The 54,511-nt window shown below is 31.5% G+C and overlaps 2 protein-coding genes across 3 annotated transcripts; both read left to right on the top strand.

Annotated features, from left to right (window-relative positions):
* The first annotated feature begins 3,653 nt into the window (after positions 1-3,653).
* LOC137807640 (uncharacterized) lies at positions 3,654-7,165 on the top strand. The gene is made up of 3 exons (XM_068608369.1): positions 3,654-4,252; positions 6,169-6,430; positions 6,570-7,165. Exons 1-3 carry the CDS (start codon positions 3,947-3,949, stop codon positions 6,947-6,949), a joined length of 948 nt encoding a protein of 315 aa, XP_068464470.1. The 5' UTR covers positions 3,654-3,946; the 3' UTR covers positions 6,950-7,165.
* A 7,464-nt stretch (positions 7,166-14,629) lies between these two features.
* GRV2 (DNAJ heat shock N-terminal domain-containing protein) lies at positions 14,630-35,080 on the top strand. Of its 2 annotated transcripts, none has more exons than XM_068608370.1 (22): positions 14,630-15,606; positions 17,436-17,672; positions 17,865-17,952; positions 18,044-18,252; positions 18,879-18,980; positions 19,058-19,120; positions 19,311-21,545; positions 21,887-22,249; positions 22,594-22,734; positions 22,965-23,357; positions 23,482-23,976; positions 24,509-24,732; positions 24,882-25,226; positions 26,269-26,563; positions 28,543-29,067; positions 29,147-29,492; positions 29,594-29,937; positions 30,041-30,505; positions 31,087-31,211; positions 33,802-33,925; positions 34,399-34,467; positions 34,642-35,080. In XM_068608370.1, the coding sequence occupies exons 1-22, from the start codon at positions 15,178-15,180 to the stop codon at positions 34,840-34,842; spliced, it is 7,818 nt and encodes a 2,605-aa protein (XP_068464471.1). In that variant the 5' UTR covers positions 14,630-15,177; the 3' UTR covers positions 34,843-35,080. The 2 variants fall into 2 exon arrangements, with proteins under 2 accessions (XP_068464471.1, XP_068464472.1); XM_068608371.1 differs by having other exon boundaries at positions 14,729-15,606; positions 18,869-18,980.
* The last annotated feature ends 19,431 nt before the right edge of the window (positions 35,081-54,511 follow it).

The following is a 54,511-nucleotide window of genomic DNA, read 5'->3' as shown; positions in this document are numbered from 1 at the left end:
TAAGATCGGTCCATGATTTTACAATTTCTTAGACTCGGACATAAATCAATAAGGTTAATAAGCTTTCAAGATCTTATGGGATCGATGACCTCACATAATTACATTCAGTTGGAGACCTTGAATACATTCAATTTAATTGAATTAATACGCTGTATTTAAAATTAGTGTATTTAAAAAAACACTAATCAAGTAGGTTGGGGGAAGAAAATCAAATTAATAACCTGTTTGAAATTATCTCTCTTCCTCACTTTAGATTTATTGTGATGTGTAAAGTAATAATAATCTATAGTAATAGGAAGAGAGATGCACAAAACAAAAAGTAAAAATGTCTAGAAAATATTGATTTGTCGTGAATACTTTTTAGTTATTGTGAATTTTTTACTCTGATAAACCTCTTTAAAAAAATGTTTCCCCAGATCCACCATTTGTATTGTCTAGACTTGAATATCCTTCTTTTTGTAATCTTTATTACTAAACCTAAAAAAACTACAACAAATAGTGGGATATACATAACTTGAATGACAACATGTCAAGAATAATTGAACTCAATGTGACGTTGTTGTGTCACAACAACCATAAATCTAGTATTTTTCCTTCACCCATCTACAAACTAGTCATATTTTGGTGAATGACAAGTAATGTCATGTTCACCATTGGAACAACAACATAAAACCATCAATGTCTGGATTTATAATTTTGCATATTTTTCTATATTGTATCTTGTGTGGTCCATCAAAGATCATTAAAAAAAGAGATACAAAAGATGAACTTTATTACTCAACTTTTAGGCATCAAAATACCCCCAATGAAACTCAATATAGGTATGTTTTATAAGCTTATTAGCTTAACTAAACTAGTAGTTTGTTTTATTAACTTTATAAATTGGTTTAACTAACAAAAAATTATTGGTAAAACTTTTCAGAATAATTTATTTTAAGATTTTTTTCAAATCTAATTTAATATTACAAAATTAATTTCTAAGATGAAATTTGCACCTTAGTATAATTTGAGCTTCTCTGTAATTTGAGTGAGGGTGTATATAGAAGGTAAGATTTTACTTTTCACAAGTGAGAATTGGACCCCTCATGAACTGAATTCCAATAGATTTTTTGTGCCAGAAATGAAAAGGAATGTGAAAATTTGGCTCTCCAATAACCAAACTTTCACTCATACACACATATATATATTAATTTGATTTTACGTGATAGCTTATTAATTTCTTTTATATTTAATTTTTTATTGTAATTTATTTATTTTTACTTGTTACCTATTTCAATTTTATAAAAATAATTAATTATTGTAATATTTGTAGTATTTGTTGGATCATCTTTTATGTAGTTTAAATAAAAAAAAATTAACATTATAAATTAAAAAAACTAATATTCCACCACACGATATGCGAAAATTACACGCAATCAAAATCTTAGAAAAGAATTTCAACAGGATAGAAGTTTAAATTGAGAAATAAATAAATATTTGTTTTAAATAAATAAAAATAAAATGCAATTAATACTTATTAGATGAACTCACTTAAATAAAGTGACTTGTCTAAATAAAAACTATATATAATTTAAGAAAATAAAAGTACTAAAATGTTTAATAAAATTTAATTACTTTAAGAAAATATAAATTATAATTAATAATATAGTAAAACTTATTTTCATAATAAAATTAGTTTAGTAATATTCTTTTAAATTATGAAATGGTGTAATGAATTTGATTGAAGTTGTTTTTTCAAGTACTTTCTAAATATGATTTTTAATGACTTTTTTGTGGGAGTGACTATTAGTAAATAAATCTCTCTCTTTTATATAGTCAACTTTTTTATATTTATAAAACGAAATTAGATTTATCACAAATTTCAATGACTACAAACATATAATTTAATAAAAAAGTAATTTTGTCTTCCATTTCTTTTCAAGTTTTTTTTAAACAAATATTTCTCTCTTTTATATTTATCTTTCTAACAAATAATAAAAATTCAATGCATTCACTTTTTTTCTTTTAATTATTTAATGCCCATTTATTTAAGGACGTATATTTAGCAGTTATATCAATTAAAGCAGTTTTCTAACGTAATATGCTTATTTATTTCTTTGAACAAGACACAATTTGTGGGGTAAACTAAGCTTTATTTTTAAATAACACTTAATAACATGAATATTTCCTAAGTAGTGATTAATTACTTAATGTTTTCTTATTAGATAAATAGAAGTAATAGTTATTTTCACTTATTATATTACTTAAATTATAATTGATAATTAAAATTTAATTTATAATTATTAGTAATTATACATTTTCAAATAACACAATAAATATAGAAATTATTTAAATTATAATTTTTTATTATTATCTAAATGAATTATTTTTAATATCTACTTGCTGGTGGTGCATGACAGGAACAAAACTGACTAAAAATGTTACTTTGTTTTAATAAATTGATGACTGTTAATAGGTTAGTTTACTAGACCCTAATCATCTTATCCCATCTAATAATTATAAAAATTTCATATAATTTTTATATTTCATTTGCTAAGATTTATAAAAAAAAATGATATAAATGTTTCTACTGCAAAAAAATACTTTTAAAATACAAAATATGTGATAATTAAAAAAGTTAATTTAAAACATTTTAAGATAAACTTACTTTTCTTCGTATTTATTTTAAAGTGTTCAAATTCAAAATTCTACTTCAAAAGTTCATTCCAACCAACTAAATACTTGGGAAACATATTCTTTTATGACAATTAACCTCAATAAAATTCTATTTTAAAAAAGATAAATAGTTAATTATTATTTATATAATCATATCATTATATAAAATATATTTTTTATAGAATATTTTTTTTTAATAAATAAAACAACTATTTATCTAATCAAATATTAACTGTACAATCTTTTCAAGAAGAAATTAATAAATTTTCCATTTAAAAATATTTATTGCATATATACTTTTAAAATAACTCTTATAAAATTATATATTATTTTAATATAATAAAATATGGATATACACCATGTGTTTCCTTTCCTCCAGTTATATAAATTGAGTTTTATTTGGCAGCTCTGAAGACTTTTAATTATTAATAAAATAATTTTGATAAATTCATAACAGAAATTATATTGTTAATCAATTAAAAATGATTAGATATAAAATTATAATAGAAGTAAACATATTTTAGTGAAGTTCTGATAAAAAAGATGACATAATATAGCATTCATAAGAATAAAAAATAACAAAATATTTTAATAATCTTATGAGAATTCAAAGTCCAACATCTCTATCAAAATCTGATTTGATTTAAGAAAAATTGATTTCTACATTATCTTCACTATAAAATCGACCGTTACTATGAGTTTCTAGTATAAGAAACTAGAAGATAAAAGAAAAAAAAATGATTAAATAGTTTGATACAAAGGCAATTTTTACATGTTTAAAAAAAACCGTAACCATCATACTTTAATTAAAAAAAGATTTTTGAATTTATTAGAAAAGATACTTAAAGGAAACGTGTGTTGATCATGTGATGATTCATTGCGGAAGGTTGGTGACACGTGTGTAGATTAGAAGCAGTGTACCACATCCACACGGACCCTACCGCACCCGAAAAAACACGCGCACGGAATCGGGGCCCTATAAAATCCCAAAGAAATGTATGTGTATGTATCTATGTATGGAAGTGGTAATGTTAATCCTATGCGAACAGTCTCAGTCCTAGATACATCATCATCATCCATATTTGTTGTTGATCCCCGCCTCTCACCTTCCACCTCCTCAACTCACTGTTTTTTACCTTCTGCGTTATCCTCTTCCTTCGCCACTCTTAAACGCTCCGTTTTCTTCACATTCATCTCAGATCACACCGCCGCAAAACCCTAGAATTTTCTGCTTTTCATTTTTTTTGCGTTTTCGATCTTTGCCCGGCGCTTACTGTGAGTTGGATTGGGAATGGCGGGTGGAGGGAGCAGGAGGGATGAGGCGCCCGTCATAAGCAGCACGAACGTCTTCGCCGCGCTTGGCAGCTTGAAGAAGAAGAAGAAGAAGTCCGACAAGGAGCAGGGTCCGTCCAAGGCCCAAGACCCTCAGAAGAAGGACGTTTTCTGGGCCCCCGCGCCGCTCACTTCTAAGTCCTGGGCTGATGTTGACGACGAGGATGATGACGACTATTACGCCACCACCGCTCCTCTTGAATCCGTTTGGGCTGCTTCGCCTGCTTCCGAGACCGTTACTCAAAACGATGATGCCATTACTGAGGTTTTAATTACTGCCCCGACTTTTTCTTGAAACTCCTTGTAGACTTTTTAAGTTCTTTTTTTCTAATTAATGTTTTTTATTGTTTGTTAGTTATCTCTGTCTATAATCCTAGTTAATCCGAATGTTTTTTTGTTAATAGTTTAGTTACTGGGTTGGATTGTTGTTGTTTGTCTTTAACCTTGCTGTGGATTGTTGTTTGTGCTCGTGTCTATCTATCTACATGTAGATTGATTGCATTTAGTTATTCGTTCTTTAAAATAATGTTGATGATTATTTAGTGGTTATTAAGTCGTATTATCCCAATTGCTCGGAGTGTTTTGTGAATCCTGTAGTTTCTGGCACGGATTGTTGTTTGTGTTTGACCAGACTGGATTGGTTGTGTTGCGTGGACACAACTGCTACAACAAAAAATTTGTTTACCTATCTATCTGTATAACTATTTAGAGATAGATGGTTGAGTAATGCTTATACATACACACACACAAACATCGATGAAAATTAATCTGAGTTGAAATGTTTCATTTACTATGAATGTGGCACAGGGGAGTGCAAGGTGCTTCATCAGGGTCCTTGTATTTCTCTGTTACTTTTATTTGAACTTGGTTTGCATGTGGTGTTTAGTATTGGGTGGCTTTATATATTGGGGGAGAAAGATTTGCATGAAAGTTGTTGACTATTGATTGATTTGCTGGAAAGCTGTGTACTTATCTATTTGTCTTGTCTGTGTTGATCATGATTATCCGGTTGTCTAGCATCTCGATAATAATTAACAATTATTACCTAGTTTTCTTATATTTATATAGATGTATGTTAATTCGTATGAGTTTTGTTGATAATTTCATAATTTTTTTAGTTGTCTAGCTTCGTGATAATATTTGGATAGTCTGTCTGTGTGATTTATGTTAACAATTTCATTATTGTGCAATTGTTTATACTTCCCCTTTGTCTTTGTGGGGTTGCTGATTTGATTATAATGGCACTGCAGTTCTTTATACTTCCCCATGTGTCTGTTCTTTTTTTAGCTGCTGTATATATGATTTGTGTTAACTACTTTATGATTGGGGTTTTGTTTACTTGCAATTAACAGCTTAGTCTATACCTTTGCTGATTTGATTTACCGGTGCAGTGGATCTATATACTTCCCCATGTGTCTGATTTTGTGCTTTAACTGCTATATATATTATTTATGTTAATGGTTTCATGATTGGAGTCTTGTTTACTTGCAATTATGAAGTTGTTAACACAAACCATATGTACCGCAGCTAAAAGCAAGATCAGACACATGGGAATTATAAGGAACCACTTTATATCTTCGTGTGTGTGTGATCTTGTATTACATAAATCATATATACAGAAGCTAAACACAAGATCAGATACATGGAAAAGTATTAAGAACTGTTGCACAACTATAATCAAATCAACAAAGAATGGAGGGTTATTATACTGTTACAGCAACGAAGTTTTTTATACTTTTTCATGTGTTATTTTTTTCTGCCTTCACTTTTAAAGAAATAGGAACGGTCTTCTCGTATTTTTCTTTTTCAGAAGGAAACAATATTTAAATGGTATAAATGTCTAATGATGATCTAAACTCCTGCAAAAAGAGGGAAAACGTATAAAGATGTACATTTTATGACAACAACGGTCAAACTTAAATATGGACCTTTGTACTCTTTTACTCTCGTGACAAATAATCATTCATTAGCTATGTCTGGAAATAAGGTACTGAATAAAATTATCTAACATGTAGATGAGCTTACTATTGTTGTTGAAAAATCCTGACTGTTAGCTATTTTTTAAATCAATCAATAAATTAGTCTTCGCTGTAATTCTCTCACTTAAAATGTTATCTCTCCTGATGGTTTCATTGGTTACGTTTCCACTAACTGGTATAGTTGATGAATACTTGAAACCAGGAAATTGAGAGTGAGTCAGAAGGTCTCGATGATGCTGATGATGATGCCGAGGATGAACATGAAAATGACTTAGAAGTGCCAGAAGAAATCGAGCCTGTTCCTCAGAAGCCTGCTGAACCATCAGTGGTTACAAAAGAAGCTGAAAGGCAACTTTCAAAGAAGGAATTAAAGAAAAAGGGGCTTGAAGAACTTGAAGCTGCTTTGGCTGAGCTAGGCCTAGGATACTCGCCAAAGGAACCCTCTAGCCAAGATGATTCCCATGGTAATGTTAATGTGTTTTTAATTGTATTCATCTATAACAAGTAAAGTAATCCTTAAATATATTAGTTATCTCGGGTAAAACTATGTAGCTAACTGAATCTTCCTTATTTGGAAATTTTTTCTGGTCTTCAAAAATTTAGGTGCTGAGAAGAAAGAAGAGGATATCAATGGTTCTGTGGAAAAGAAGGAGAATGCTACTGGGGAAAGCAAAAATGCTAAAAAGAAAAAGAAGAAGGACAAATCTTTAAAGGAACAGAAGGAATCACAAGACCAGCCTGATGGTGTGGAGGCTGGAAATACAACATCTGAAACTCCTGAAACAGAGAAGACTGAGGACAACTCTGCAATTGATGTTAAAGAGAGACTTAAGAAAGTTGCTTCAATGAAGAAGAAAAAATCAAGCAAGGAGATGGATGCTGCCGCACGTGCTGCCGCCAATGAGGCTGCTGCAAGGAGTGCAAAGCTGGCTGCAGCCAAGAAAAAAGAGAAAGGTCACTACAATCAGCAGCCAGTGCGGTAAACAGGCCGTCAAAGTTATTGTATCTTCTCTTTTGGTGTTTAATTTTCCTTTGGTCCTTTCCATTTGCTATCTTTCTATATCATATATATGAGCATATGCTCTTTGTTCATTTGCAAATGCAAAATAAACATTGGAGCGGCTTTAGTTAATTTGACTTTGAGTAAGTTTTGTCTAATTTTATCTTTTGTGGGGAAATAGAAGTATTTTATCAGTGTATGTTTTTGTTTTTGTTCTTCCTTGGTCTTATTGCTTTATCTATATCTTTGTTGGCTTAAGATTTCATCCCCTCCGATCAGTGTATGTATGGGTTAAAATGACCATAACCCACACTAAGTTGGGGTGATGGTCAACCATATGATCAGATATTTGTAAGAATTTGATATCAAAAGGTGTTCGTTCAGAAACTCTTGGAACTTAGTCAAGCAAGAACGGGTGGTTCTACAGTCACTATCCAATACTTATTTTTCTTTCCAATTTCAATGCATTTACTTGTTCTCGGAACACTTTTGATCCAACACCTTTATTTTTAAATGCCAGTGTAAATCCAGGGACTTTGATTATAATAAAATCTTTTCCCATTTTATATTTTGAGTATTTTATCAAGATTATAGTCCGGATATATGGAATATTATTTTTATTTTTAATTATTAAAACTACTCAATATTTAATCTTTTTTTATAACAAGTAGCTTTTTTTAATTTGTTACCATTTAATAGTTCTAAAAAAATTTGTACGGTCAATCTACTTGAAAAGTTCATAAATTCTTTTTTAATGTATTTTATAAAAGAAATTAAATAAAAAAAACTTTTTGCAAGTACAACTTTCCACCAACTACGCCATTACACACTTCTCTTCTTTTATGAAGTTTTTCTCTCCCTTTATCGCACTTTTCTCTCGCACAATATCAATTCCAAAGCAACATATGGTATTGAAAATGATAAAAATATCCTTAAAAAATAATGAAAATAACCTTAAAAAAAAGTTGTAAACTTCCTGATCGGAAAATATTCTGGATTTAAATATCCAGAACACATTTTGAATTCTGGAAATATTTATTCAAAATGCATTTTCAATTTTATGTTTCAGATTTTTTTATTTGGAATATTTTTTATTTTTTAATTATTTTTATTATTTTAGATTTTTTAAAAATTGATATGATGCAGGAAGAAATTGTCTTTATTATATTACTTGTTAGTTTAGCCTCGCCCATGTGTCCCAAATATGCAAGCATGGTATGGGACGACCCTCTTAATAAATGTTATAGATATTTTGAATTAAATCTTTAATAAATTTTCTTGATCTAAGGAATATTTATTTAATTGTGTCACTCTGATTTTTTATATGATGAGATGATTATTATTTTAGTTCGAAATCTTGATTTTTCAATTGTGTTACTCTCATTATGAGGTAATTGTTATGTTGACGAGAATTGTTATCCTGTAATATTGATTCTTATCTTTATGTTTTAGGATATGAGATTTTATAATTAATATAATTTTTTTTTATTTTTATGTTTTAAGATATGAGATTTTGTAATTAATATAAAAATATATCGTAATTAATATAAATGAAGATTATATTTTTATTGTTTTTATTGAAAATCTGTTAGATGATGAGATTGTTATACTTTTAGAGTTTAGGATTTAAGGTTTACATTATCATTTACACCCACCAATAAACTATCTTTCTAATTATTGATGGGATTGTTCTTGTTATCCAACGTATTTTTTTTTAAAATAATAAAATTATTTGTCATTTTACACTAATCACAATATCATTTTACATCAATCACAATATCTCACATTTTTTAATATCCAAACAATCACATCATTTAGTTAAAATAATTAAACAAAAAAAACAAAAAAAATAGAAATAAAAAAACTTAAAACTTAATTAAATCTATTATAAATAGAAGATTCAAATCAATCTGTAATAATAAAAAAATCTTAGTTAGAACAAATTATATATAACTTTTAAGTTTCAATTATATTTTTAACAAAAATAAATAAATTGAATTGTTATGTTGACCTCTCTACCAAATGACATTTAACTTTGTTTCTTAAGAAAGAATATGAATACAAATTTCACTATAAAAACAATTTTGAAAACATTTATTAGTTAATTATCTAGTTAGCATGTGTACACTAAATGTCGAGAAGTTGATCATGTAACAATATCGGTAGGATAAAGAAACAATTTTTTCTTTCAAAACAAAATATCGATAAACCATATCATATAACATCATTGGTCAGGCAACTACATATCGATTAACCAAACAAATGAACTTTCAAATTTAAACTCTTCGTTACACTCAAGCTTGGGGTAAGTGTACTACTAAATTGTAGAATGCTCAAGACATAAACATATTGACGCTTCTCATGAACGGAACAATGCAAAATAATTAACAACATTATTAGGGATCATTACACAATAAACACTCGTAAATTGTTATTAAGAAACATTTGAGCTCCATTTGGGCCCAATTTAATTGTCCCTACCGCCAAAGACACAATATTACCCGTATATATTAGGGATAACAATGCGGGTTGACCCACCCCGCATAGGTATGTCGTGTGTTTGGCCCACCTGTATAAGAGTTGGTCCGCATAAAAAATACTTTTTTAAAAAAAAATTAATGAAAAAAATAAATAAATTTTTTGAATAAATTTAATTTTTTATTTATTTAGATGAATTAGGTAAATGATCTCACAAATTTATTCTCACAACACAATAATTTATTTAGATGAATTAGGTAATAATATATGAGTAAAATTTATAGAATGTAAGAGACTTCATGGGTTATAGAATCTGGAAGTTAAAACATGTGTTTCACATTGTACAATATTTCATTACACAATCCAAAATACAAATTTGTATTCTATATTGTATAATTTGAAATGGGTAATTTTATAACTTTTTAGAATATGAAGCTTAATGAACAAAATATGGGAGTGCAGAAAAAAAAAAGATAGATTTATAAGTTATGCAGGTTTTGCGGGTCAGCCCGCCTCACCCCACACTTGCCCCACACGGGTTGTGGGTTATGCGGGACGAGCCTAAGCGGACCAACGAGTTGAAATAGGTAACCCGACTAGCGTTTTTCTCAGCAAGTCGCCCCGCTTTGTCATTCCTACTATAAATAAGTGAGCATCTTAAGGTAAAAGGTAATACAATTCTAATTCTAAAATAATATCCTTTATTTGGATCTAAGTTGACTTGAATTTTAGAGTATAATTGTAGGTACCATTTGAAAAGATCGAAAACCTAAAAAAATTGAAGATCTTGGACCAGAACGAACATCATAAGGAGTTCAACCCTATAAAAACAACATAAATTAATAAAATAAATTATAACTAGTAAAATAGCACTACTTAAAAAAAAAAAATTTATGTTGATTTATCTATCACTGAAAATACCTCTAGTTTATAATTTGTATTAACTAACAAAAGAGGATAACTATTTTTTTAGTCATTCTTAACTTATCCTAAGCTTATCATAAGTATTGTAATAGTATATATTTTTATTATTATTGACCTCTTTAGACTTTAAAACACCCGAAAATAAATAGAATGTGAAACCATAGAGAGAAAAAAAGTTAAAATATTTTACATATTATAAAATTATTATATTATTTAAATAATTATCTTTAAGGAATTCACCAACATTCACAGTAGAGTCTTCTGGACACATTCGAAGTGTTTTGTATGAGCTTTCAAGAGTTTGCCTCAAAATCTTGGTGTATAAAGAAAACATCTCACTTTAACTCAATTGAATGACATTCAATACATTTTATTAACTTCTTTATTTGTTGATAAAATAAAAGAATAGGTTGATCTTATTTGAAATTTCGAAATTGGTAACATCTCATATGTAACTTAAATAACTTGTTTTTTTTTATATGTATCGATTGATTTTGATGAGAATTTGTCATATTAACTGTGTACGATAATAATATAGATAATAATTGATTTTTTAAAATGATAAGTAAATGCAGATAAATTTGTACACATTTACCTGATCTCGTCCCATATTCATCTCAATATATAATTTTGTTTGCATACTCAACTCCATTTTAAATTATTAAAAAACCCTTAATTAATTAGGTAACCTATAAAACCTATATTAACTTTTATCTAATCATTAATTTTCTAACTTATTTACCATTTGACCATCTTTACTATTTATTATAATTAGTTGATATTTGTTACCCGTGAATATGAATTTTCATTTAAAAAACAAAGATAGAAAAGTGAAACCAGATATAGTATGGTCGTGGCCATATATGAGTGCTAGCATTCCTTTGCATGATACTCTAGTAATATTATGTATATGCTTTTGAATGCATATCCTAAAAAGATTTTGAATTATCAATAGCATAAAAGATACTTTTCACAAAGGCAAAATAAACATGTATGTTCTTTGAACACCAATAAACTAAAAACATGGTTATGGTTGAAACATTATTTAATAAGATAAATCTTTCTCATAAGTTATTTGTTGGTTCAACATTGAGATGTTGGTAATTAACTTTCAATTAAGACGTGATCAATTCAATTAGGACTTAGTCAACTTGATCTCAACTTAGAGATACTTATTAATGTGTGATAGTGTGATATCATTGAGACAATCATGACTATGACATGTTTTTAAATTGACTTATAGTTTTATAAATAATTTGAAAACTAACTTAAAATTTAAAACTGATTTCAAATCAAACTAGATTAGATAAAAAAACTAGTTTTAAACTAAATTTAAAATAGTAAAAAAAATAAAAAAATCCAATTAAGTCAAATAAATTCATCTTTGTTGGATATGGAATAATTTTCTAAGAACTCAATAAATACTCGTCTTAAATATTTTGTGATTTTGTAATTTTTAAATTTATTAAATTATTTCATTTTATGTATTTCCATTGTTTTTCTAAAGTAGCAATCAGTTTTATTATTACGCGATGCAAATCCATACGTAGGGATCAAATGATGCCGATAAGCTATTACACCATCACTAACAGCACAAAATGTAATTTTATTTAGTCCAACCTTTAAATTATACATGTAGTACATTACTTTGATTTTGTAGGTTAAGTTTTATATAAAAAATAACAATATCAAGAAAGTGATAACATTACTTACATTTAATATATTTTGACAAGTATATATTATATTGATTTTGTTTAGATATCAAATTTTGAATTTATACAAATGGTAATGTGGGTTGGTTTGTTCTGCGAAGGTTCGCCCTGTGTTTGGTCTGCTCGTGCAAGAAATGCAGGTTCATTTCACTGGCCCGTCCCATATAAAAGCTAGTCCGCGGACTTGCATGCTTGTTCGTATAAGGAAAATATTTTTAAAAAATAAAATAAAATTTCATTAATTGTAAAAAAAACTATTTCTCTTGTTGAAAAATCAAAATTTTATGCATGTTTCAATTCATTCAATTAAGATAAAAATATGAATTGAAGTATGAGGGTTATTAAAAGGCTTGATTAAAAATAATTAAAGTTTTGTTTTGCATCTCCTTTATATGTATGTAAAAATAATCAAAGTTTTACTACACAATATTTTAATGAAGATGACTAAATTTTTAAAAAGTATCTTATTGAAATTTCTTATTTATTTTATTATTGTTAACAAATTATAAATAGAACACTTTAATTAAAACTAAATTTATTGTCACTCTAAATATTAACTCATTTAAATGATTAAAATAAATATTTCATTTTTAGTACAATAAATTCAATTTTTTAAAAACAATTTTTTATTTATTTATTTATGTGAAATTATTGAGTGAAGTATTTTTTTTAAAAAAAGTAATAATAATTTTTTTATTTATGCGGATCAACGAAATAACCTTGCATATTCCGTTATTGGCTCGTGCGGACTGCGAATTATGATGCAGGACGAGTCTAAGCAGGTCAGCGAGTTACATAAGGGCGTCCACCCGCATTTTTTGATAGGCCCACATGATCCGCCACACATTGCCATTTTTTTTTAATGATGTATGTGAAAAATAAATTTTAATTGATAAACTATGAGTCAAATTAACGTCTCAATGTTAATCACTCTAAAATCAATTAATTAATTATTCTTGCATCTCTAGTTTTTTTTATTAGCAATAATAAATAAATAAATATGAATCACTCTAGGGGTGGTTCAACCCTTATACATAGTGATAACTTTAATCACACCCAGTAGACATACTCTCAAGTATGGCTATACAAGACACTCCTAACTTAACCCAAAGAAAGACACATGACGTACTAAGATCTCATAAGATCATCCTAATACAAACTATCGGATATAAGCACCAATCAGAAAAGAAAAAAAACACAGACTGTGACTTGGATGAAACCCAAAACCAAGTATTTAGTTCGACCAACGCGAAAGCCTCCAGTACATCTACTACTTCCCTTTAAAGATAACCTTATTCCTATGCCTCCATACCTCATTAACTACTGCAATCCAAATCCCTTCCCAAACCTCATCCATCGAAGTCGGCGCACTGCTCATCCTAAACCAGAAAAAATTTAACAATAGGACATTATGAAACACACCCTGCACACCCAACCATACACAACAATGATTCCATAATAACCAAACAAATCTGCACTCGAATAACATATGAAAACTAGTTTCTTCCTCCACTCCGCAAAGACTTCAAATAGAATTTGCAACCGCAATCCCACACCTAACCAATGGGACATTATGAACTTGCATCTCTAGTTTTAGAATCTAACAAAATTAGTTATTCTCATTATTTATCTTAAAGTCAAGGGAGTAATTTAATTATACAACTCCGTCAATGATAAAAAAACAAAAATATTAACAAAGTTGAATTAACCAGTTAAATTCATATTAATTATTTACTATTTTTTTTTTATCATAGATGTAAAATATTCAAAACCTTTATTGATGATTAATGTTTGCTAAAAAAAAATAACTATTCATCTCTTAATATGATTCTCTAAGTTTTATTTTTTTTCATCCACGAAGTTAGAATATAAAATTACACGTAAAAACAATTACATTCAATATCACTTATCTCAATGATATATTGATAAGTTGTTTTATAATCATGCATAAGTGCAAACTGAACAAAACTAAGAAAATTTGATGTAATCATCGAAATGTTTTTTAATTTGATAATGATTTGAATGAATCCCTTTCATAAATTTGAAATGATAATGTATTTATTGTTATTTCATTTTACGTTGTGTATATTTAAATTTAATATTGTTTGACTGCCTGCAATTTAATTAAAGTTTTTGTTAAACACTTTTACCTTCCTTGTTATCTGTTACAAATAGAAAGAGACTTATTAAAAATAAAACAAAAAGTAATTGTTTAAAATGTGACAAACTCTAATATTTATTCGTTAAATAAAATTTGTAATGATATTTGTAAATCTACGTTGTATATTAGTTTAATAAAATTATAATTATTATAAATTTACAATACAATATTTATAAGAACATAATAAAATTTAAAAAATATAAACTACAGGTGCAGCTTATGTTTCTGCTTTAAAATTAATCTATTTAATATGAGCAATTATTGGAACAATACCAATTGTATTTTTCGTACAAAATTAGATTTTGTGGTGATAGAGGGAAAAAATGAAGAGAAAAAGAGTGTTATGACATTAATTATATTTATTTATTAGTTACAAAAGCACAGAGAAGGAAAGTGTTTTTCATTTAATTGTTTGAGTGTATAAATTAATTGTAAGGAGGTGGAGGAGTGATAGCGAATAAGAAATGGACACGTCATATTGATCAGTGTGAGACGGTGCGTTGTGTCCAGGCCTATTCTTGCTGCCCTCTCTCTCGTAATTTCTGGCACTCTACATCGATCTCTTGCGTTGCGACGATTCCATTTCCACTCTCTGATTTCTGCAAACCTAACCCTTCCCTTCTCCATCGGAACTCCAATCCAAACCTCACATTGGATGAACAAATCGCCGTAGTTAGGGTTCCATTCGATCCAACCAAAATTGAATGTAATCCACACCTCTCTTAAGTCTCAGAGCTGGGGGCGAATAACTCTCGGCCTCTCGGAAGCCCGGCGGCGGCGGCGGCACCTTCATCGTCGCAGCAGGGACTCTGGTTCTTCCTCCGCTTCCACAATGCGCCGCGTGTCCACACCCTTGCTTATCTGCCCCAGGTCGAATCCGTGAGCCGTTACGCATCCGATCTCAATCGCCCTGTCCAGCTTCGTCCGCCGCCCGTCATGGAAAACGCAGCTGCCGCTTCCGCCGCAGTCAGTTCTGCTCCTCCGCCGCTCGAAGAGCCTGAGTACTTGGCGCGCTACATGGTCGTCAAGCACTCCTGGCGCGGGCGCTACAAGCGGATACTCTGCATTTCCACCGTTTCCGTTCTAACTCTCGATCCTTCCACGCTCTCTGTCACCAACTCCTACGATGTAGCGACGGATTTCGAGGGTGCCGCGCCTATTCTCGGCCGCGATGAGAATTCGAATGAGTTCAATCTCAGCGTGAGGACCGATGGACGCGGAAAATTCAAATCCATGAAGTTCTCGTCGCGGTACAGGGCGAGTATTTTGACGGAGTTGCATCGGATACGCTGGAATCGGTTGGCGCCGGTGGCTGAGTTCCCGGTGCTTCATCTTCGGCGACGAGCGTCTCAGTGGGTTCCTTTTGTAAGTCAGGCCGCTCCACCATTGCTTTTTTTTTTTGTTGTGATTGAATTTATGTTTTTGATGATTGATTTTCTGTGAACTTCATCTGGCATGTAAGTAAAGACTGTGGACATTTATGCATTTTGATCGTGGGATTCATGCTTGCATTACGATGGTTAAGTGTGTGTGGCGCTGTTTATTAGTTGTTGTGCTCTGTTCATAATTTGTTGTGCGTGATGAATTGTGTGTATGCGCATTTGTGTCTTTCTTTTGTCTCATGCTGATCAAGAGAAAATAAGTGTGTGAAGTTTGTTTCGATAGGGAGTTTTTAAAGAGGTATTTAACTTTTAATTGACCTGAGAAAAATACAAAAAAGAAGAAGAATGAATTTGAGAGATTGAGTTTCCCTCTCTTAGGATATCAGATACAATGTATGAGTGGGAAGAGAAGAGAATAAGAAAAGACATATCTAGGAATTAGATACAGCTCAAAGCACACAGCAACTTTTCAATAAATTTCATTTAAGACAACGTATTCTAACGAGTTGACTTTAAAATACCACTCATATGACACTTTTTAAAGCGGGGAAGGATATAGTAATGTAATCTTACACATTTACCATTTGTTATGCACGGGCATGTAATAAAGATGATTGATATTTCATGGACGTTTGAGATTCCTTATTTTACCTCGCTTTAGAAAAGATGAATCCCATAAAAAAGGTTAAACTATTTATTTGGTCCTTGTAATCCCCATTTTAAGTTTTTAATCCATATACAAGAAAATTGCAAGTTTTTGTCCCTGCATGTGCATAAAAGTTGAGGTTTGGTCCTTATTGCTAGGATCAGAGAAAACTTCCTGGTCATGTAAAACCACTAAAAGACTTTTTGCAGTGATAAATCACCGCACAAAATCATTGCAGAGATTAAAACTTGTAGTTTTCTTGCACAGGAACTAAAACTTAAAAGTGAGAACAGCTATAGGGATAAAGTAAATTGTTTAACCCGTAAACATTTTATTTATTGGATGTCAAAACCCACGAATTTTGAAATGATGAAAATTCTACACGGGATTTTTTTCAAGCGAAATGAAGGGATTTCAAATAATACCTAAAACAACAGAATTTAGAAATTTCTTTTTTCTCTTCTATGGTTTTACCACAGACTCACCCATAAAGTTCTGTCTCTCTTGCATCTCTCTTTCTTTCTCTCCCACACCTATTTTCCCTATCCAATAGCAATATAACATACAAGTTTACAATGGTTGTGTTAATGGTAAAACTTATCAATATTTCCTTTTTTTACCTTCTTAAACTGTATTTCCATAGACTGTGTTGAAATTATAATACCAAGTACTTAATATTTAGTTAGAAAGTCACATTAATTGTGATCACCCCAAGGACGGACAGGGCTACCTACAGAAGGGCTAACCAGAAAGGCCGAGTTAACTGTTGTAGAGTGCTGCCACCGTGATGGGGCTCTTGGGCAATTGAGATCCTATCTCAATTAGAGATATCAAAGTAGTGCTTATAGGGCTTGGGCACTTCATAAGTTTCTGGGGTTCAATTAGACCTTAAACTCCAATTCCAAGATATTTGATTTTGTAGTTATTGGTTACGTATGGAAAAAAAAGTATAATTAATCATTTAATTGAAGCAATTTATAACAATGAAATCCTTAATTGAAACACTACCTTAATATTTTATATTGTGGAGATTATTTTATTTTTATTCTTTTTAAATCTTTGTTTAACAAAACTGTTGCCTAATTGTGTGATCAACTTAGTTGTGCAAAAAAAGAGGGTGGTGAGTAGCTAAACTTATTATCTTGTATGACTGGTGGCTTTCACAGAAATTGAAAGTAACCTATGTTGGTGTTGAGCTTATTGATACAAATTCGGGTGATCTTCGCTGGTGCTTGGATTTTAGAGACATGGATTCACCTGCAATTATTCTTCTCTCTTGTCCTTTTGGGAAGAAAAACATTGATCAAGGTAGCGGATTTGTTCTTTGCCCCTTATATGGAAGAAAGTCTAAAGCTTTTCAAGCTGCTTCTGGTTGCACAACATCAGCTATTATCTCAAATTTGGTATGGGTGGCTTTGTCTAAGCTTAAATAGTTATTCTGCTTGATATTGGTACTTTAAATTAGCTTGCCTTTTGGAACTTAAACAAAGCAGCATTTGTAAAGTTGCTTTAGTTATGCTTTCTAGATAACAAAGGATTATTGTACTTCCTGTTTTAATATCAACTGTAATAACAGTGCATAAATTTTATTGCAGACAAAAGCTGCCAAATCCACGGTTGGGCTGTCCTTGTCTGTGGAGAGTTCTCAAAATCTCTCTGTTTCTGAATATATAAAACAACGGGGTAACTAGTCATTACCTTGTTTCTGTTACTTTCACTTTCAAGTTCGTTGTTTATCTGCTGTGAATTTATTGAACAAATAAATGTAATTCAGAGAAGGAGGCAGTTGGAGCAGAAGATACCCCATTGGGGGGTTGGTCTGTAACAAGGTTGCGTTCTGCTGCCCATGGAACTCTAAATGTTCCAGGGTTGAGCTTAGGAGTTGGCCCTAAAGGAGGACTAGGGGAGCATGGTGATTCTGTATCTCGTCAGCTCATTCTTACAAAGGTTTCACTCGTTGAAAGGCGCCCGGAGAATTATGAAGTAAGTGACGTATTAAGTCAACTTGTGAATATGATGTTGCATTTGTAGATGCAAATCTATTATTATATTACAGGCATTGATACATGCTTATGTAATTTCTTGCATGTGACATTAGGCTTTGATAAATGATTGTTTCCTAAAATATTGTTTCAAATAATTCTTGAATGACATGATTACAGTTGAAGGTTTTGCTTTGTACTATGGGTCTTTGGAGTTTTTGACCACCCTGATTTATGTCTTGTTTTCTATAAACCCACATATTCAGGGTGCATTTGGATAAACTTTGAAATAAAGTGCTTTTATTTTATAACTATTTTCTTCTGAGAAAAGTGTTTGAATTTCTTTATATTTTCCGGAAAATTATTCAGTAGTTGTGTGTGTGCATATTTGAAACATTCCTCTTAGTTAGAAAAAACATTTTTTTACAAAGAAAAAAAAATGCAGTCTCAACTTGTTCTGGTAACAGCAAGCAAACAGTATCATTGTTGGAGGTAAAACAGATATTAAAGAGGATATATTAAGCTTGAACGGTGCATGCATCTTCAATGAATGTGTATTTGTTTCTTTATCAATAGTTTCATGTTGGGTTATGTCAAATGTTGAGAATTTTTACTAGATGTTTGCAGGCTGTTACTGTTCGTCCATTATCTTCAGTAAGTGCTCTTGTTCGGTTTGCTGAAGAGCCCCAGATGTTTGCAATTGAATTTAGTGATGGATGCCCCATCCATGTAAGCTTTTGTTGTGCTATTCTAGTTTGTGATTTATTATGCTATTTTTTTTCTCATGCATATTGTGTGAATTGTAGGTTTATGCAAGCACATCTCGTGATAGCTTACTTGCAGCAGTTCGTGATGCTTTGCAAACTGAAGTAGGTAGATGTGTCTCATCTTGGTTGGCAACTGTTGTATGATTGCATGTTTGATACCCTATAATACTTGTGTTATATCATAATATCAATGTTGACCTGTTCCTGATGAGTTAATCTTATTTTAAAAATGAAATATTGTGGAATGGAGTGTCCTAGTGTATCTTTGATTTCAGCTGGTGTTCTTTTACAGGGTCAATGTGCCATACCTGTATTGCCAAGACTGACAATGCCTGGTCATCGTATTGATCCTCCCTGTGGGAGAGTGTTTTTGCTACATGGTCAACAAAAGCCTGTTACTGATGCAGAAAGTGCATCAATTCATTTGAAGCATTTGGCAGCTGCAGCCAAAGATGCCGTTGCTGAAGGTGGTTCTATTCCTGGATCAAGGGCTAAACTATGGCGTAGAATAAGAGAGTTCAATGCCTGTATACCTTATAGTGGTGTACTTCCAAATATTGAAGTACCAGAGGTTACTTTGATGGCCTTGATCACTATGCTTCCTGCTGCCCCAAATCTTCCTCCAGAATCTCCTCCGTTGCCACCCCCTTCACCAAAAGCTGCAGCAACTGTGATGGGTTTTATTGGATGTTTACGTAGACTACTTGCCTCAAGAAGTGCAGCATCACACGTGATGTCTTTTCCGGCAGCAGTTGGAAGGATAATGGGTTTACTCAGAAATGGTTCTGAGGGTGTTGCTTCTGAGGCTGCAGGGCTTGTAGCTGTACTCATTGGTGGTGGGCCTGGTGATGCAAATGTAACAGATTCTAAAGGGGAGTGGCATGCCACAATTATGCATACAAAGTCAGTTTTGTTTGCTAATCATAATTATATCATCATTCTCGTCAATAGATTAAAGCCCACGTCAGTATCCCCTTTACTGTCAATGACTGTTGTTGAAGTGCTTGAGGCTATGATTTGTGATCCACATGGTGAGACTACCCAATATACTGTTTTTGTTGAATTGTTACGCCAAGTTGCAGGGTTGAAGCGTCGCTTGTTTGCACTGTTTGGTCACCCTGCTGAAAGTGTTAGAGAAACAGTGGCAATGATAATGCGGTCAATTGCAGAAGAAGATGCTATAGCTGCAGAGTCCATGCGAGATGCTTCTCTGCGTGATGGTGCTTTGTTGAGGCATTTACTGCATGCATTTTTCCATCCAGCTGGTGAGAGGCGTGAAGTTAGTCGACAGCTTGTTGCTCTGTGGGCAGATTCCTATCAACCAGCTTTGGAGCTATTGTCCCGAATTCTGCCTCCTGGTCTTGTTGCTTACTTGCACACACGTGCTGATGAAGTTCTATCCGAAGACACAAATCAAGAAGAGTCATCAATTGGAAAAAGAAAAAGACGTTTACTTCAGCACAGAAAAGGACGCATTGGGAGAGGACTTATTTCTCATGAACAACCTTTCCCTTTAGCTAATAACTTTGATGCTTCTGATTCAGCTAGGCAAACATTGGGTACTGTTGTGAGAGGCTTAGACAACTTTCATAAAACTGGTATGGACCCAAGTTCTGGACAGGCTTCAAATATTCAATCTTCAGTAGTTCATACTAGTGAACATTTGAACAATGGATCTTCTACAGTAGATGTGCAAAATGGACATTCAACTCTTCTGGCTTCAGCTAATGCAGTGTCAGCAAACTCAAATGAAGCACCAGAATCTGAATTTCAAAATTCAGTTGATCCTGACAGCAATGCAGTTGGTTTGCAGAATGAAGGCATTCCTGCTCCTGCTCAAGTTGTTGTAGAGAACACCCCTGTAGGATCTGGTCGGCTTCTATGTAATTGGCCTGAATTTTGGAGAGCTTTTGATCTTGATCACAATCGTGCAGACTTGATTTGGAATGAGCGTACCAGGCAAGAGTTGAGAGAATCTCTGAAAGCTGAAGTTCATAAACTAGATGTTGAGAAAGAGCGTACTGAAGATATTGTTCCGGGGGGCACTACCTTGGAAATGGTATCAGGGGTTGAGAGTGTACCACAAATATCTTGGAACTACACTGAATTTTCTGTTCGTTACCCTAGCTTGTCAAAAGAAGTTTGTGTGGGGCAATATTATCTGCGATTACTGCTTGAGAGTGGCAGTGCTGGCAGGGCACAAGACTTCCCATTGCGTGATCCTGTTGCTTTCTTCAGGGCACTTTACCATCGATTTTTGTGTGATGCAGACACTGGGCTTACTGTAGATGGAGCTGTTCCTGATGAATTAGGTGCGTCTGATGATTGGTGTGACATGGGTAGATTAGATGGTTTTGGTGGAGGTGGTGGGTCATCAGTGAGAGAGCTTTGTGCTAGAGCGATGACAATTGTATATGAGCAGCATTACATGACTGTAGGCCCTTTTGAAGGCACATCTCACATTACTGTTCTCTTGGACAGGACAGATGACAGAGCTTTGAGGCACCGACTTCTTTTACTTCTGAAGGTTTGTAAATATAAGTTACTTTTCCTAGCTCTGTCTTCTCTGTCAGGGGGAGGAAGGGTTAATTTGCTTTTCTTTTGTGTCATAGTTCTAGTCGATGTTCATCCTAATATTTTTGCTTCAAGAGTATCAAAATGTTGGTAGCTAGTTGATTTAAAAGAATATATACATTTTGAATTTTGACCTTCATTGCTGCTAGTTGCAATTTGTAGCAGTTGCAATGGTCATTGGCTTAATGATTATTCTAAATGGAATTAAGTTTTATAAACACTTATGTGAACATTGCGGTTTTTTCAATTCTATGGTTTGAAAATTTAAATTAACTATGATTTACTGAATTTCAGGCATTGATGAAGGTTTTATCAAATGTGGAGGCTTGTGTCCTAGTTGGAGGCTGCGTATTAGCTGTTGATCTGCTTACTGTGGTCCATGAAACTTCAGAGAGGACATCTATTCCCTTGCAATCAAATTTAATTGCTGCTAGTGCTTTTATGGAACCCCTTAAGGAATGGATGTATATTGAAAAAGATGGTGCTCAAATTGGACCCATGGAAAAGGATGGTATTAGAAGGTTGTGGTCCAAGAAGGCTATTGATTGGACGACAAGGTTTTGGGCTTCTGGGATGCTAGATTGGAAGAAGCTGCGGGATATCCGTGAACTTCGTTGGGCGCTTGCCCTTAGAGTTCCTGTCCTTACCCCGCCTCAGGTAGAATCTTGTTGAAGCTGGAAGATAATATCAGTAATAATTGCTGTTGTGATGTTTTCTGTAGCTATTGTTTTTTTCTTCCCATTTTTTGTGGAGTGGTCTGTAATTTTTTTTCTCAACCTTATTTTTTGTTAATCTAGACATGTTCTCATTTGTTTTATCTGAATTACTTGATTGTTTTGGGGAACTGTTGAGATTGGCTACCAATGTTAAGGTTCTGTTATGTTGAATTGTTGATAACTGTAAACCCATTTGGAAATCAACCTAAAGTGAAGAGAGGATAATTAGTTGTATCAAAAACAGTTTTTTGACATTCACTTTAATTTTATTTTGCTTATATTCAGGTTGGGGAGACAGCTTTGTCCATATTGCATAGCATGGTGTCGGCACATTCAGATTTAGATGATGCTGGAGAGATTGTTACTCCAACTCCTAGAGTAAAACGAATCTTGTCAAGTCCACGCTGCTTTCCACATATTGCACAGGTAATTGTAGGAACTGTACCTTTGTTAACCAGCTGTGTCGGAGAATATTGGTGTTGTGACTTACATATTTTTCTGTTTGGACGACCTTCTCCAGAAAGATTTCTAGGAGAGAACAATATGATGAAAATAGGAAAGATTTCCGTTGTTATTCTACGGTTCCAACTTCTAAACAAATTCAAGTATTATATTATTTCCATTTTTTCATTTGGTGGGGTGGGGGGTGGGGATAGGCCATTCTTTCTGGGGAACCAAGTATTGTTGAGGCAGCTGCTGCATTGCTTAAGGCCATTGTTACCCGGAATCCAAAAGCTATGATCCGTCTGTACAGCACTGGTGCATTTTATTTTGCACTGGCATATCCTGGATCTAATCTACTTTCAATTGGGCAACTCTTTTCTGTCACCCATGTCCATCAAGCATTTCATGGTGGGGAGGAGGCTGCAGTTTCAACTTCATTGCCTTTAGCAAAACGTAGTGTTCTTGGTGGACTTCTCCCTGAATCTTTGCTGTATGTACTGGAGCGTAGTGGTCCAGCAGCATTTGCTGCTGCAATGGTTTCAGATTCTGACACCCCAGAGATAATATGGACTCACAAAATGAGGGCAGAAAATCTAATTCGTCAGGTAATATAAACTTTGTAGTAGCCACTTTGATGAATTTTATTTTTCCTTAATTTTACAAGAGTATATATTCACTTGGTTCATTCCCATAGTGGAATTGATTTGATTCTCCTTTGCTCTTCATCAGGTTTTGCAGCATCTTGGCGATTTTCCACAAAAATTGTCACAGCATTGCCATGTTTTGTATGACTATGCCCCCATGCCTCCAGTGACATACCCAGAATTGAGAGATGAAATGTGGTGTCACCGATATTACCTCAGGAACCTATGTGATGATATTCGTTTTCCAAATTGGCCAATTGTTGAACATGTAGAGTTTCTTCAGTCATTACTTGTAATGTGGCGTGAAGAGTTGACTAGAAAGCCTATGGATTTATCTGAAGAAGAAGCTTGCAAGATCCTTGAAATATCCTTTGAGGATATATCTAGTGACTATGTAAATAAAAGAAATTCTTCGGAGATTGCAGATGAAGCATCTAGCTTATCAAAGCAGATTGAGAACATTGATGAAGAAAAATTAAAGCGACAATATCGGAAACTTGCTATGAAATATCATCCTGACAAAAATCCAGAAGGGAGGGATAAGTTTCTTGCCATACAAAAGGCCTATGAACGTCTCCAGGTAGTTAAATGTTTCCATGTCATACTCAGGCTTCTTTGGAATCTTGTTTCAACAAGTGTCACTAAAGCAGCATGGTTCTTTCTAGTTTTCTAAGTAACGGTTTCCATACTTCTATAAGTATCTCAGCAGAAAAATTATGAAGAGCAGTGCTGTCTTAAGCAATAAATTCTGAAATCAAGTATCTTGTTCAATAAAATCTGGAATCTGTATATTTGCTTTTTTATCTAGAGTTGGCAATGGAATTGTGATTTTTCTTGGGTATGTTATTGACTTAAAATCCTGATAGGGAAAATATGTATTTATGCATGTTTATTTAGCTTATATATTTTAATGTTCTAGTAAGCCGCCACTAGAAAATCATTCGTTCAAGCTGACAATGTTATATACAAGCACAAAAATGGTCCATCAAAATCATAATGCTCATTCATTTTCAGTATGATTTATTGGTTCATGAATATACCCTCCATTACAATGAATTGGTTTATATTTATGCCTTTCATAATTTGTTAAATTATACATTTTGTGAACATAGGCTACCATGCAAGGGTTGCAAGGTCCGCAGCCGTGGAGATTGCTACTTTTGTTGAAGGGGCAATGTATTTTATACAGAAGACATGGAGATGTATTGGAGCCATTCAAATATGCTGGCTATCCGATGTTGCTGAGTGCTGTTACTGTGGACAAGGATGATAACAATTTTCTCTCTTCAGATAGAGCACCTCTCCTTGTTGCTGCGTCAGAGCTGGTCTGGCTGACGTAAGAGTTCCCTGTTCTTTTTGTTAGGGTTCACCATTCTTACGAAGTGGGGGTTGAGTTAAGCCTATACCACTTTGTAAGAACCATAATGCTATTAGATTTAAACATCTGGTAACCTTTGTTCTTTCCTTGAATTTTCATATGGTTAGATGTGCATCTTCTAAATTGAATGGTGAAGAGCTGGTAAGAGATGGAGGGGTACATCTTCTTGCAACTCTTCTTTCCCGTTGCATGGGTGTCGTTCAGCCAACTACTCCTGGAAATGAACCATCTGCCATCATTGTTACAAACATCATGCGAACATTTTCAGTTCTTAGTCAATTTGAGGCTGCCAGAGCTGAGATACTTGAGTTTTCTGGATTAGTTGAGGACATTGTGCACTGCACCGAATTTGAACTTGTACCTGCAGCAGTTGATGCTGCTATACAGACTATTGCCAATGTTTCTATTTCCTCTGAATTGCAAGATGCTTTATTGAAGGCTGGTGTCTTATGGTATGCCTCTTCAATTATTGTTTTATTGAGAAAATTATTTTATATCAATTTCAAGTTCAGAGGAGGATGAGTCTAGAGAGTAAATAGGATAAGTATCTTCAATAAGTGCATATTTAAGTAGTGTTTGTTACATGTGTTGGCTGTTATAAGTGCTTTCCAACTCTGGTTCTCAGAAATTTCTGAAACAGTAATTTTCTTACTAGTGTCTCAGTTTGGAGATCCTTATAGAAACTAGTAATTTCCTGACTTTCTCAAACTGTAGCCGGTTTGTATCAGATTTTCTTTTTTTTAACCGGCATCTCTAGAGACATTCCTCACTCTTTCAATCTCCTTCTAAAGTAGGATTCCATCACCTAAACCTTATATTTCATGTTGTTCCCATGTAATAGAACAAACAACATTGAACTTCGTAGCTGAGCTAGGCAAACAAGGATGGGACAATGATGTGGGAACTACTGACAAGGGAAAGAAAGGAAGGATTAAGAGGAATACTCCCTGTAAATGATTAGCCAAACTATAGTTATTGGTCTCACTCATAATTGTTGCCAGTAATAGGTTTACCTGCTAAGGCATGGGAACAATACTCTTCTCCCGAATGCATGAAACTTACATCAGCAAATAAGGCGTGACATATAGCGTTTTCTCAACACTAGGTTCCCTTAAATTGGGGAGTTATTCCCGTCTGTGATAATCTGTTTGGAATCTGACTTTTGTTCGTGTTGATCTAATACCTCACTAAATGGGCTGCACTGAGCATTAAGTGAAAGTTGACATCATCTAGTAAAGCTCTACATCTTGTTATAGTAGGCATAAGGAAACAGAATTTACCTACTAATAATACCATCTGACTCTAACCTAGTATTATAATTTAAACTCAGTTAAACCCTGAAGTATTGACTTCTTGAGTTTTTTGTTTGCTAATGAGCTCTAAATTTTATATATTGACATCAATTATTTATGGCACCGAAAAAATATAATTTATCCTATTTAGTTATATTTGAAAATAAGTTTGGATTCATCTGTTTAATATGGTTCATGGTAGGTACCTTTTGCCATTGTTGCTTCAGTACGACTCAACTGCAGAAGAATCTGATGCAACAGAATCACATGGTGTTGGAGCTAGTGTTCAAATTGCCAAAAACATGCATGCCATAAGAGCATCTCTGGCCTTGTCAAGACTAAGTGGTCTGTGTAGTGATGAGAGTGCAACACCCTACAATCAGGCATCGGCTGATGCCCTCCGAGTTTTGCTAACTCCCAAGCTCTCTAGCATGTTAAAAGACCAAATGCCCAAAGATTTACTGTCCAAATTAAATGCAAACCTGGAATCACCAGAGGTATTATTTTCTCATAATCCTTAATTGTGTACGGAAGAAATGTTTTGATGATGGCATGACACTTATTTTCTTGTTTTGCTCTGTAAAGGTTTCAATTAATGTCTGATTCCATTGCACAGATTATTGGTTTGGAATGTAATTTAAGTGACTAATCTGTTTGACAAGAAGCTATATGGAGAGTCATTAGTAGGAAATAGTGGCTAGGATTTAGTTTTTATTCATTTCTAAATCAGTCAAAAGATTATTCAGTGTTATGGAAAAACGGCCATAAAGGTGCAATAGTGACAGATTTGTCACGGGCTGCCACAGCATGGCCGTGGTGAATGAGTTTTTTGTGGCAATGCATCATGGCAGCTTTCGACATCACAGAATGGTGTTGTGGAATGGTCATAGTGGAAATCGGCTCAACCTGAGGAAGAAGATAAAGTCACGGGTCAGCTCAACCCGACCCGAGTCCCATGCAACCCCAATTTCCTTGTTTTGAAAACTGTTCTGTGTCCTGACCCAATCCAAACCCAATAGTTATTTTTCAAAGGGTTGTGTCCATACAACCCAACCGAAAATTAAAAATCCTAAACTACAAGCTGCAACCCAAAACACAACTTTCTGGTTCAGTAATCATAGCTGCTGCAGTCAAGCCACAGGTGATGCCACCACATGCGACCTATCTGGTTGCTGCCTGTGATGTGTTGAAAAAATCAGCAGATTTTGAGCTGAAGATAAAAAAGAAAAAGGAAAAACCTTGTCATTTTGGTAAAAAGATCTTCAGATTAAATAAGAGCTTAATTTTTTTTTGAGAAAACAATGGGCTGTAGAGATCTATGGCACAGGGAAAATGACATGGGCTTTCTGGAAAAGCCTTGCACATTAGAAATAAAGTTTTTATACTAAAACTGATTCAGCAAATTTTTAGAGCCTTCAACTCATTTTGATCTTGCGGCTTTGCTAGTTCACGACAGTAATTAAAATTCAAAATTATGTAACCTAAAGTTGGTAAAATATCTGTACCACATTGTTACTGACTTAAATGGTTAGTGAATGACACCCCTTTCCCCCAAAAGAAGAAAAGGCACAAATGGAAAATGTACCTGGCTGTTGTATGGTATATAGGGATTACAAATGAACCCGTCCATTATTTGCCCCGTCTCCGTCCCCGTACCCATTCGCGTCCTCATACCCGTCTCCTTTTTAAATTACTAAAACACATTTAATTTATTAGATAACTTCAAAAACTTATATTAATTTTTCTTTGGTCCTTAGTTTCATAACATATTTCTGTCATACATTTGATCGATTTGTTTACTTTTTATTTTATAATTATTTGACCTTTATCCAATTGTTATTTGATCCTTTTATACAATTATAATTTCTTTCTTGATATTTGACATTGGAGAAAAGAAAATGTGGTTGCTTTTGACATTGAATACTTGATAATATTATGTTTCTTTCGCTGTGATTTTTATTTTTTATATATTTTTAATTAATTTTGAAACACTAAGGGGGTAGATACAGTGCGGGTACGGGTATATACCCGTTTCCCGATAGGAATGAGGATGAAACAAAAAATTCATACCTGTTAGGGATGAGGATGAATTTTTATTTCGGTGATGGGGATGAGATAGTCAAACTCGCATCCGCCCTGTCCTGTTGTCCTCCCTAATGGTATATACAGTGATACAATTTTTTTTAATAAAAAAAATGCTATTTATGAATTCTGACATCTTGGCTAGGCTCCCAAGAGTTTTCTAATTTGTTTATATGGTTATTTGTTGTTTCTTTTAGTCACTAGTTTTCCTGGAAATTTAATAGATTCTACCTACTGACTGCCTGTGGTGTTCAATGATATAATCCATGAATTTGTCGCAAATAATTGGCCATTTTGTTGGTTTAGAATATTAATGCTTCAAATTTACAAAAACGAAATTAAGCTGTCTCTTGGTTGTATTTGCTTGTTGATACTATCTTTGAACACTCTGCAGATTATCTGGAACTCTTCAACGCGAGCAGAGTTGCTAAAATTTGTGGATCAGCAACGTTCAGCTCAAGGTCCAGATGGCTCATACGATATTAAGGATTCACACAATTTTGTCTATAAAGCACTATCCAGAGAATTATTCATTGGAAATGTTTACTTGAGAGTCTACAATGATCAACCGGACTTTGAAATTAGTGAACCAGAAACTTTTTGCCTTGCTCTGATTGATTTTATTTCTTATCTTGTGCACAATCAATGTGAAGTTGCCAGTCATAATGTTGAAGATGCCAATCGTAATGTTGAAGATGCCAATCATAATGTTGAAGATGCCAATCATATTGTTGAAGATGCCTATCATAATGTTGAAGATACCTCTAAGACTTCCGAGGATACACTTGAGGCTGTTGATGAATCCGTGAAAGAGCAGCATGCTCATGATAATTCTGGCACAATGTCTGAAGAACAATCTGTGGGAAAGGAAGAGTTTGAGCTGATTAAAAGTCTGCATTCTGCGTTGACCTCCCTTCAGGTTAATTCTTACTATTTTATTTTGTAGTGAAATGCTTTTTTGGTTGACATGTCTGACTAATCTTGTTTATTTTCTGCAGAACCTTCTGACTAATAATCCCATTTTGGCATCCATATTTTCTAATAAAGACAAGTTACTGCCACTTTTTGAATGCTTTTCTGTGCCTGAAGCATCAGTCTGTAATATTCCTCAACTTTGCCTAGCAGTGTTGTCACTCTTAACTGCACATGCTCCTTGTTTGCAAGCCATGGTTGCGGATGGGTCTAGTCTTCTGCTTTTGTTACAAATGCTTCACTCAGCCCGAAGTTGTCGTGAAGGGTCCCTCCATGTTCTCTATGCATTGGCAAGCACACCCGAACTTGCCTGGGCTGTTGCCAAGCATGGTGGTGTTGTCTACATTCTTGAATTGCTCTTGCCTTTGAAGGGTAGGAGACATGTACTCCTTAGTTGGTCTTTTTTATTATTCTCACCTCTATATTTTATTTTCTGAATTTTTTGTATTGACAATATTCATAATTCCATGCAGAAGAAATTCCACTCCAGCAAAGAGCTATGGCAGCTTCCTTGTTGGGAAAGCTTGTTGGCCAACCAATGCATGGACCAAGAGTTGCTATAACACTTGCAAGGTTTCTCCCTGACGGCCTTGTATCAGTAATTAAGGATGGACCTGGTGAAGCTGTTGTAGTTGCCCTTGAGCAGACTACAGAAACACCAGAACTTGTATGGACGCCAGCAATGGCAGCTTCCTTGTCTGCACAAATTTCCACTATGTCATCAGAGCTATACCGTGAGCAGATGAAAGGACGTGTTGTTGATTGGGATGTACCTGAGCAGGCATCTGGACAGCAGGAAATGAGAGACGAGCCACAGGTATTGTGTAATATATGTGATATTTAAATTTGTTGTTTTTATAACATGGTATGATGAATAATTTATATTCTCATAGATGAACTAAAATTTTGTGCCGTTGCAGGTTGGTGGCATCTATGTTCGGCTGTTTTTGAAAGATCCCAAATTCCCTCTTAGAAACCCTAAAAGGTTCTTGGAAGGTCTACTGGATCAGTATTTGTCATCCATTGCTGCCACACATTATGAAGCACAGGTTGTTGATCCAGAGCTTCCTTTGCTTCTGTCTGCCGCACTAGTTTCCTTATTGCGTGTGCACCCTGCACTAGCAGATCACGTTGGGTATCTTGGATATGTACCGAAACTAGTTGCTGCTGTTGCATTTGAGGGAAGGAGAGAAACAATGTCATCGGGTGAGGTAAACAATGAGAGACATGCAGAACAAACATTTGACCCAGACATTGAATCAGCAGAGAACACACAAACACCTCAGGAACGGGTGCGCCTGAGTTGTTTGCGTGTCTTGCATCAACTTGCAGCTAGTACCACCTGTGCTGAAGCTATGGCTGCAACGAGTGTCGGAACACCTCAGGTATCTGACAAGACAAGTTCTATGTGAATCTGCTAATATGCAATTTACATTCTTTTATGCTGCTTATGCAATTTTCTGCTGTAGATAATGTGATTACCAAGACACTTGCTTGTCTGTCAGAATTTCCTTTGTTCATCTCAGGGATCATCCCTCTCTAATACCTGTATCCCCAGAATCTCTCTGGGGATAGTGTGTGAATTGTTATCTTGGTTCACCAAAGAAGCAACTATTGACCTTTTTCAACAGTTTATTAGCTTCCAATCCTAGTTTTGAACTTCCCTAGTCACTCAATGGCAAATGTGTGGTCTTGTATGGAGTGACTTAGCTTTACATAATGTGGGGAGGACATACCAATCAACTGAAGTTGATATTGAGTGACTTAGCTTGTGAGTATGGAAAAAAGTATTTGTAAAGTTTACATATTCAGTCTCATGCTTTAAAGAGGGTTTTAGATTCTTTTTGATAATGTTAGAATGCTTTTGTTGCTGGTGTTTCCTATATACATAAATATAATTTTCACTGACCTACTTTTTAACTGTATTTGACCAAACAAACAAAAATATTTAAATTTCTTCTTCCAGGTTGTTCCACTGCTGATGAAAGCTATAGGGTGGCAAGGTGGAAGTATTTTAGCTCTTGAGACTCTAAAACGTGTTGTGGTTGCTGGTAACCGAGCCAGAGATGCTCTTGTTGCACAAGGACTGAAGTGAGTACCTTGTATAATTGAAATTAATTTACTTTTAACTGATTCAATATTTTATGACTTTGAGATCCAAATTCATGATAGAAAATTGCATTAGTTGCAGACAACTTCAACAAGATGCAAGTGAAAGAGAAACTCATCACATCAATTTCAATTATAAGGCCTTACTATTTCCTTTTATAGAAACATGGGTTATGCCTTTGACTTCCTCTTGTTTCTGGTAGAATTGAAGTTCAGTCATGATAGTGATGCGTGATGAAGAGTTTGAAAATTGAATCAGAAATGAAGAGTTTGAAAATTGGATCAGAAATTAAAGATTACTAAATGCCCCTTAATTTTACAGAAATATAATTGCAGATATCAGCAGTTCGCTACATGAATCCCACAATCTCACTAGGTTAAAGACAAATTAGTCAGATATATTATTCACCATGAATTCTTGCTTGGTCTCCCATTTCTTTTTTACAAGACTAAAAACCATGTCTTAAAAAAGGGTAAGACTAACTCGTCCTCACAAATCAGCTTGATATATATTATAATTTGAACATATTTTTTAGACCTTCAACATACTCCCTTATGTCAAGGATGGGACATCTCGAGTGTGAGAATAGAGCAGGCTCGATAGTGGGTAACATGATAGGTCCAACAAACCTTGCTAGGGTAGGTTTTGATACTATCTTAGAAAGTGGATTTCAAGTAACACAATCTCACCAAACCAGATCGGTAAAAGAGATTTGCACCCCACTTATATATTATAATTTGTACATATCTCTAATCGATGTCCAACACAATGCAATATAGTTTTTATCAAGATTAGTACCTAAGCACTTGGGGAACCTACCTTCAAAAGTTAGCTAGTTATTAAGGGGATAACCAAACACTTATATACTCTATCGAGCATCACATACTACTTGATGTGGGACTTTGATACTATAATTCTGAATTCCTATCATAGCACACCAGCCAACGTCTAGGTAGCCTTTTCCGATACATCTACAACCATTTCTGATAACACTTGAAAAATATCCAAACACTTATGGAACTCACCCTCAAAAGTTAGCCATTAAGGGGGGAAAGACACTTAACTACTCCACATAGTATTCCATACTACTCAATGTGGAACTTGGGCACCACATAATACCCAAGTTCCTATCAATGTGTCAAAACCATCTTATACAATTTTCCGTCTTTTCTTCCATTGTTGTTCGTAGAATCACCACTTTGTATACAATAGTTTGTATTGTGTCCTTTTTGTATTAGTACACATTCATCTTAATATTCATTTTTGTTTTTCTCACCTTTTTCTCTTGTTATACCTTTAAAGCCCAACATTTACTACCATAGAATATAGCATATACCAACATGTTCAACTTTCCTTTGAATTTGGTCGGTACTTTCCTATCACCAATAACTCTATCTTTTTTTTTTTTTTTCATTTTAACCATCTCACCTGTATCAAATGTATGACACCCTCATTATTTTCTCTATAGGAACATAACTGCATTTTATTCAATTACCCTCGCATCCATTAGTGCTCTCTCTCACTTTTCACTTAACGGAAATATGATAGAATTTAGTAGGGAAAGAAAAAGAAAGAGGGGAAGACAGAAGAAAACAGAACAGAGAGGATGAAGGGAAAGAAGAGAGAAACAGAGATCAAATTTGCAATGCACTTCTGTCATTATCATTCAGTCTTAGTCTAAAATACAACAGTACGCCTTATCTACAGGCAGCTAGCCAATAGCTGTGAAACTAACCGTGACTGACTAATTAACATCCTTTTCTATCTATATTTACATATCAAAATAGAAAAAGATGTGAATAAAAAATAATTGGGTAAAATACATTTTTTGTCCTGTAAAATTTCGAATACATTAAATGTGTCCCACATTTTTTTTGTATTATTTTGGTCTCTAAAATTTTGAACATATTTTTTAGGTTTTTATTAGTTATTGAAATAAACAGAAATTCATATGGATGACGGTTCTAACATGTAAATGGTACAGTGAAATGTGATTTTGGTTAGATGTTTAATTAAAACTATGTTAAGACTGTCGTCCTCATAATATTTTCATCTATTAATTTTACACTAACAAGGACTTAAAAAATGTGTAAATTTTAGAGGTTCCTAAGAAATATATTTAAATTTTAGAGGACAAAATAATACAAAAAATTTTAAAGCTAGTATTTAATAGTTTAGGAATTTTACAAGAACACGATTTTAACCAAAAAAATAATAGGTTCTTGGATTAAAGTGTCATGTAAAATTAAAAAAAAAATTATATAGATTGAGTGATATTTTTGAAGTTAACCTTATGGTCTTGAAATTTTTGTTTTTGTGCTGTATCTGTCTGTTTGATTTTGAATTTTTACTATTTTCCTTGTAATGAGACTGTTGAAAGATGTTTGGATGGTCTATAACTGGGGAAATGTAGAAAAATGAATTTACCTACTACATATTAGGAAGGTCATGAATGGCTTTGGAGCCACACAATAGTTGCTTTGTAACAACTACATGCTTGAAGACTATCTTGTATGTTTGTGGGACTGATTCACGAACTCAATACTAAAATAAATTTTGCAAACAATGCAGAGTTGGTCTGGTTGAAGTTCTTCTTGGTCTTCTTGATTGGAGGGCTGGTGGAAGGAATGGCTTTTGTTCTCAGATGAAGTGGAATGAATCTGAAGCATCTATTGGCAGGGTGCTTGCAATTGAGGTTGTAATCTGAGTCAATTTTATTCTTCCTCTTTAGTTTGAGGCTCTCTTTTGCATATTTTCTTCATTACAAGTATTTTCTTTAACTTAAAAAATGTCTTCTTGTATGTTCCAGTCTACTTACCAAGTAAAACCGCACCCAGTGTTTTAGTGGTTTTTAACCAATTCACATTTTGTTAGTAATAGTATGAGTTTCCATAAAATCAACGATTATGTTTTAGTTTCTTAATTATGACATTTTGCTCTTTAAATTAATAATTGATGCATGTACTCGAGTTTATATTTTGTATTTCTTTCTGCCGGGATTTTATTTCTTTTTCGTTAGTAATTTTTCCCAATTTGGCAAACATTGAAGAAGGTACTTGCAGCTGTGGTTGTTTCTCGACAAAAATATTCTGTATTAATGAATTTGTCCCAATATTCTGTTGATGGTTCAACAATTGTTTTTGACAAGTTACTCATCTCCTTAATCAGGTCTTGCATGCCTTTGCTACTGAAGGGGCCCATTGCACTAAAGTGCGAGAATTATTGAATAATTCTGATGTAAGTCTCAACACATTTTTTACTAGCAATATAACATGGTTGTTTTAGTTTTTGGCTTTTGCCTCTCGGCAGCTGAAACATTGTTTCTGCATTTTGCTGCTTCCTGTTGCAAGCATACTACTATCCATATCTTAGTTTTTACCTTCTACAATCATTTTCCCTCCTGCTTTCCAGGTTTGGAGTGCTTACAAAGACCAGAAGCATGACCTATTCCTCCCTTCAAATGCTCAATCTGCAGCTGCTGGCATTGCTGGTCTTATAGAAAATTCATCATCGTCGAGACTCACTTATGCCCTTACTGCGCCACCACAATCCACTACTTCCAGAACTCCTCCGTCATCTGACTTCAATGGTAAGCAGGATCAGCTTCTATAGTAGAACAGTAAGACATTTTTACGTGACGCAGTATACCCAAGCCTATACTTGTATAGTACACTGTACAGTTTCGTTATATACTTGCTCCTGGATTAGTAACTAGGAAGCATGTGCAATTTTCTCTATTGTGTAGAGGGATTCTTCACCTTCCCTCCCTTCTCTTCTATCCTTGTAAATTGAATTATGTATTTACTATTTTGCTGCAAAATAGTGAGGTGATTTTGCGCATTGCGAGAAAGCTGTTTCATTTGTGATTGGTAAAGCTGAAATCTTTTTACCGAGCGTTAAGAATGCCAAAGTTGATATTCTTTTTGGTCTTTTGAATGACTTGGTGTGTAAATGCAAGTTTGAATAATTGATTTTTTATTAAAATAATTGAATTTATGTTGAAGTAGATTAATATTTGTTTCATAATACTATTTCAATGAAAGTAAACTTAATAATGTGCGCTAATTATTGATTTATTGTAATATTTGTGTAGAGCCTAAGAATTAGGCCAAGTCAGAACGACCACGTTTACTAAATTTAGAAGTCACTTTTATGTGTATACCGATTTAAAACTTGGTTGGAAGCAGCTGGAATGTTATAGAATACGTCAATTAAGTGGCGCAAACATCTGATTGTATGAGACATGGAAGGCAATGAAAGTGGTACAAACTGATAAATTAGCCGAATTTCTTAAAAGAAAGCAAGTCGGTCGGTTATGGGTGTACTGGCTAATAATTAAAATGAAGAAAAAGAGATCTTCAACATCTGTTGTTTATGTTCTGTTGCCATCTTTGAATTCTCTTGGTCCTTGAACTTGGGTCTGCGTTGGCATAGATTCGAGGGGAAATTGGTGTAGAAGAAGCAAGATGAGAGAACAAAGTAAGAAAAGAAACAAAAAAGTTTCGTTAAGCGAGAAAGGCAATCGCTTCATTCAAAACACAATTTCTGATTCTCTGCTAAACCCTAAACCCTTCCTAATTTCATGCTACCGAATTACATTTCATTCAACAATCTAACTCCAAATTAATTATAATATATATTTTATACAATAGATTAAAAAATTAAAAATAAAGATAGAAGTAAGTCGGAGTTTCTTTTGTCATAACTTATTCCTAGTCTATCTTTCTTTCTTTCTTTTTTTTAATGTAACTATTATACTAAATACCGCTTTATTTTTTATGATGTAATTATTATACTAAATAACGCATATCTAATACTTAAAGCACATTAATCGATATTAGTTTATAAATAAATTCTTGTGTGCTCTATTTCTTTTTTTAAAGTTTAGATGAAGTCTTTTGAATAAATCCAAGTTTAGATTCCATAACATGTTAGGCTATAAACAGAGACCACTTTATCTTCTTATTCCTAAATAGTTAAAAGTTTCTTTCAAGAATTTGGACCCAGTTTAAAATGAATAAAAACAAGTTCTCTTTCAAGATGGAGTATGTTAAAGAAAACTTCTTCATAGGGACTTTTAGAATAAAAAAATATGAAAAAAGGAAATAAGTAACTCCATAAATTAAAATTAATTTATATATAAACTAATCTGTAGAGATTCTCTTACATAGCTTTTTTAATTTTTAACTTGTGTATAAAGTAATTTTAATTTATGAAGATTTTTTTTCTTTTCTAAATATTCTTATAAAAAAGTTTATCCAAATATACACATTATTCAAGTTGCTAAATTTTAGAATTCCAAGGTGTCAATGTTAAGAACAACAACAGAACTTGATGGCAAAGGTTGAATGGGCAAGATAGGGTGGTTTATTGTTATCATTAATGCACTAAATTTTTGTAGAAACAATTGAAAGGCTAAAAGGAGGGTTGATGTTTGAACAACCAAATCTTAAAAGAGTACGATTAAATGCATTGGCGACGGGGTAAAAAGAAGTTAATATGATGACTTAGATGCACCTTAATATCTTCCAAACAATCGTAGTTACCATATCCCAATACTTTTACGCTATTATTTTTGTTTTTAGAAAGAAATGTCTTAGAAAAAATGTCACCTTTAACGGAAAACCATTCCACCCATTCTCAGTCACCAAAATGCAGACACGTGGTGGATTGAACTAAACCAAATATGATGTGAACTTTAATTCATGCTAACCACAACTCTACAAAGTGATTTTTAAAGTTGAATTCTTTCCATTTAAGACGCCGAGAGTGATAGATAGAAGCTCGTGCGTGGGACTATATATTTTGGGTGGTCCGATAGCGGTCCGATAGCGGGTGACACGATAGGTCCAACACAAACACTCGTGGACTTTAAGCCTAACTCAACCCCATAAAACCGGCTCATAGGATTGAGGTTTGCACCCACTTATATACAATGAAAGGCTCTAATCTCTTGTCGATGTGGGATCTCCAACAAGAGAAATTGGTATCATTAAATTTATTTACCTGAAGACTATAAGATTTATTTAATGAGTAAAATTTAATTCTAATTCAACTTCATACAACATCTTTGATAAAGAATTGCATCTAAGTCATCATATACTTTGCATATAGACCCTGACATGTAAATATAATTGGACTTTAATAAATAAATATAGAAATGATTATGGGTTAGTTATATAAGTAATTTTCAAGTATTTTATTGAAAAAATTGGTTTGTAAGTTGAATAGAAATATGTAGAATTGTTGGAAATTACTTGCATATGAATGCTAAGAAAAATACTGAAAATTTATGGGAGTGTTTAATTTGTTAATGATTTATATTTGATTTGGATTTTTTAAAAAGATCTTGGATGTATATTGATTTTGGATTATCGTTGTGAGTTGTCTATACATTGAGAGAATTAATATATGATAATTCAATATTAGATTTTTTATTAACGATTACTTTTATTTTCATTTTTTTAAAAAATTTACCATAAGGTTTAAATTTTAAAATATAAATTTTAATAAAATGAGAATAGTCATAGATGTTAGGAAATTAAACTTGAGTTATGAAACAATATAGATTCACAATTTTGCTAATTTTATACCTAGAAAGTTTGTATAAATAAGAAAATTTAATGAATGATAAGTTGAATAAGAAAACATGTTATTGAAAGTTATTATAATGTTATAATTTAGTAAAATCTAAGATTCTATAAAGTATATAAGAACATATATACTAACTTGTAATTTAGAGTAGAGAAAGTTATTATAAGTTAGAAGTGATTGTACAACCATTATTGAATGTAAAAATAGGAGTTTTGGATAATTAAAACTTGCAATTGAATACATAATTGGAAATGAGTTTTTTTAATCTAGATGTATATTACTGGAACGATGTTTAAGTGGTGATTAATCGCAACATGCATTCTCAATGTTACTCAAGTGATAGAACATATCACTTAAGCTATGGCTTGATACTTGAGTAAGAAAGTTGTTTAGTCAATTTTTTCTTCTCTGGGACACTTAACCCTTAAGCAGAGAAATAGTTGCTCAAATATTGAAATGTCATAGTGATGTATAGTGTTTCTTAAACTAGTCGAAACATGAAACAAGTATGCTCGCTGAAGAGACAGTCGCTTAAGCTTTGGGGTGTAGGTGATGAATGGTGGTTTTGGAACTTGTACTGTACAACAAGTAGCATCACTCAAGCACTTGATGTTGGTCACTCAAGCTATGTGTAAGCATTTGAGTGAGAGAGAAACTGAATAAATTCTCTCTCCTATAGAACTAATATTGCTCAAGCAACTTGAGATCAATTAAGTAATGTGAGATCGTTCAAACCATAATAAAGAAGGGACAATGTAGAAAGAAGAAAAATCATTTTGTTAGTTTCTTAAAGATGGAATAAATGTGTATTGGCACCACCACTTTTGGTAGGAATACCAAACACCTCATTTATTACAAAATTTCTAATCATTATATTCACACATTCATTTTCACTATTACAATGGGCAAACTTGTCAAGCAATTCAGGGCATTCATTACTAGTCTAAGTGTTAATTGATCTCAGTGTTTCAAGTGTCATCTCTTTTCACTTTCACAAGTTGTTCAACATTCAACTCAACTAACTTGATTGTAAGAAGGTGACTTTGCCTAAGTTATGTTTAACATGTAATGAAAATAAGCATCTATCATCTTGTTGTTCAATCTTTCTCAACATGTCAATTCTATTATTAGAAGCTTGATATGTTGAACATGTCAAATTCACTTTCACACTATTATCATTTAGCAATAACATTAGTACGTGATCTTCATTTCACACATTTTCTGCAACAAATCTCTATCGTGATAGTCAAATTATAAACATATCACCATAACCTTCCATCAACCTACAAAACACATCTCTTAATTATGAGATCTTCTCTATTCATATTTTCAAGTTTTGAATAACAACTATGTATCCTCCTCCAACTTATAAGGGAGGGTGTTGCATATTATTTATTTTTGTTCTTTCTAGTTTTAGGTCTTAAGCTAGTGTTGAATGTCTCACATGGACTAAAGATAAAGACATTTCATAAGATATAAGTGGATACAAATCTCATCTTATAAGTTGATTTTATAAAATTGGGTTAAATTTAAAATTTGTTTCTTAATATTCAATCCATACCTTGGCTTTGTCCATTCCCTTCCTTATTTATATGCATGTACAATTTGTGAAAACAACAAAGAATATACACTAATTTATTGTTTATCATCTTAATCTTTGTATCTTTATTTCTACATCATCATGTTTTCTCAAATGTATCCATGGGATTGAAAATTTGTCTAATCTAGTAATTAATAGGCCTTTTCTATAACTTCAACTTTTTTTTAACTTGTAAATTCTAGGATTCCTTTTTGTATGGAATGTATTTGGTAAGAAATGTAGATTACATGTGGCTAAAAACTAAAGGGGAAAAACAATTTAAGGATATGAAGTAGTTTTACCGTGTCGTGTCATTTTCTCATTATTATTTTTAATCTTTAATAGCAATGTGCATTCTATAGATACCTTTTATAAATTTGTCATTAAAATTTGTTATGCTTAGCAAGGTGAATTACTTACCATATAAAAAAACTATAATGTAGTACCGAAATGAGAATATAATAAATTCTATAAAATGTGAAGATGAGATAGATCAGTTACCTACTTTTCATATAATATTCCTAAATACTTGAATTGTTTTATAGTGAATTTGAAAATGGAATGATGTTAAGATAACATGTAATTAATAATTTTTTTATTTGTAAAACTAATCTTTAAAATTATAATAAAGTTAAATATATTATCGTAAAATAAGAACAGATATGAAGAAATGAGAAAAAGTAAGATAAAAAGAAATGAGAATTTCTTTTTTTTTACTGAAATCAAAGCATGTATATGAATATATATACAAGTAGTATATCATATTATTATGCTCATAATTATATATTTTATATTTAACTCAAATTACATGTTCATTTTTTTAAATTATGAGTGTTAGTAAAACTTTATTAATTTATAATATGTAGACTAATATAACTTTTATATGCACTAATTAATATACCACTACCACTGTTATCTTTGATTGAAATCTCTAATAATAACTTGCTAATTATATATCATTCTTGTTTATATTAAAGAGTAATTAGTTACACTAATTAAATGTTTACCAAAGATATAATAAGTTGGAATCATAAATTAAATTACTAGTTTAAATTGTTAAATCATATGTTCCTATGCTTAGGTTGTTTTGGTAGAAAATAGATCATTTAGAAAGTTTAATAGATTGACCAAATCAACTTAATTTGTTGAAGAGGAAAAAACAAATCTAGGTTTTCCCTTAAAAAAAATCGTCCATCAGTGTCACAAACTTGTAGCACACCACCTGCGAAAAATTATTATAAGATTTTTACCTTTATTTTACCTTTTATATTTTCCACCCAATTAGTAGCAATAAAGTGAGATGAATGCTTGACATGAGTGAGTGGAGGTTTAGAATCATGAAATTAGTATGTGATTCAATAAAATTGCATTAGGAATCATGCTTTTCTGTTTACACATGGAATAAAAATGACAGAGGAGATGAAAATGCTAAATTTTTAACTTTTATTGAAAAGGAAAAAAATAAAAAATAAAAGGTAGAAAGAAGCTTGGATTTCTATGTATAAAACATTTTCCCCAAAGTTGTCATGAAATTAATGCAGATTTGTTGCATTTACTTTTTTTTTTTAACACTTCAGAAAATAACATCTAACTATTACAATAAAGTTTTACGAGTTTCTATACAAACTTTGAGTATTTCAAAACATTTCCATTACAAGATTATGGCTCATAGAAATACAAATATTTACAATATAAAGTTTAAAATATTTTGAAGCTTTCCGGGACCTCCTACACCTGTATGATCATCTGCTCGTGAAAATATAAATTTTATAATATGCACAAATAAATCAAAAGATAAAACCAAATTACATGAATCAATTTCAAAATTATTCAATCTTCTTCAAATCCCAACATAAAACAATCAATAGATCTCCTAATATCTTAGTCTATGTGACTTAGATCATCAGTGAAACTCAGAGATCTATGTTATCATATAGACATCAATACTTAATACACATACAAACATTAGTCCATACATTATTCTAAATGTATGAATTCAATTTCATACAATATCATTCAAAACACAATCCACAACATTCAAAAGTTTATTTAACATAAAAAAAACAACACTTAACTACTAAACCACCAAAATCTAATATTTTCACAAGTTTAAATAATATATAAACAAACAACACAATATATAAGCACACAACATTTCTACAAGAGAAATTGAATATTCAGACCACGTCTCCTCCACATCCAGATCTTCTAGCCTATGGTGCTATTAAAAAAAATTTAAGTTAGCTTCTCTTACATTAATTGCTTGCTTTCCAAGCAACTTTTAGAATTTTATCCCCTCATTCTGAATAAGCTTCAAGATTTAAGAGTCTAATGCAAGTTATCCAAACAAAACAAAAATTCAGTATGTAGTAGAATAAGTTGAGAGGATTACTCTTCCCAATTGACCCCACCAAGATTTATGACTAAATCCTAAGGAAAAAACAGAAGACAAAGGATCTTTAGAGCAAAAATGAACTTACTCTTTGAAAATCTGATCGGGTAGAAATCTTCCTCAACTCTTCAACTACAACGTGGTCCGATAAGATTCTAAAATAAATGAAGATTGGGGGAGGAAATAAAGAGAGAAGGGGAGAAGAGAATATGGAGAGAGAGAAAAGAAAGAGAGAAAAAACAAAACGTGACGGGGGTTCACTAAAAGAAAATTATTAAATATAAACTAATTTTAAAGACAAAAAAAAAGTTGTTATATTGACTAAATTAGAGATTATTTTAGAGACTAAAAAAATTATTAATTTCTAAATTAGTTTATATTATTGATAAATAATTTATAAATTGGTATCTAATTAACTACCAAAGTTTTTGCTACCAAATTTAGAATCTAAATAATTGGTAGTTAAAACTTTGTTAGCTAATTAGATATCAATTTAGAAACTATTTACTCTATATAACAATTAATGATTTTTAGTATCTAAAATTGGTCTCTAATTAACAATTTTTTAGTAGTGGTTTCTCTTTGCTTTTTAATTAAGTTGTTACAATTTTGGTTTTACTTTCATTAAAAGATAAATATATGTAAGTAATACATAAAATTTATGTCAACAAATATTTTTAATCGTACTTATTTATTTAATTCAGTTTTTTATTTATTTTTTTATTACTTTATTTATCCACTCCTTTTAATTTTATAATTTTTATTTTTTCATATATAATAGATATGCATAATAATCAAGTATTCTGTTGTTTGTATATTTGTATGGAAGTTTTTTATAAGCGTTGAAATATTTTTTTTAACTGTTTTAATTTATTTATTGTTGATAAAAAAAATATATAGATTAGGAAGAATTTATATGTTAGATTTGAAACCTAAATGTTTCGAAATAAAGATGTATTACTGTATCAAATAAAAACTATTTATAATTTGGTTATTGAAATTACACACTTAAAGTGTTAATGTAATTCTTGAAACATTTAACTAACTTTAAATATGATTTGGATAGAATTAAAGGAAAAAAAACTGTCTTATCAAAGAAAATAGTTAAAATAGCAAGACATGATATAAAATATTTTTAAAAAATTGTGGAAAAATTTCAATCTTACTTTTCAAATATTTTTTTAACCAACATATATTAAACTAAAAAAAAAAAAACTCTAATGTGTTTGATGTAATGCTACCCCTGATATGACATGTAACCATAACCATTAATATAGCCATTAAAGAGTTCTACTTAATTTGATTTCACTTTTAGAAATTGTTTCAAAATTATAATAAACCCATTTTAGTTATCTATCTAACTTCATAAATTTGACTAACCATATATCCTCTTATTCTAATTACTTGAGAACATGTTTAAAAACGGTATCTAATTTATTTATTTTTATAACTTGTTGAATTAAATACAACTTTGTCATCATCTTCTTGTGTATGTTGTATATATTATATATTTTTTTGACAAAAATTTATATTCATGACATTAATTTGTTTGTTGGATTAAATGATACAATACGTAACAAGTTGAAATATATATATGAGAGGATTAGAAAAAATTGAAGGTCTTTTTAATTTTGTTTAACATTTTTAATATGTAATATCACTTGTTCTATATCAAGAATAATTATAACACTTTTGTTACACATATACACATATAATGGGAGGGAATAATTAACATATTTTCACTCTAGAGAATACTAAAATAGATAAATTACACATGAAACACTTATATCACATTATATAAATCATCAATTGTATTCCAATTATTTAAACTAATTTATCACACTCAACTTCTTTACTTCCACTATGTTTCACAAAAAAAATTATCATATTTTTTTTAATTAAAATTTTGATAATTAATTAAATACCAAATTATAAATTATTTATTAATAACACAAATTACTATATACTAAATTTTTTTTAATCCATAAAATAATATATAATTTAGTCAATATAATAACTAATTATTATTATTTTTTAAAATTAATTTTTATTAATTTTTTTTAGTGTTTGATTACTAGTTTTCTATTATGTTACTAAGAACTATTTTTTTATTTAAATTATTAGGATTATTTTTGTTGTTGTTATACATCACTACTGTTATTTACTCGATATTCTAACTAAAATTCCTTTGGTCAATATTAAGGACACTATTTTTCGACAAATGTAAATTAATTTTTTTTTATTGACATTTGTCGTGATTATTTTTTGTTAATGTCTATAGTGAATTTTCTCATCAACACCAATATTTTTTGTCAAATATTAACTAAAAACTATTTAGTCAATATTAGCTAGTTTTTTTTTTCTCTAAATTTAATTGAGAAACCTTTCGGTTTACATCGATTAAAAAGTTGAAAAAAAATCAAATCAACAGTATTGTAAAATTAACTCATATAGATATCAATTTAAATAATTGTGGTTGACATTAATTTAAAGGAATTTTGATCGATGTCAACAGAAAAAAAAAGTTCGTCAATATCAATCGAAAAAAGTTTGACAAACTTTGAACGGAAAATAACATTAACCATGAATGACTAAAAAAATTATCAATATTAATATATTTGAATTATCAATAATAATTTGATATTTAAATAACTTTTTTTGTATTTGGTAGTAATTAAAATACTTTATCCAAAGAAATTAAAATTCAATAAATTTAAATTGACTTATTAAAACATTTGAAAAGAAATCAATTTAAATTTAATGTCTTAGACATTATAAAATTTCCTGTACAAATGCAATATTAAGGTGTGAAGTTATCTTATCACTCATTAATTAGTACCAAATATCCCTATTATATCTCCATCAAATCAATTGTCTAATAACATGGATTAAGTCGTCGTACTCCAATCATGACCCTACAACTATTTAACCTTTTTGTTTGCAAACGTATAAATACTTTAACTTCATTAATCATGCTTAACTAATACTTTGTTGGATATAAGATGATCCTATATTATTTAAGTTATTACTTATTAGTGTTGTTGTTATTCAATCCTACATTTATTTTCAAAAACATTTTTTAAACTGAAATAAAACACAGTCAATGTATATTGTCCAAATAAAAGCATGGTTAAATATTTGTAGGTTTGAACTTTTATTGAATAGTAGATTATTTTATATAAAAATAATTGAGAGAAACTTGACATTTTCATTAGAAGTGCATTTAAGAATCGCCAATGTGTATATGTACATGTTTTTTACTCAATTACACTGTAACGACAAAATAACAAATGAAGAAAAGTGAATATCTTAACCCAGGCGAATATTACTTTTACAAATTAATGAGACCACTTTTTCTTTAGATGAAATGTGTTGTCCTAAAAAAGAATGATTGAATCTCTATCTATTTATATGCACACTCGGTGAATTTTTTTCTTGTTTAAGTACTCAACAGATCAAATTATTTTACTTTCTTTTTTACTTTCACTTCTTCTATTCAGTTAAACTCTTGTTCATTTCGTATGCTTTCGATTAGGAGAACATGGGTAAAAGGTGCTTCGACAATCAAGTAAGTATTTGGTATTTGGTGTTTGATGTTCAGTGCAATTAATGTGCGATAATGATGTACTTTTTTCTCAAAAGTTGTAACTATTTATATGTTTATCATTAGTCCATTACCTGGTGCTTTTGTATTGCTTAGCCTCGTTAATTTTCTTTTGATTTTAATGCACTTTGAACATGTCGGTCGGTGCTGTCAATGGATTCTGTGATCGAATGCCATTAGATAAAATTACTCAATATGAAAGAGACATTGGGTATCGAGACTTATAGGTTTTCTCCAGTACACTTGCCCCCATGCTCGAGAGATCTTCTCAAAGAGTCTAGATGTGATCGTTATGTTTTTTGTGGTAGGATGTGACGTGTTGACGACGTGAAGGCCTTGAAAGGACATGTCTCATGATGACTTTGGTGTGAAACACTACGATAAGATGAGGGCCGTTGGATCTGAAACAATCTTATGGTGCATATCAGAGTGACGTTTCACTGTTCATGGCCTTCCAACGCCTATAAATAGTGGTCCCCCACCTTTCATCTTTTACTTCTTTTGCTCCGACTTTCGAACTCTACAACCTGGCGAGGTGTTTTCCCTTCATTCCGAGAGGTTAGTGATGTCTTTTCTTTTTGGTTCTTCCAATTCCAATTTGTCTCCTTCTTCTTTGTCTAGGTCGTCTTCAACCAAACCCTTGTCGAACGGAGCTATCTAGGTCGTGCCCCAAACTGTTAGCTCAGTTAGAGTTGACCATTCGGTGGGTGCAACCGAACCTTCTTCTAAGCCTCACGAGGTCGTGCCGCTAGACGTTAGCCCGATTAGGGTTAATGATCCGATCGCGACAATTGACCGATCAAACCATGTTGTAACGAGCGAGTTGTCCCGTCGTATTGAGTTTGCTTGGATTGATCACAAGGTCAGTGAGTACTTCACTCAGTTCTGCGACTCCTCATACATTGCTTCTTTTTGCTCCTACACCTCCTCTTACAAAAAAATTAAGGGAAAAATTTTCAAGGTTTTCATAGAGCCGGAAGGTATGAGGTTCTTCTTTGATTGAGAGGGTTGGTCCATATTTTCTTTTTATTGGACCAAGAATCGTACTCGATATAAGCACTAGCCTCGTTCCTCCTGTAGCACCTAGGACTTGGAGGTATACTTTGTCTTCGATAAACTGTTGAGAAGACTTATGCACGGTCAACTCCCTACCTGAAAGCTCTTGACCGTGTATAAGTCATCCTAGTGGTGGACGAACTTTCATGTTTGCATAATTCTTCTTCTCGACGGGTTTAATTTTTGCTAACCTTTTATCTTTATTTTTTAGGCATAATGACTTAGAATAATCCACAAGTTGATGCTCTGCTGGCCGAGCTTCGGTGAAAAGTTGTTGGCCGCAAGGGCAAGGGTAGTATAGAGATGGTTGCGACCGACAACCCTTCCTCTGCTGGAGTGATCGAGCCCAATCGACACTTATGGGAAAGCAGCAAAAGGAAGACTACAACCACCACCACTCGGTCGTCCCATGAGACTACAAGACGTATGCACCTTCATCACCCATTCGACTGAGCTCTTTATCTCCAGTCGGTGTTAGTGAGGGTCCCCTCCCACTACTTGGTGGAGATCTTCATTTCACCAAAGGAGTTCTAATGGCATAAATTATAGGATGTTGGAGAGATTTAAAACATATATTTCCAATAAAAATCGTTTGAAAATAAGTATAAAAAATCATAAGAGAAACTTATTTTTAAGATTTGGATTAAACATGTTTTTCTCTAGTGAAATTATTATTTTTTCTTAGTCTAAACTTTATACATACTAAATATACTTGTAGTAAGAAAATTATTGGAACAATTGTTTACTAGTTCTTTTTTTTTTTTTAAATAACAAACGATCTTTCAGCATGAACTATATTATAACATTCACATCAACGATGAATCAACATAAAATATTTCAACATTTTAATAGACATTGAAAATTTGTTTATCACATAAATAAAAATTGACAAATAACTCATTCTAATAGCTTTCTTATTATAAATATTCAAAAAAATCTAAAGTTGAAAAAAAAAACTAATTTCATATAAAAGTACATAAACCAAAAACATATTGATGAGAATTTTTAGAAAAAAATCAATTTTCAACTTGGGTCCTTATAACACATGTTAGCATTTACCTAAGAGATACATACTGGAATATAAAAAGATCCAAACTAATTTCATATTTATTAAAATTAATAATTATAAAGTTATAGATGTGCAGCATAGGTTGATTTACAGATAAAAGTTGGCATAAATGGTGAATGATCCTTCTGTCTTGGTCAACAATTGATTTAGAGCAGCAGTTAGTTGGGGGTTAATCGGTTTATAGTTGAGTATATGTAAAATTCATTCATCGTCTAACAAGATCCCACGAAACTGATCTGCCATGCATGCATGAATACGAACCTCAAGAATATGCAGGTGACAGCTCTGCATAAAAGTAAAGTCAAAGCAAATCACAAGTCAAAATTAATGAACGTGTGTAAGCAAGGTGGCTCAATGAAAAATATGTGAAAACAGTAGTTTTCATCACATACTCTATCGTAAAGGGCTCCATAATTTCCTCTACATACGGTTCAACAAACTATAACCTACCCTTTATGGAGCCCCTCAAGAAACAAACAAATCAATGTCTTTGGGTAATAGGATATTGCATTGACTCAATTTTCATGGATGTTATGTTAAGATCCAAGCCAATTTAATGTCGTTTAGTTGTGGATGGTTTACATGAGAGTGTCTCTCTTTTGTTTCGTGGCCATCATTTTTCTCATTCTCTCAACTGTATTTCTTCATTAATGGTGGTGCTGTCTTCAATTTTTTTCCACAAATTTATGGGCTAGCCTTCTACAACGTGCTTCCCTCTCACCAAGATTCGACACAACCTATCAAAGTTTTCTCTAGTTTTGTCAAACTTATCTACAACTTTCAAGAACAAAGCTACTTTTATATTACTTTATTATTCATTTAAATGTCCCTTTTATTCTATTTTATTGTCTGCACTGTGACAGCTAATAATCTTTAGATGCACAAATCAGGGTAACATATCCATCAAAGCAAATGAAACTAAACATTATAAAAAGGAAAATTAGGTCATGTTAATTACACCAAGTTATCTATTTCACACTTCATTCAAATGATTAGCCAGCAGCATACATGCTGAGAAGTGAAAACGAAATATAATTATTAAGTGAAAAAAAAAATAGTATTCGTTTGGTTTACAATTTTAAAATATAAAATCAAATGTATCCAGCTGCTAGTTTTATGAAAATCAAGCATGGAATTCAAAAGAACAAAATCATTGTTACAGTGACAATAACGTAAGATTTAAAAAAGAGCACATACCTCAACTCTAGATTACTTTGAAATAATAATTACAGTGACATATTTAAAATAATTGAGCTCTGAACTTTCAAAACTTTTAACGTTGGTATATTATAAACATTATAAATCACGTGTTAGGTTCCAACTACTTACCAAATTTAATTTATAAATTAAACAGATTTGTTATTAGGTATAGACTAATATGATGTCATCAATCCTATTAGTTTAACTTTGGATTTGATTTTTTTGAATTGGTTAATACTTAGTAATCACATTTAAAACTTGATCAATTTCTCTTGTATGAAGGAGAAATGTACACAGAATATATTTAGAAAAGGAATTTGAACAGCTTTTATTAAATCATGTATTACTAAGTGGACTTTAAGCCTAACGTCGAGAATGACAGCTCGTGAGACAACATATTATAGATGATCCGATAACGGATGACACGATAGGTTCGATAAACATTTGTTATGTAAACTTTAAATGACTCTGATATCATATTATGAAATGAACTTTAAACTTAATTCAAATTTTATAAAACCAACTCGTGAAATTTTCATTCATTAATATATAATAAAATATTTTCATCGATCTCCAACATCAAAGAACAAGTTTTGAAATATAGTAATTTGGTTTGACTTTGAAGATAAAGTTTGGGTGTTATGATTGTTTTTGTAGAGAGAAAATTGGGAGGTGAATGTGAATTGTATCACTTTCTTAAGCACATGTTTATGATTTTGACATATATCCGTCATATCTGAGTAAACAGGGAAAGTTTTTAATGTTAACACCATATCTATATGAATCTATAGTTCTAGATTCTCCATTATTTACTCTCTGAAGGAAACACACGTAAGCAACAAAATATTGAAAAGGAATATTGGCTATTTTTATTTTCTTTCTATAGACAAAAATGGTGAAAGTATATTCATTTACCGGCAGAGGAGGGCATATACAGTTAGACATTAAACATTCTTCACCAATATTTAAATCTAAATTTCTCATTTAACCATATGTGTGCTAGCTTATTATCATGCATGCATAAACCTAATCTTGTAGTTACTAAATTACATCGTATCAAAATACCATATATTCGATTTTAACTAAAGTTTTAAATAACCACCGTTTTAATGGTAGTTTTTTCGCCGGGAGCCAAAAACATTTTTCCTCCTCGTAAAATTTATTAAATGCCACTGCTACAACACATTTCATCACCGTCTTCTATATTAATTATTTTATAAATTTTATGTACCATCGTATTAATGGTCGATTGTCCCACCAAATGACTTAGTTCAATATTTCTCTGATGGTAGTAAGATTGGACATTTGAGTTTAATTTTCAGGGAATCAACAACTAGCTTTTTATTAAATTAGTCTTTTATTAAAATTACAAAATTTTATTTTAATATTAAAATTAGCTTTTCACCTATATGAATGCAGGTTCATAATCAAGGGTCATTGAGACTCTATAAATATTTATTACACACACGACAATACTAAAAGTATATGTATTATTGAACATATTTATTTTTTTCATTTATCTTATACTGAATACTAATTTATACATCAAAATATCTTTGACAAATACTCTGTTTCCATTGAATTCACTACAACAAAAAACACTAGGTAAACAGGACAAAAATTACTCATTCCGACCTATAAAAAAAACATTTTATATATGAAATGTCTAGCAATTAATCTAGAAAATAGCATTTTACATCCATTCAAATCATATTGTTGCATTTTCATTTATTAATTTAATGCCATTGATTGTTGGAAAGTCTCAAATTGTTTATCTCAAGTATTTAAGTATCACTTGTACATTAGTTGCAGAACTTGCTATATTCTTTTCTACCAAACCATCATCTCCCACTTTTTTCTGTAAGTTTTTTCCCATCTCCCCTTTTTTTACATTAATGAATCATATTTTTTATTTTTTACAATTTAGTTTTTTTTAAACTATAAGTTTAATTATTAAAGTTAAGTGTTTCATTCTAGATTTCATCTTAGTATAATGATAATATAAAGTGAAATGTTCAACGTAAGATATCATAAAAAAATAATGCTAAATCATATTTACAATATCATGAATATACTATTTAAATTGTATTTCGTTTAAGTATAGATATGTTTTAATTGTCTCAAACTTGAATAGTGTATTATTTAAGTAAAGATTATTTATTATTTCAATACTCAACTAATATATTATATTATTCAAACAATATATATTTCAACTAGTATCTTAAAATATGTTTGTTTTAATATCTTATTTTCAAAATAAGAATTTTAACAAAATTTTTTTATAAATAAGGGATTATAAAATAATTTACTTTGAGAGACCTCTACAGGAAGTTAGTGGTTCAGAGTCAACCCAAAACAAATGCTAAATTACTAAAACAGAATTTTTATATTAGTATTAATACTGCAAAATAAGCAAAAGTAGATAGGTCGAATTTAAAAATTAAAATCTATCCAATATATATATATATATATATATATATATAAAGTATCAAGTTTTTTATTAAATATTTATATATTTGTAAACTGATATATCGATAATAATATATTCATAAGACATCTTTTAAAATAACTAGAAATAAATTATATTTAACAGTTATATGTCACAAAAACTCTCTTGGATTTATAAGAAAAAGTATTTATAAAGTCATATGAGTTATTTTTTAAAATCTACTAAATTAGAATGGATTATGCACTTTTTTATATTATTTTTATCATATAATAGTAATTATTGAAGAATAATTTGTTTTTAGATTTCTGAAAGATCAAAAAGGAAAATTATATATGTTGTCTCATTCATTAAGATCAGAACAAGAAAATAAGAAGACGGATTTTATAGTCAAGTCAAAACGGAAAATTGTGTCGTCTCATTAAGATGAGAGAAAAATAGATTTGTATAGACAAGTATTGATGTTTAGAGATGTTAACATTTTTTATAAGAAAGGAAATCTTAAAGATGTTAACATAGAGTATTGCTGTAAAAGAAATCATATATAGTATTCATAAATTTGTTGCATTGATAAATGTCAATAATAATTTTAATTCTTAATCAATATAAATATAAAACTAATAAATTCATTAGATTGCAATACAATTATTTATCATTTAAAAATAGCAAATACGGACTATTAAAAGTGAAAAAAGTATTAAAAATAAAACAAGCAATTTTTAGATACTTTGTTTTAAAAGATGAAAGATGCCAAGTTTTCATAATGGAAAATATAATGCACCAATATATATATATATATATATATATATATATATATATATATCTAAAACTAATTCCTTTTTTTTATTTATCCAAAAACTTAATTTTTTAGGAAAAAAACTCCTCTTTAATTTTTTTTTAGTTTGATGATTATTTTTATTTAGATATAACTCCGTAATTTTTTTTATTTTTTTTTAAAACGAACTTATCATATTTTTTAAAATTTTTTTTATAAAAAATTTTCATGTTAGACATCATTAGGCAACTTGACATCTCAGTTAGGCTGACACCTCAAGTAACAACAATCATCTGTCATCACATGAAAAAAGTATTATCTAAAAAAAAGAAAAAAAAAATACAAAAATATCGGGAACTAGACCAGAACTCATATGTTAACAAAAGCGATACATAGGTAGACTATACCTATTCATAAAGAATTCTAAGAACAGTTAGATAGAAGTCTATTATACCAATGAAATGATTCTCTATGAATAAATCCTAAATTAGCCAACTAATCAGCACACACATTCCCTTCACGAAAAATATGAGTAACCCTAAACCTGATTGTCCCACAGAAATTAAGACAAGTATTTCATCGATTACGAAGCATCCACGGAACATTAATCCTAGCAGTAAATACAACACAAACCAAGGCAGAATCATATTCAAGCCAGACATTAGTAAGTCCCAGCTTTTGAGCTTCCTCCATAGCATGTATAACTCCATACAACTGGGCAACCAAAGCAGTGTGAACTTCAAGAAACACTGAAAAAACACCAATAAATTTTTCCATACTCTCACGAAAAATACCTCCACAAGTAGCAAGACCAGGATATCCCCTAGCAGCCCCATCAGTGTTAATTTTAACTCAGTCTGGTGAAGGAAATTCCCATCTAACAGGAAGAGGACGAAGAACTTATCATATTTTTAAAATAGAATAAGTTTTTGTTTTTTCTTTCACAAATTTTAAGCTCCTTTTTCTTTTATTCGGTTGTATAGGTATAGGTTTTTGTTATCACATATTAGATTTGAGTATGTATGGGTCTGAGTCGAACAATTCACATCACTTGGCATTGGTGATTGACTAACCAGATGAATTAGTTATATCAAATAAAAAATAAAGAGATATGTGATAAATCGAGTAATATCCTATAAATCTGGTAACCATGCTATAAACCATGTAATATTGTTTTATTAAATATACGTATCAGATACAGATACGACCCATAAACGAAATAACACACTATTAACACTATAAATAAGTATGGCTAGTAAAGACAAATGAATAGAGATACATACTCCATATGCATACAAGAATTTGAATGTAATTTATATGTTTTAATAAACTTAATAATACCAATTTTTGAGTGTTACATTTAGATTATCTAAATAAAAGTAAATGTTACTATATATATAAAAAATAATAATTTAAAAAAGTAGTGATTAAGGTTGTGATAATTTTAGGACTTTCACTGCTCAAGTGACACATGATCTCTCAAGTAATAAAGTGTGATAATGGTGCATGACATTTTCTTGATCTTATTAAAGCATGCAACAAATAGTCCTACTAAAGCAATAAATGATTATTCATGTGTTAAAATGAAAGTGATGCATGGTATTCCTAAGAGTGGTTGACAAGTATTATCTTTAAAGTGTCAAAATGATGCTTAAGCGATGCAAGAAGAAGGATGATTGTTTAGGCAAAAGTGAATGCTTGAGCAAGAGAGTTCAAAACAATTCTCTCTTTTGGAGCAGATGTCATTCAAACAAAGAAGTCTTCCTCTATTTGAGGGGAGCAAGGTCGCTTAAGCGAGCTAATCTCGCTTAAGAAACACACATATGATAAAGTATATATGTTTGGTTATATATGTGAGGATGATGATGATGAGATGCATATTATATATGTGATTGTATGATATACACAATGTTGTATATTGTATGTGAATATTTATACTATATTGCGATCTAGTGTGAACTCTTCAATTGATACCTACTGTGGTTTTTATGGGTGTGTTAGTGATACCGAAATGATATTTTGTAATATTAAACACATAACTCAATTGTTAAAATAAATGATATCCTAACTTCATTAATGGTTTAGATTGTGTAGATTAAAACATCACATGGTTAGAAGCTAAAAGATATTTGTGCATCATATTGTATGGAAAGTTGTATCTCATTTCTTATTCTTATAAATTGCATTTATTTTACTTGAAACAAATGAGATTCCATTGTCTCTCACCATTTTGAACCATTTTTTCCCATTTGTAAAAACAAACATAAGATTAATATTCATATAAGTAATACTAAATCCCCCTTCAATTTAAATATTTGTTTATGCTCATTGAAGAACAAAACTTTAATTGCGCATGACTTTAAAATTCATTTTGAAATTACAAGAGAATCAACCCAAAGAAGTTTAACCTTTCATGCGGATACAAAATGAAAGAATTATATAAAATAATAAAATAAAGAAAATTAAGAGAATCCTAGTGATTTTGTTTCTAATAAAATATTTGCTTCCAATTCTATTTCTAATATATGTAGATTTTATTTTCTTATTCTTCTTTTCAAATTTAATT

Source organism: Phaseolus vulgaris, chromosome 3 (genome assembly GCF_051622355.1).
Source record: "Phaseolus vulgaris cultivar YP4 chromosome 3, ASM5162235v1, whole genome shotgun sequence".
Taxonomy (NCBI): Eukaryota; Viridiplantae; Streptophyta; class Magnoliopsida; order Fabales; family Fabaceae; genus Phaseolus; species Phaseolus vulgaris.
This window is presented reverse-complemented; position numbering and strand designations above follow the sequence as displayed.

Bases quoted from the DNA above. Each gene is read 5' to 3' on its own strand.
- GRV2 (XM_068608370.1), top strand. From the start codon at position 15,178: ATGGAAAACGCAGCTGCCGCTTCCGCCGCAGTCAGTTCTGCTCCTCCG. The intron at 25,227-26,268 runs GTATGCCTCTTC...GGTTCATGGTAG, and splicing joins TTGAAGGCTGGTGTCTTATG to GTACCTTTTGCCATTGTTGC. The intron at 31,212-33,801 runs GTGAGTACCTTG...CAAACAATGCAG, and splicing joins CTTGTTGCACAAGGACTGAA to AGTTGGTCTGGTTGAAGTTC.
- LOC137807640 (XM_068608369.1), top strand. From the start codon at position 3,947: ATGGCGGGTGGAGGGAGCAGGAGGGATGAGGCGCCCGTCATAAGCAGC. The intron at 4,253-6,168 runs GTTTTAATTACT...ACTTGAAACCAG, and splicing joins ACGATGATGCCATTACTGAG to GAAATTGAGAGTGAGTCAGA. The intron at 6,431-6,569 runs GTAATGTTAATG...TCAAAAATTTAG, and splicing joins TAGCCAAGATGATTCCCATG to GTGCTGAGAAGAAAGAAGAG.